Here is a 72,089-nt window from a genome sequence, read left to right on the forward strand (position 1 = left end):
TAACCATTCTACAATTGTGTTATTTCATATAGTATGTTTTAGGGCCATAATGCAATCGGTATTTATTATTGCTAAATCCAGGTGATAATAAGCTTTGTGTGTAATGAGGTAGATCATATGGACCTTAGCATGTTTATTTTCCTCCCTTCTTTCTTACACTGAAGTAGAAGATTGGTGAGTAGACTAGAGAGACTTGGGGAGACATTTTCCAGGCCAGAATTGCACAAACTGAGCTAAAGTTCTGTCAGCCACCTAGTTATAGGACATGATTAGTGCCAAGAGGACATACAGTATAGGGAACTTCATTACTTCTCTTTGGTGAATGTGTGATGTGGGATACAGGGTTGGGGGAATTTAAAGGAATAACAAACTGCAGAAATCTGACTTTTATCTGTTTTATGCACACATGGGGCTCAGGAAGTTTTCAATTTCCTCTTTTTATGTACTTAATTCAAGAGGCTTTTCTTTTTGGGTAGTGCTTATAGTTGGATCGATGCATATTGATTTAAAAAAATCATTAAAATCTTTAAACCTTAGGCATTGTCTTTAGGTTGCAAGTGCTAAAAATCAGTCTCATGAGGAGCAAAATTAATCTGGAAGACATCAGTTAGTTAATTCAGATAAGCCAAAAGCATACCTACCATTCTTATTTTAAATGAGAGAGATTCTAGTGTTGTGGTTGTTTTTATATTGCTTTCATCTGAAGTTAAATTAAATAGAAAGGGAGTCAATTTAGTTACATGTCGAAACTCCTCTTATGCTTCTCAGAATAATTTCCTTTTAGCAGTCAATTATAAAAGGAGACACAGGGGAGGATATATGGGAGAAAGAGAATTAGTTTAAACTTTTATGGATTCTGATTGGGAGTAGAAAAATTAAGTTCTGAAATCTACGTTTGGAATATTGACTAGAACAATTCCTCTCTACTGTAGCTTGGTCAGTGATTACTACCCCTACATTCAGGGTTGTTTCTATTTGATCAAGAAACGGGATTAAAAATGCATATATAATTCAAAAATATATTTTAGCCACAATTTTTACCTTCTTCTATTGTATTCTGTGTTCAAAAATAAATCTCTCTGGGAAGAAATTCAATATAATTTGTTTCCAGTCTTCTTTTGTTTTCAGGTCTCCCTGTAGGGTACACAGAGATGCCAATAAACAGTAAAATGATCAAAAGGTGAGGCAAAGAAGCAGAATGTGAGGCAGCGTCTTTGGGTAGCAGACAGACAGGAGGGCCAGACTCTGACTCACAGGCTGTCTCAAAAGGTTGGAAATGACTTTGAAATTTTATCAAGTCCATCTCTTTTCCTGTAGGCAGGGCTATTCTCATACCTTTCACAGTAAATGATAACCTATTCTACTTTTTTAATGAAAACTTCAATGTAGAGGACACAAGCTCCCTCCGGAACTCATTGCAAAGTTAGATGGCTTTTAGAGAAGGATTTGTTATTGTCTATTTTTGTTGTTGGACCCCTCCCCTGGGATGATCACGTTTAGATAAACAGAGTAGCACCCAGGCAATGCCGTAGTCTAGGGCACATGCGCAGACTGACAGTTAGAGGGCAGGACTACCCTAGGGAGCAACTAATCCAGTCTCTTCACTGCGACTGGTTTGTCTTCTCTCTTACGGATTGAGAATGCAGGCTTTTCTATTGGAAATTCATGTTACATGGTTGACTTAGTTCACTTTAAAGTTTAGTTGTTTGTTTGTTTGTTTTGTTTTGTTTTGTTTTTTTTTTTTGCCAGTTCTTTGCATTGGTGGTATTTTCTTGCTCAGTGCTAAAATTGTCCTGGTTCTGTCCATCAATATCCAAATATGTGATTTCTGAAAAATGTGACCCTGGGTGTCTATGATCCATAGGACACAAGTTAGCACTGGAATGACTTACGAGTCCTAGCCTCCAACCCTGTTTTTGCCACAGCTACTGGTATGACTTTGAGTGGGAAATTTACTGTGTCTCTGAGCCTCAATTTATTACTATTACATATATGGGCAGATTATAGCAGCTTTCCAGGTTTTCTTTACTGAAAAACTTAAGTCTTAAAAAAAAAGTTCATTGTAAAACTTCAAATCTTCAAGTGAGGTTTCCTAAAGCTATTCAACTATGGTTCCAATATTTCCTTTTAAAACGACTTTGCCACCCACTCTTGACCAAGCTCAACTGCGAAGCAGAAGTAGCCATTCTCTTCTTAGTGCTTATCCCTGGAATGTGGTAAAACTGCCAGGAGAACATTTGGGGCTCTATAGACTATAGATAAAAGATAGACAAGAGTTCATGCACTCCATGGTTTCTCTTTTGCATATGAGCTCTTTGACGGTCGGGGCCTTTTCTTATTCACCTTGTGTAAAGAGGGTCTAATCTAGCATTGGACACCTAGACAATATGTCTTAATAAATGTGTTGAATTGAGTAAAATGGTCCATAAATGGAAGGTACTGCCTTGGAAATTTTTGAGCTGCTTGTTACAGAAAATGTTATTGTAGAGCAGATTTTTGAAATGGGTGGAATTTGTATTCAAAATGATAGGTAAAGAATTTATGAGTTTCCTATGGTTATAAAGATAATATCAGAATAACATTATTCATACATAACCACAGGTAGATTAGAGAAGTGCAGAGCACAGCTTTGTAGGCAGTTCTGGCTCCTTTCCTTGGTCTAGATACATTTTCTGGTCATCTTAATCCCAGATTCTGCCTGAGGATGCGGAATTGTTAAGTAGGGAGGTTTGTCAGATTACCATAACATAAGGAAGGGAAAAGACACCATGAAATGTACCTCATCTTTTACTTGTACAATGCCGCTATATATTTATGAATTAAATTCCTTAAATTTATGATGAGTTTATTTTTCTACTCTGCTAGTCCATTACCCTGCTGTATTTCTTATAAGCTTCCAGAGAATGTGAAATATGGCTCACATGTGTTTATCTCTCCTTTGATACTCAGTGTTTTGTGATCATAGGAAGAACTCAATAAATATTTGCTGAAAAAATAAATAGATAAGTATGGTGGTTTCGACGTTCTAATTTAACACTTGAAGTTAGAGATAGTAAATATGATGAGCTTATATTTAAACAGAAGTTGAATAAGGTTTTGAAAGTAGGAAATACAGGAAAAAATTACCTGTCATTTTACTATTAAAAAATACCGCTGTTAGGACTTCAGGTTATTTCCCTCTAGACATAGAGCAAATTTTTATATATAGTCATATATAAAAATTATATAGTATATATAATTTCACTTGAAGTTATATATATATATATTGCCTATAATCATTATATGTATTATTTTGTAAGGAATATTTCACAACAAAAATTTAAAAACCATAGAAGCCCCATAGTTTTCATAAACAATTTTTAAATTGTTCGTGCCTGGCTTTCCTAAGCATTGATTCCTTTATCATATTTCTTAATAGGCTTTTTTCTCATTTCATTTTTACTTGTTTATTTTGCTATATAAAAGGCTGTAGCAAACATTTTTGACATGAACATTTTCCTGTTTTTCCTTTTGTATATTTTCAGAACATAATGTACCTATTGATAAACTGCTTTTAAAAGTTTGTGTTAATATTTGCTATTTCTAATCATAATGTACAAACATCGAAATTTATTGTGCATTTCCTGGCAATGAATTTTTAAAAATATATGTTTTTATTGATTTCAGAGAGAGGAAAGGAGAGGGAGAGAGAGATAAAAACATCAGTGATGAGAAAGAATGATCGATCAGCTACTTCCTGCATGACCCATCCCTCCCCCGCGGCCCCCCCCCCCCCCCACACACACACACATACACACATACCTCTCCCCTTGGGATTGAACTTGCAACCCAATCATGTGCCCTGACCAGGAATTGAACTGTGACCTCCTGGTTCATGTATGGGTCCATGCTCAACCATTGAGCCATGCTTGCTGACAAAATGAACATTTTTTACTTTTGAAATATTGACAAATTTTAATGGCAAAATGGTTCCTTATTTTGTTTCATTAATGAGGCCAAACCTTTTCTTATATTTTTATTCGTTTACTAGAGGCCTGGTGTATGAAATTCATGCACTTGGGGGGGGGTCCCTCAGCCCAGCCTGCCCCCTCTCACAGTCCGGGAGCCCTCAGGGGATGTCCTACTGACAGCTTAGGCCCGCTCCCCAGTCTGGCCTCCCTCTGCAGGAGGCAACCGAGCTGATCAGGGGAAGGTGCCACCCCCATTACCCCACTGCTGCTGCCACTGCAGGCCGTCGCAGCTGCCAAGGTGTTTTCAGCAACACAGACTCCAGTCCTTTCACCACGAAAAAATGACAACTTTCTTTAGGCATTTTCAAGGTGTCTCTTTCATAGGATATGACATTTCTTTCTTTCTTTCTTTTTATCCTCACCTGAGGATATTTTCCCATTGATTTCTAGAGAGCGTAGAAGAGAGAGGGAAAGATAGAGAGAAACATCAATGTGAGAGGGACACTTTGATTGGTTGCCTCCTGCATGAGCCCTGACCTGGGCCCCTGCCAGGGAGGAGCCTGCAACCTAGGTACATGCCCTTGACCAGAATGGAACCTGGCCCCCCTGCGGGTTTCAGCCCAGCATCACAGCCGTGGGGCTGGGGCTGGGGGCTGGCCCCCCTGCACGTTGTTCTCTCAGGTTCTGGGCCCATGCCTAATTTGCATATTACCTCTATATATATATATATATATATATATATATATATATATATATATGAGCTTTCCATTCATGTCTTTCCATTTATTTTTCTTATTGAATTGTATGAATGAGTCATTCCATAAAGCGTGCTATTTCTTGCAGGTGTACTCACACACCATTGCTTTAGTGGATGCCCAAGGAGCGTGTATGAAGCCGGTAATGCCGCCATCCGCGTGGGCAGCCAGAGCAGGCAGTTCTGGGACTGTTTTGTAACAGCAAAGAGGAGGGAGTGAGTTACTAAACAGGCCCCTCTTTCTGTTAGTTGAGCATTGCAAAAGCCAGGCTAGCGAGGTGTGTGTGTGACAGGCTTCATTCTTCCCTCTGTCTCAGCTATTATTAGATTGGTCCAGAAATTGCCAGTAAATTGGGGCTGTGGGCACATTCAGTTTCTGCCACTGTCTGAGTTCTGAAGTGTCACAGCTACTCAATATGGTTTGCTCTTCACTTGAGCAAATTGCCAACAGCTTGTGTGACTCCTTAAGAATAATGAGAATCAACCTCATTTTAGGAGAGTGGACAGATTGTGTCTGTATTTGGCAACCCACATCCTTCTGCAGCTGGGATTGCCTAAGACACTCCAGGGAGGTGAGGGGCCCATATTGACAGGGAAATGCCCACTTTGTCTGAGGAGCTGCTGAGTTCTGTCAGCATGTGCTGGCATGAACTCTCTCTAATATGGCTTCACTCCCCACAGCCCTGGACATGACAGAAGTTAATGTTAGATCTCTGCAGTCTAGTTCAGTCCCTTGTCATTTTCATCTGGGAGCTGAATGCTAAATGCCTTCACTCTGTGTCTGAAGGCATTTAGCATTTAGCTGCCTGGTAAAAAGCCAAAGGAGTGGGAAGCCAAGGTGGGTGGAGGGAGAAAAGAGGGTGGGAAAGGGAGAAACCTGCAATAATGTCAATATTAACAATTTTTAATTAAAAAAAACACAAGAAAAAAGCAGGACAGAAACTTTAAAAACTACATCAAAGCATGCAGGTGGTACTTTGTCATATCATATTTTGTGTTCATGAAACACTCAGAAATAGTTTGGATGTTGCTAGTGCCACAAGAATTGTCCCATAGAAAGAAAACAAAAAGCTCTCTTACCTTAATAGCAAAAGCTTTGTGCAGAACATTTAAGAGGTGGAAATAATTTGAGGATAGAAGTCTTTCCTAACTACTTTTTAAAACTCCCCCCACCCCGTCCTTAATATTCTACAATGTCTCCTATTTACATGTATGATTAAATCTAAGTTTCTCCTTGACTATCTTCTCTGTGTGAATTTTAGACTCTATACTATTAAGTAGTCTTAAAATCAACTTCCCTGTTTCCACCCCAGTGTGTTTCTTTCCCAAGAAGCAAGCTCACTCCTGTCTCTGGCAGTGCAGGCTCCGCTTCTTCAGACATCTTCCCCCTCAGTTACCTCTGTCGCATTCTGTCTTGTCCATGCTAAGTAGGCTCATATATTCAAAATATGTTGCTTAAAAATCCTCTTGGTTATGTGTGTGTATTATAATTATTTCCTTGAAAGTAGGCCAGTTCTCTTAATACATTTCAATGTGTTGACTAGAAAGTTTTTCATTTAGTATGTATCCAAATAAATATAGTTTGTCTATGTTTCATCCTAAAATATTCACAAGATTCAGATTGTGAGCATATGTTTCCAGGTGGTTGGGGGAGATATGGGCTTAGGGTTGCTGATTTCATATTTTAAATAAGACCACAATTTAAGCATTTATGAAATAAAATACATTCTGGTATTTTTGTCTGTCCCTTAATCTTTAAATAAGTGTTTTTTAAAAATAATTCTTTTAAATATGTTTTCAAATCTCTAATGAGGTCATGTTAAAAATATTTAAGCTATGTTTTTGTTCTTCACATAGCCCCAGCATGGTGTCTGGCAAATAGTATATGTTCAGCGAACATCTATTGAATGAGTGGGTGGATAGAGCACCATCTTTGCAGTCCAACAGGCCTTTCTGCTCTATTGCTGATGGCTGTGTGCCCACTTAGCCTCTCTGCACCCCAATTTCCTCAAGTGCAAAACCAGCCACATAATTTTCAGGGGGTTATACTGAGGGCCTAAGAGGTGACGTGTAGAAAATGCCAGACCTTGACTCAATAAATAGTAGCTGTTGAAAAAAAGTTTTAAAAATATTTAAACTATATGGAAGCAATGGACCAGCTGATGATAAAATTTGAAATAATATCCTTGGGGTATGATGATTATGTGATTTTGGAACTCTGCATATGGAATAAGTTCTGGCAACAGTTTAGAATAGAGAATACTACTTTGGACAACTAGAGTGACAGTAGAATCTGGTGGCATGACCTTTCTGGAGAGTCCATGAAAGTCAGGCTTGGTGAAGATGCATGGGAGAACTGCTTTGATTTGTAGCTGCTAAAATTAAATTCCAGATTCCAAATGTAATGCTGAAATTGTGAGCTCCTTCTTTGACAATTAATGTGTCTAGATAAATGGTAAACTTTTAAACGTCAGGATTATAATTCAACATGATACCATCAATTTGGAGAAGTGTAAAAAAGATGTCCGGGGTCAATGTTTGAGGAATCACTTGCTGAGGTCTGGTTGGAAAGTACATTGGATAGGATACTGTCTTGGCCCAGGAATAAGTCATGGCCAAAAGCAAGCTTTTTCTTCAGGACTTGATAATAATGTTGACAAAGAGCAATTAATTGTGAACTTAAATTTTATCCTTATAGCAACCTCCTAGGTTATATATCCAATTATAAATGAAGAAATTGAGGATCATGAGAACTGGATTTTTCAGGTCACACAGCCAGTTAGAATTTGAACCCATTCTTTTTCTTTCTTCCTTTCTTTCTTCCTTTCTTTCTTCCTTTCTTTTTCTTTCTTTCTTTCTTTCTTTCTTTCTTTCTTTCTTTCTTTCTTTCTTTCTTTCTTTCTTTCTTTCTTTCTTTCTCTTTCTTTCTTTCTTTCTTTCTTTTCTTTTCTTTTTTTTTGTGTGTGTAATACTGCTTTTATTCTTTCTTTTAAAAATATTTTTTTATTGTCTAAAGTTTTACATATGTCTCCTTTTTCCCCAATTGACCCCCCGCCCCCGCAAGCTATTCCTACCCTGGGCAAGCCCCCACTGCCCTAGTGTCTGTATCCATTGGTTATGCTAATATGCATGCATACAAGTCCTTTGGTTACTCTCTAACCCCCTCCTCCCCTACCATTTGTCTCTAGATTGATCTATTCTTGAACCCATTTCTCATGGACTCTAATGACCAATATCTTGAGATATTGAGAAGTTTTCTAGGAAATTGAAAATTAGCCATGAACACATATAGTGGCATATGAAGGAGGAATTCCTTGTGATTTCTGCATTGTTCCAATAAGTTATTATTGGCAAAATTGAAATAGATGTGCTTTTTCTAATCACAGCTGATGTGATTGACATGGTCTAATACACAGGGATGATTACTAAACTTGCAGGAAGGAGAAAGGGTGACTATGACATTGTCTGATCTGAGGAAACAAAGTGTAAATCGAGGTAGCAGTTCTCTTTTAGGATGTGTTGGAACCATGCTAGTATTTTTCAGTAGATTTTTTTATGAGAGTGAAAATTGCATGTTAATAGCTGTACTAACTGAGCATTTGCTGTATGCCAGGTATTGCATTAAATGCTTAATGTGTGTTTCCTCATTTTATCTTTTCAATGACCGTACAATGTAATATTCCCATTTCACAGGTTAGGAGCATGAGGCAAAAAAGATTAACTGACTTTTCCAAGACCACATATCTCATTACTGGATGAATCAGATTATGTCTAAGTGTCATGATGACATAGTCTATGTAATGGACATCTACCTCCTGCTTCATGCACCTTAAGCATTCTACACACCATTTTGCACGTGGTTTACCTAAATGGTTTGAAGCCCCTATCAAGATATGAGTAAAAGATTATATTGAAGGACACCATGGAAACCCTGCGCATTATTATTAATTACTATTATTTTTTGTTTAGTTGGAAGAACAGACAAGTTCTGGCAGTAGAAATGCTCTGGGAATCACTTCCTTTATCTGTAAAGTGGAATGACTAATGCTTCATCTGCCTGAAGGTGGGGGCTGACCAAGATAACATCTTTGACCAGGTAGCCACAGAATAATACATTCCCTGTGTTCTTTGGGGGGTTGGAGGATACTGACACATGTATGAAAGAGCATGACCTGGGCATCTTAATGGTATAATGAAGGCATGAGAGAAAGAAATTTTTTCTTACCTCTTAGTGTAATGTTGACAATTTTGGTTGAACCCTGGATTCTGTAGTAATCAAAGGATTTTAGATAAAGAACAAAGGGATCATATCTAGTCTCCAACATAATGTCTCTCCTTTGAGAAACACCAGTCTTCACTTTGACAATGATATGTTATCTATCTTTTACTCATCATCCCTGGCTAAAATAATTATTTTAGAAGGGTGTAATAGAAGAGATCTGTCTAAAATATAGTTTTCTAAGAATCAAGGTTGATTGATAATTGTTTTAAGACTCTTGAAAGATTTTAAAGGCATAATATATTGATGGCTTTGTTGAATTAGCACTTTATCACACCACATAGTTCTGTGAGTAATTTATCATTGAGTCAGGTTCCTTTTTATTCAGTTTCATTATTACAGGTTAATCTGGAGCATATAGTTTCGGAAACATTGACAAACCCATTTTGAATTATTATTTTAGAAATCATCAAGTCATTTGGCTCCTTTTAATATAATACCTTTGACTTCAGTACTAATTCCAGGCTTGTCAAATGTGTGCTATTATCTGAGCATCTGTAAAGATAAGAAAATAGTATTAAATATAATGGTGTGACTTTTCTCAATCCAGTCTTTTGTTAGAATGGCAATAATAGTATTTTTAATTTTTTAAATTTATCTTCATTATTGAAAGTATTATAGATGTACCCTTTGTTTTTCGGCCCCATTGACCCCATCCACCCCACACCCGCCCTTCTCAAGCCTTCACCACACTATTGTCTGTGTCAATGGGCTACACATTTATGCATATAAGTTCCTCTCCTCCCCACCCCCACCTTCCCTCTGAAATTCGTCAGTCTGTTTCATGGCTTCTATGTCTCTGGATCTATTTTGTTCATTAGTTAATTTTGTTCATTAGATTCCACATATGAGTGAGATCATGTGATACTTACCTTTCTCTAACTGGCTTATTTTGCTTATCATTAATAAAATAAAATATCACCTGAAGTTTTTCTTTCTTTCTCATAGGATAACTCTTTACTGTAAAATTGAGATAGCCTATCAACTCAGAACTTTGATTAATCAAAAAGGGCCAACCTAATGTTTCAAAGCAACTCAGTCCTTTAAATATACTCATTTTAGGGCACCAGCTTGTTCTGAAAGAAATCATTTCTTGGCCTTTTGTTATTTTACATGCTTGCAGGAGACCACAGAGGAAGAGAGAAGAGAGAGCAACAACTGCTAGCATGTCTGGGGGATGACTTGTTCCTTCATATTTGTGGAACCCAGTGTCAAGAAAGAAAACACCTAAAAATAAAATGCATTTACTCAGAATCTCTGGGGCAAAGTGCAAACAGCCTTTGCTATAGGAACCCAGATTAGAAATTGAATAGTTGAAGCCCTCAGAGCAACTGCTATCAGCAGAACCATGGCACTTCTGGTTAACTTTGTGCCATCTGATTAGTTTTAATAAGTTGGCTTTGGGTACTATTCATAACTCATAGTGACCCATTTGCTGGTCAGTTGTTTCTTTATAGTTCACTGATTATTAGCTTTTCAAAGCATTGACTTAATCCAGCAATGTATGCAATCACCAAAATATGATCCAGTCAATTAAACATTCTAGTCAAGTCCCAAGTGCTAGGAATCAAAATCCCACTGTAGTTCACATTTGTTTTTCCTAACACTTTCCTCTTGAAATGTGGCATGGGATGGAAAACAGAGTCTAGGAGTGGTATAAGCACTATTTAAAATTTACTGATGGAGAGAACCCATGAGTAAGAAAAGAGGCAAGCCAGAGGTATTGGGTATTCTACTTTTCATCTAGTTGGTTCTTGCTCTCTTAGATATTGCTCTAATTCTCTATTCCCTCCACAGGGACAAAATTAATGAACAAAATAGATCCAGAGACATAGAAGCCATGGAACAGACTGACAAATTTCAGAGGGAAGGTGGGGGTGGAGGGAGAGATTAACTGAGGAACTTATATGCATATATGTGTAGCCAAACACTAGAATATTGAGTGCTGTAGCAGCATTCATTTCTATGTCTCATTATCAGTCTATACCCTTGTCATCACCACCACCACATTTTCAAAGTCTTTCAACACTCCTCAACGTCTAATGACTAGTTTACCGTGCACTTCAAAGGTTCTCCTCTTTAGTGCAATAGAACTTCAGCTATTTTGAAACGTTATTAGAAATAATCTAACTAAATGAACTGGAGTGAGTTTACAGTTGAAATTTGACCATATATATGTACACAAAGTCAGCTGTGGAATTGTATTGATTGTCTAAACTGGAGAGGAATTTTTAAAAAAGAAGACATTTAATTTATAAGGGAGAAAAGTATATTTCTTAAAAAGTATATCAATGTCATATTCTCCATCCCCCTAGTGCATTTTTAGCTTTGGTATCCATCTAATCTTAGTATTTGAAAATAATCAAAGTTATTGGGTTGAGAAGGCCAGGGACACAGGGTCACTTCTGTGCAAATCATTGCTTCTTTGAGACAAGCCATACCCAGATTACTGTCTGCTTGGTGACACATCCTGCCTGCCTCTAGAGAGGCTTATTTTCATTGATCAAGGACTGGTGACCTGACACAGACACATCAAAAGAACATGTTTTTATGTGCCAGGAACTTTCAAACAACAAAAACATTTTTTTTTCAGTGTGTTATTGTTATATCATTTGCATAGTATTAGGACAAATGAATGATAATTTATAAGTGGAAAAATATCCATGCTGTGAAGAACTCTTTTAAAATTGATTCCAGTTTTCAGCAGAATCAATGACTAATGATAGAGTCAGTATCTAGGGAAAAGATAGGTTTCCGGTTAATGGGGTCAGAGAGTATATGTAGAAGCACTGTAAGAAACCTTGAAATTTTAGCAGTGGAGGGCTTTCAGCAATGAAATTTAAGGAAATATCATACCAATGAGTTTTTGATAGTTATTTCACATTTCTTTCACATTAACTGGCATTATAAATGCTTTTGATATTAGGCTGAATACTGGCTGTAATTTTCAGCCTTGGTAGTCTTAAATATCATCACTTCAGACCTAGCTTAATTTTCTTAATGTGTATTTTCTGCTCTACTTACAAGTAAAGGAGAGACAAGCGTGACAAATACATTTTAATTTCAATTTTTTGTTTAATTTCATGAATTTTATTTTTCAGAAAAAGGTGAGTCTAGTTGTATCTTTGCAAAATGTCTTTTCAGAAAATAGGCTTTGGAATATTCATTTAAATACGATTTCTTGTGACCCTGTGTAGGCTTTGTGCTGCTAAATTTTAAGTGTGCGAGTTTTTATAGCTGAGCAATGATTTTAGTGACATTTTAATGTCATAACCTTTCTTTAGCAGGCTGTTTGCATATTGTATGCAAGCTATACTTTAGGATTTTTAAAAATATATGTTGGTAAATGATTTTGACATGACTTGTCCTCTTAGACTAACTATCCTATATAATAAAAGGCTAATATGCAAATAGACCAAACGACCAGTCACTATGATGTGCACTGACCACCAGGGGACAGACGCTCAATGCAGGAGCTGGGCTAATGGTTGGGCAGCACAGTGACAGTGGCGGGAGCCTCTCCCGCCTCTGTGGCAGCACTAATGACCCCATGGGGGATGTCCGCCTGCTGGCTTAGACCCGCTCCCCAGGGTCTGGTTTGCCTCTTTTCTTACTCATGGGTTCTCTCCATTAGTAAATTTTAAATAGTGCTTATACCACTCCTAGACTCTGTTTTCCATCCCCAGGGAGCGGGCCTAAGCCAGCAGGTGGACATCCCACGAGGGCTCCCAGACTGCAAGAGGGCTCAAGCCAGGCTAAGGGACCCCCCTCCCACCACAGTGCATGAATGTCGTGCACGGGGCTTCTAGTCTAATTATAAAAAGCTAAGTGTCCCTCTTTCTGACTGATAGCTATGACATGTACTAACCACCAGGGGGAAGACGCTCAATGCAGGAGCTGCCATGATGCACACTGGCCATTTAAAAATAAACAGCACCATGGTTCTGGCACCGACAAACCAACACTTGGCTTCCCCCAAGTGGGACATAGGCCCCACCACCATTCCAGAGTGACACCCTACCAAATTGCAGCCAATGCTGCCAAGACTCCATGGCGCAAAATGCAGCACACAGCCCAGCCCAGCCCGGAAACAGTCGCTGTGGATGCCAGGGAATGATGTCACATAGCAATGCCTGGCTTCCTCTCCCTAGCAACTAGCCTCCTTGGAGTTTCTTCAGCCCAGGAACCTGACTTGGTTTATAGCCAGGTGCAAACATTTTACAGTTTAACCAAATGTTTGTGAAGCATTTTCCTGTGCCTCATCTCATTTGCTCCTCACAGAAGTCCTGAAGTAGGTACTAGTAGATAGGAGACTCGGTAGAATCCTATTTTCTTTTCATTAGCAAGATGCGAATAGCTATATTAAAATATTTTTTCTAATTAATTTCCTTTCATTGTGCACGAATCTGCGCACCGGGACACTAGTATATTATAAACATTTTTATTTTTTACTCTTGAATGACACATTGCACTGAAAGACAGAAATCGATTTATATCATGCCATGGTTACCTGGTATTGATCTTGCTCAACTAGTTACTTATTACTTTGTCCTAAATATTTAATAGAAATACAACTAGCCCTTTGTGGGTATGAGGAGAAAATGAGGCCAGAAGTTGTAGAAATTGCATATATGTGCCATTAAGCTGTGGTTAGCTTCAACCACTTAGGGCTGCAACCCCCTTAGACAACTTCCTCTTTGGGGAGTTGCAGAGCATAGAAACTTTTGAGGAAGGGGCCCAGCTGCAGAGATAGGTTAGGCAGCTTTCCTACTCAGAGAAGCCACCTTGCATCACAGCAGACCATGCGTGGCCCTTTCCTGCTATGAATCAGACCCAGCCCACCCATCAGTTATAGTCTGTGGGAAGAGTCAGAAGCATGGTGGTGGCCTTTGGAGCTACATGCTTATTCTTTGTTGAATGCCAGTTCCTCCTTGATCAGGTATGGTGTCATGGTGTTGAGAATTATTAGAGACAGAAGTGGCGATGCAGATGTGTAAGGCTATGGTACATGCAAATATATATTTGGGGGGTACTGAATTAGGATGATCTAAAGGTTTCTTACTGGAATCAGACATCAGGCAGACAAGATGATTTTGACCCAGGATCAACCAAAGTAAGGATAAGAAAATTTGAATATATACTTGGGGATAAGATGTTGATGAGACAAATAAGCTTTGGAAAAGAAAGATTAGAAGAGTTATAAAACTATCATAAGTATCCAGCCTTTCCTCATTATTTTGTTTGCTACCACCTGGGTCTACGTTAGCATGGTATCACTCCTGGGCTGATGATGCAATAGCCTCCTAAGCTCCCAATGTCCATCCTGCCCCCTGGAGGCTGGCCTCCGCACCATTGCAAATACAATTCAGGTTTTGCAACTCCTCTGTCCAAACTTTCCAAAGGCTACCCATCTTACTAGCAGTAAGATAGAAAGCTTTTACCGTGGGTGATGGCATTCCTGAGCCTGACTTTTGTCGCCTCTCTGCCTGCAATTTGTACTACTCTTATTCTTATTTATCCCATTTAGGACCCTCTGCTTTCCTTGCTGTTTCTTGAACATGGCATATACATTCCCTTCTCAGAACCTCTCCAAATACATATCCTTCTCATTGGATGTGCTTCCCCTAGATATCCACATACTCACTTCTTTACCTCATTTCCATCTCTGTTCAGACAGTACTCTCTAAGACAGGCTTTGGTGGCCATACTATCTAAAATAGCACACGCACACCCAACCCATCATTCTCTATTTTGCCTTTTTCTTCTTCATTAGCACTTATCACCTCCTGTCATATTTTATTAATTTGAATCATATAAAATTGCCTTATTGAGGGTTGAGAGCAGTCAAATATTGGGCATTTCATATGGTTTAACCTAAAATATATTTATTAATTTATTTTTAACCTAAAATATATTTTTAACTTGTTTATTATTTTTATTTTTTCCCTGTACTAGGATATAAACTCTGTGAGCTCAGGGTTTTGTTTGGGGCAATATCCCTAGTGTCTAGAATATAGCAGGCACTTAGAAAAGCTGTATTGAATAAATGGAAATAAAAAAAAAACCTGGTGAAATTTGTTGATAGTAAACAAAGAAAACTGATATGGAAAATGGCCTGTGCTTAGACATTCTAGAAAAATGTGATTGGGAGATCTTCTGAGAGAGTCCAGAAAATTAAAGGACATATTTAGATCCATGTGAAGTAGCATGAAGTTTCTATCTAATTGGAGCTCTGCTCTATGTATGGACTTTAATTATATGTTTTTCTATATGGTTTCCTAAAACTGGGACTAAGAAGGATAAAACTATTTTTGGATAAAACACTTCTAAACTGAAGTTTCACAATTGGTAAGTTACAAGGATTTAGCTTGCCAACTATGATATTAATTTATATTCACTAGGAAAGCAAAGTTATAGAAACATGGTTGATAATCATGCCTTGTATAAACATTTAGGAATACTAGAGAAAATAAATTAATGACCCTCTTTATGCATCTCAGATCTTGAAAGGAAATAAGGGCATCAACAAGGGTCAGAAATAAAGATGCAATTGAAAACCTCAGGGATAAGCTGATGGTGTGGCTGCCCTTGGGAGTATGTAGCTAGTCTCCCTAAACCCGTGGTCGGCAAACTGCAGCTCGCGAGCCACATGTGGCTCTTTGGCCCCTTGAGTGTGGCTCTTCCACAAAATACCACCGCCTGGGTGAGTCCATTTTGAAGAAGTGGCGTTAGAAGAAGTTTAAGTTTAAAAAATTTGGCTCTCAAAAGAAATTTCAATCGTTATACTGTTGATATTTGGCTCTGTTGACTAATGAGTTTGCCGACCACTGCCCTAACCCAAGGGCTCAAGTGTTAACCACCATGTGGAGACATGAAATGGAAAACTGTGACTCTGTGGGTTGGAACAGAGATCCTCAGCACAAAGTTGTGACCTTTGAGTGGAAGGCTCTTGGAAATAATTCACCATCAGCACAGAAGAGACAAGACAGCTATGCCTTGAAAATAATGCTTCCCCTGTGGATTTGTACTTCATTTGGGTTTGGGATTTGAATCTTTACTGCTTGTGTAATAAGGGGAGAGAAGGAATCACAACTTGAGAAATTAACCCAAAAGATCCCACACCACTGTTAACAAACATCTAGCAGAGGCAGTTGAAAACTTCTTGGGAAGAAGATTGGTATTAAACCAAGCTTCACAGTTTTCTTACAGATAAATTCCTTCTAAAGATTAACTCATAACCTAAAATGATAAAATGTAGGCTAAAATCCCCCACTGAGTCAGACTTAAAAAGCACAGCAAAGACCTGGGTTAGAACATACTACCTTGAAATGATGAAACCACCACACAGAGAGTATAAAATAAGAATACTGAAAATGATGTCATAGGAATAGTAAATATGAGAAAAATTAGGTTTGAAAATAATAAATCGAAATTCAGAAAGTGAAAAATTTAGTAATTAAAATTATAAAGTGATAAAAATGGATTAAACAACAAGTTAGACACAGCTGAGGAATTAATTTGAAGAAATCAAGCAGAATGCATTAAAGAGAACAAAGAAAATATGAATGGGAAATTAAGAGATATATTGAAAAGAATGAGAAAATTCAGTGAATGTTTGGTAGGTATTCAAGAAGAAAAGAATAGGGAGAATTGGGAAGGGATAATATCTGACTGTTATGCAATTAAATTAAAAACTTAAGGAAAGGCAATGAAAAAATCCCAGATGGATTTAAAAATTAATAAGCACACTTTTAAACAACTCATAATTCAAAGCAAAAATAACCCACAATATAATGAAGATTAGAAAATATTTAAAACTGATTGTTAACATTAATTAAAATAATACATAACAAAACTTATGGGAAGCAACAAAAGCAAACAAAGAAAAACAATTTATAGAGGGATTAATATGATATGATATCATTTACATACAGTTTTAGAACATATAAAACAATATTCTGTATTTTCAAAACATATATTTATAAGTAGTAAGATAATTAAAATGAAAATTCTATACACTAATTTTAAGATACTTCTGTGAAGGGAGATAGAGAATGAGGGAAATGGGGACAGAGAGACATGGATACACTGAAGCTTCAAATCTGTCTGAAATGTGTTTTTCCCCAGCTCTTTATTTGATAACTAGTGGCCCGGTGCATGGATTCATGCATGTTGAAAGGGAAATAATTAGAATAAATATTTTAATATTGCTATTTGCCCTTTCTTCCTCAGCGCCACCTGGGAGCTGGGTGGTGGCCCTGCCCCCACCACCACCACTGGTCGCCCGTCTGTGGAGCTGTTGGTGGGGTGATTGGGCCCCCGCTCTGCTCCCTCAGTGCCTGGGAGTTGGGTAGCAGTCCCGACCCTGCTGCTGCTGCTGCTGCTTGCTGTCTGCGGGGTGATGGGCTGGGTGATTGGGCCCCCGCTCACACCTGCCTTGGCCCGGTGCTGCCCTCTCACCTGCTCCACCATCCCACTGTAGTCCCGCTCTCCTCGGGGCCCATTGGGGCCAGCAGCGCCTCCACTGCCACCTGCTGCCAGCACCGCATCACTGATACCCACCATGTTCCGTGCCGCTCCCTGGTGGTCAGCACATGTCATGGTGAGCGGTTGAACTCCCGGTCTCCTGATCGAACTCCTGGTCAAACCACTGCCTGAGGGGACAATTTGCATATTAGGCTTTTATTATATAGGATAATTAGAGAAGTTGCAAAGATAATACAGAGATGTCCTTTTTATCCTATACCAAATTTCTCACAATGTTTACACCTTACATAATTATAAGACAATATCAAAACAAGGAGTTTGAGATTAGTCCAATGTGTGTGTGTGTGCATATATATATATATATACATATACATATATATAATATTTCTTTGTCATTTTACCACATATGTGGATTTGTATAACCACCACCCCAATCAAGATTCAGAACAGTTCTATCATTATGAAGATTTGATCCCTTGTGCTATGTTTTTTTCAGTCAAGCCATTCCCTTTCCCCTATGGTCCCTCACTCCAGGCAACCACCTAATTTGTTTTCCATTTCTATAAAATTTTGTTGTTTTGAGTGCTATATAAATTGAACCATAGAGTATGTGACTTCTATTGAAATTGGCTTTCTTTCTTTTTTTCCCCCCTCAACATCATGTTCCTGAGATCCATCCAAATTGTATGATAAGCTCATTTCTTTTTATTGCTTAATAGTGTGCTATGAGATGGATGTATCACAGTGTTTTACCATCCAACTATTGAGAGACATTTTGGGCTTTTCAGTTTTTGGCTGTTACAAATCAAGCTGCTGTGAACAGTTGCAGATAGGTTTTTGTGCAGACATAAATGTCTATTTCTCTGGGATAAATGCCCCAGAGTGAATTACTAGGTCATATGGTTAATGTATGTTTAGTTCTTTAAGAAACTTCTAAACTATTTTCCAGAGTGCCTGTATTGTTTTATGTTCTCCCAACAATGTATGAAATACAGTTTTTCTGCTTCTTTGCAAGCATTTGGTATTGTCACTATTTTTAATTTTAGCACTTAGATAGGTAGTGATATCATACTTTTACTTTACATTTCTCTAATGAATAGTAATTTCATTTTCTATTGCAGCTGTAAACAAATGACCACAAACTTGGTGGCTTAAAGCAATAGAAATTTATTATCTTATCGTTCTGTAGGTCAGAAGTCTGACACAGGTCTCATGGGGCTGAAATCAAGGTGTTGGCAGTATGGGCTCCTTTCTGGAAGCTCTAGGGGAGAATCCATTTCCTTGCCTTCTTTAGCTTCTATATTACTTGGCTCATGGCCCCCTTCTCTCTTCAAATCCATCAACAGTGGGCCCTCCCCATATCACATCATTCAGACCTCTTCTACCTTGGGTTTCCACTTTTAAGGATCCTTGTGATTACATCAGGCCCACCCAGATAATTCTGGTTAAATGCTCTATTTAAAAGATCATTTGAATAGCAACCTTAATTCCATCTGCCACCTTAATTTTTCTTTGCTATGTAACATAACATATTCACAACATTCATCACATACAGGATCTGGGGATTAGATAAGGACATCTTTAGGGGGGCATTAGGCTACCTACTATGGCTCAAGATGTTGAACATCTTTTCATGTGCTTATTTGCCATTCATACATTCACTTCAGTGAAGTGTCTATGTCTTTTGACCATTTTCTCATTGAATTGATTGCTTTATTATTAACTGGAAGCCTGGTGCATGGATTTGTGCACAGGTGGGATCCGTCGGCCTGGCCTGTGGGGATTAGGCTGAAACCGGCAGTCTGACATCCCCTGAGGGGTCCTGGATTGCTAGAGGGGGAGGCCAAGGGACCCCACCAGTGCACGAATCCATGCACTGGGCCTCTAGTATGCAAATTAGATCTTTCGTTAATCTCTTCCCGACCTTCCCCCTTCCCTTTTCCCTCTGAGATTCATCAGTCTGTTCCATGTTTCCATGTCTGTGCATTGAACGTCTGACCCCTGGTGGTCAGTGCCCATCATAGTGACTGGTCGTTCTGCCGTCCAGTCGATTTGCATATTATCCTTTAGGATGAATTTTGAGAAGGTTTTTTAAATTTTATTTTTCAAATTATAGATGTGAGTTCTATCTATAATTAAGTTTACAAATATTTTCTCTCAGTTTGTAGCTTGTCTTTTCATCTTCTTAACAGGGTCATTTACTGAACAACAGTTTTTATTTTGCTGAAGAATAATTAATTTATATTTTTCTTTTATGGATCATGCTTGTGGTATCAATCTGATTTCACTAAGCCCTAAGTCCTGAAAATTTTCTTCTGTTATCTTCTAATTTTTTATGCTTTTATATTTTACCTTTAAGCCTACCATCTAATTTGAGTTAATTTTAAAATAAATGGTAAAGTTGCCTATGGATATCTGTATGAATTGCTCTAGCACCATTGTTGAAAAGACTATGCTTCCTCCATTGAATTGTTTTTATACCTTTGTCAAAGATAAATTGTCCATGTTTGTGTGGGGATGAATTTATTTATTCTTTAAAAACGGAGAATATAATAAACTGTGAAAGTTTAATAAGGCCCAAGGCACAGTAATATGCTGTTTTTTTCTATGGCATTGAAATAGTTCATAATAGCAACATATAAAGGAGGTGTTTGCATTCTCAAAGTCTGAAAATATTGGGAGAGTCTGAGATGATGTGCTAAGATAAGAATCACAATGAATTGACGACTAATGGCTATATTACTTTGATCAAGGTCATGTCCCTCTCTGAGTTTCAGATTCACTTTCTGTGAACTAACAGTGGTGGACTAGATGACCGCCTAGAGCTCTTTGCAATGCTAATGCTCAGAGAGTGTGTGATGAATGCTTATCACTGAGTTTGGAATAAGGTAGGAGGAGAGGAAACCAGGCTGTCATTCTGGCTTATAGTCTAAAGTTTAGAGACTATTTATATCCCCAAATAGAGGCTGCATAGTTAACTAAAGGCTTGTGGGGTAGGGCAGCAGGGAGGAAACTCAGGGAAGTTTCAATATACATGTAACTAATCATAATAATCTTTAAGATATCATTACATAAAATGTAGAATCTGCATTTTAAGAAGATCCCAGACTAACTGCAAGGTGGTATCCTGAAATAGAAAAATAAAATAGAGGGAAAACTGGTAAAATCTTAGGAAAGTCTGTAGTTTAGTTAATAGCATTACATTTATGTTAATTTCTTAGTTTTGGCAATGTTCCATGGTTATTATGTAAGATGTTAATATTAGGGGGAAGCTGGGTGAAGGGTATATGAGAATCCTCTTTGCAACTGTTTGAAATTTAAAATTATTCCAAAATAAAGCTCTTTAAAAAATATCCCAGGTGATTCATTTGCATATTAAATTTTGAGAAGCACTCTTTAAAAATGCAAGGTTTCTGGCCTTACCCCAGACCTCATAAAACAGAATTGCTGGGCTGGAGATTGGATTCTGAACTTAAAAAAAAAAAATCTCATTCGTGATTGGCATATAGTGTGAGAATCCTGGCTTGAGCTTTCTTTCAGAAGTTGCCTTTCTTTGGAACATGTACTAGAACATATTTGGCTTTGGTATATAAATTTAGTCTGGAGTCAGGGCTGTTAGAAAATGTTCACCTCTAAAACACAATGAGGGAAAAACTAGTGATTAACTTGTGAAATGGCAGCAGGAGTTGCTGGGTGGACTGGCTCCTCAGTGAAACAGCTATAACTGGCGGAACTTGTTTTAAAAACCTAACCATTTAAGTCTCTGGAAATTTTCCTATTGGCATATAGCAAATGGAGAAATATTTACTGGAGGAAATGTACTAAGTTGAGGTTACAACAGCCAGTTTATGACATTGAAGCCATGCCCCACCCCCTCTCCCCCAAGCTTCCAGCCTAGGGCTATAGTATCTCCCCTGGAGGTGCAGGCCACCAGCATTTCTAATCCCTCTCCCCAGCTCTGTGTAGATCTCCAAGAAAGAGGACTTAGAAGTTTGGGGTCCCACACTTTCTTGTAGGGTAAAACTTTGACCCTAGGCATAGCAAACCAAGGATAATGGGTACCAATCAGTCTCATCCCAGCTTACTCATAGGACAGAGGTTCCATGCCAGGAGAGGCAAGCCTAGAAGACCAGAGGCTACTGTCTCTGGTCAGCACCCTGCTTATAAAGCAGGGGCTACTCCGAGAAGCAGGGCACTCTATCCCTTACCCCAGATCAGAGCATTGGTGCAGAGACAAGGCCCTCTTTGATGCCACCAGAGGCTACAAGCTTCAGGAGAAGTAGACTTCACTGAAATAATCCAGCCAAGTTACTAAACAATTACCCAAGCAAACAACAATGACAAGCACCAAGCTGTAGGAATCGGTATCCAGAGTTGCTGAGATACATTGTCTCAAATGTTCAGTTTCCATCAAAAACATTATGAGGTGTGCAAAGAAACAGGGTAAGGTGCATGCACAGAAATAATAAAAAAAAAGGAGGCAAGAGAACTTGCATTTGAAAGGACCAAGAAGTCAAACTTAGCAAAGACATCTTAATAAGTATTCTAAATGTACAAAGAATCGGAGGAAATCATGCTTTAAAAAATAAAGGAAGGTATGACCACATAAAGAATGTCAAGTCTGGCCAACATGGTTCAGCGGTTGAGGGTTGACCTATGAACCAGGAGGTCACGGTTCAATTCCCAGTCGTGGCACAATCCTGGGTTGTGGGCTTGGTCCCAAGTGAGGGGCGTGCAGGAGGCAGCTGATCATGTTTCTATATGTATGAATGTCAAGAAAGAAATACAAGTTATAAAAAAGAACCAAATAAAAATTGTGGAGTTAAAATTTAAATTAATCTAAATGAAAAATGAAAAGGGGTTCAACAAAAGATTTGACCTGGCAGTAGAAAGGATGAGTAAAGATATATTGACAGAGGTTATGCAATATTAAGAACAGAGAGAAAACATAATGAAGAAAAATAAGTGGAACCTCAAAGAAATGTGAGACATTATTAGGTATCTCAATATATGCATAATTGAAGTACCAGAAAGTAGAAGACAGAGGGAATGGGCTAGAAAAAGTATTTGAAGACCACAGTATTTATTCATTGGGAAATTGCCTTTTCTTATGAGAGTCTGACCTTCCTATTTTATATTGTTAAAATTTCCCTTTGTAGGAAAAAAAGAGGAAATGTTATAGTAGATGACAATTATTTTGTAATGCCTTTAATTTGCCAAATTAAATATAGGCACTCCTATATTGATCCCAAAGTATTTTTTAATGTATAAATTTTATTGTTTCATATAAACCTGAACCTGGGAACCACTGGTTTAAGAACGTTGTCCCTATTCAAAGGTCCTGGGAACCTGTTAGCTTTAAGAAAAATAATAACCATTGAAGTTTTACCATTTTAAGGGCATTATAGATTTTCAAATGCTTAGCAAAATACTGATCACATCATTGATTTAATGGGTATATGTTGGAATGAATGACAAAAGAGGATCACAAGTGTATGACTTGCTCTTGGAGTGTGTGTCTGTATGTATGTGTGTGAATGTGTGTGTAGTCATGGTCTCCTTCAGCTGTTCTCTTTTAAGCCTATATAGTCACATCTGGTATGTATGAGTTTACATGTTTCTTGCTAATCTTATTCCCATGAGAATTTACTTTGAAATATTTAATGGGATCTGAGCTTTTTAAAAAATATATATTTTTATTGATTTCAGAGAGGAAGGTAGAAGGAGAGAGAGATAGGAACATCAATGATGAGAGAGAATCATTGGTTAGCTGCCTCTTGCATGCCCCAAACTGGGAATCGAATCTGCAACCCTAACATATGCCCTGACCAGGAATGGAGTCCTGATCTCCTAGTTCACATGTGGATGCTCAACCAATTGAGCCATACCAGCCAGCCTGGTTCTGTTCTTTTAATTGAGTTTCAGTAATCATCTCCTCCTAATATTGAAGAATAATTAGAATAATGTTATACCCTCTACTCCAATTTCTAGTAATGTTTTCTATTTGTGGTATGGCCACTGCTGTATTTGCATGTGTTCACTATTTTGATTTCTAAGTTTTTATTAAAATATTCTGGCTCTTCTGTTTAGTCTCTGAAGACCTTTTAAATAATTGTATTTGTTCTATGTCACCCTTTGTGCTTTTAATTTCTCAGAGAGAAACTTGAAAACATCTTAGCTTCATAGAGCAGATTTCAGTTTACCTTCTCTACTTCATGGACTGAGCCTTAGGCCTTTTTGTGTGTGCTCTGAGCAGTTAAAACCACAGACTGCTACGAAAATGCTTAGCAATAGCTATGCTTCCTGGACCTTTGTGAAAGAACCTGCTTTACCCAACATAGCACACACGTGGATGAGAAACATCTGGGGTCCTTCTCTTTGGAATGTGTCTGTAGAAGGAGGCAGTGCCAGGTTGAGAGCATGGGCACTCAGACATCACATCTCTGTCTCCAGAGCACACCTTTGATGTGACTTCCCAGGTCTGGATTTACCAACACATGAGATTAAGGAATACAACTGCAGTATTTTAGACCATCATGTTTGACTAAGGCAAAACATCAGTGCCAGGAGAATTCTTGCTGATCCTCATGGTAATCCAAAAAGGATTGACGGGAGACTTAAAGAATTAAAGTTACAAGAAAGTAGGATTATTCATTGACTCAAAGGGCTTAGTAAAACCTGCTTACACCCCTGTCAGCAACTTAACTGTTGTTTTAAGAGGAAAGAACTATAATGATAACTAGAGTATTGCTAAATATCTATTGCTATTTTAAAGTATTTCTCATCGTATTTCATTGTTTTAGTGTTACTAAACTTTATATTGCAATTAGTTAAAACTGCTTTAATTGAAGCAGTTTAAATTTACATATCCCACTGAGCCATTTTGTGCATGAGGCACTAAATGGGAAAGTGGTTCCTTTTTATAGATAACCAAGTTAGAAACAGTTGGTTATAGATCCTATTTGTGAAATCCAGACATAAAAACTGCTCACAAGAGAATGATTAGAGAGAATTTATTAAACAATTAAGGGTTCTTCTTTCACACTATGTCAGATCACAGTGGGACATCGCCAACCTTTGCTGTCTATGTAACATATTTTTGACCCATAATCACTTAAACTATTATGCAACTGCTTCAATTATATCTCATCTCCACAGCTGAACTGTGGTCTTGATTTTACAGTGTCCCTCATAGTGCCAGTGTAGGGCAGAGCTGCCAATGTGGAGGCCATAGGTCAAGACAGAGGATTTGGGGTCTTTATTCTGAGAGGCCCCTTTGGTCTCAGAGCAGAGAATAATTTAATAGGTTTATTATAGTATCATTGGGATAAGTTACTGTGACCCTTTGGGGTATTTTTCCCCATAGACTTTTTGTTTATCTTGTCTTTTTGACATGTTACTGTGTATTGTTGCAGGCATGGATTTTATTGGAGATACTGGTTGTAAGTGATGATAGTTCAATTTAAATGGATCAGATCATTGAAAAACCCAGGGGTTTTTAATGGACCCAGGACTCCTCAGATATTGTTGGGACCATTTGTCTATCACATAGCTCAGTTTTTCTCTGCACTAGCATCATTCAAGTAGGTTCCATGAACATAACCTTGACACCAACTTATACCTTTGGCCATGAAGTTTACATCCTATTGCTTCAGCAACCTCAATGGAATGACAACTTCTGTGTTTTAATGGTTTTGATAAAAATATCAAGAATGAATCTCAATGAACTTATGGAGGTCACATGATCATCATTGTGGCCAGAGGAGGGTCATGCCCCAAGCTTACCTGAGATGAGGAAGTATGATTTCCCTAAGTTAAATCATCATAATGGATTATCACTATTGGAAATGGCAGAATGATGTCCTACCTCCTTCCAAAAATACAGATTAAATTTGTTCCTACCTTTACGACCTATTTTCAATTATGTCTGCTTTGCTTTCTTGCATGAGCATACATTCTCTTTCCTCTACAATCCTCAACCTTTAGCATCTCCATGAAATTAGGGGGGAGTAATGGGAGACCAGTGACAAGAACAACCTAAAAACCTGTTTATGCCAGAACCAAGGGTTTCATCTGACATCTTTTAGAGCATGTGCCAAAGCCAGCCTACTTCTGATGGATGATGTTTACCATTCCATTGCTTTCTAAGCCTTAGTACACTTTAAGCTGCCAAGTGATTTTGAAAAACCCCTCAAGGAAGATTTTGTAAACATAATAGAAATTGAGATATTTTCTTGTGCTATCCTATTCACTTAGTCTTAACATTTTCTTCTTTACCATTGGCCCAAAGTTCTTCTCTTTAGTCAAGCATCATTACAGTCAAAGACCAAGAAATGCTTTTGCAATGTTGAAAGTTCCCAATTACTTCTTTATTCATATGACCCAGCATGAAATCAGTGTTTGTTTTCCCCCAAAACAATAGAGAGTTACATCAGTGGTCAGTATGCCTTTTCTAATGACAACGAAAGATCTAAAATGATCCGCCCACTCAGGATATAATGGCTCCAAGGAATGCACAATACACCAGAATAAATTTCCTCGTTGCAAAAGACATTATGTCATCCCATTTTACCCAGACTGCAATATTCAGGAAATGAGTAAAGCCTTCAAGAAATTTTTAAGTAGTTTTTCTAGATTCTCATTTTAGTATTTTACTCTAAAATATTTTGTTGTTGTTAAATTTTGTCCTCACATAATTTATCATTAATTAAAAACAAAATCAACACTAAGCACAAAATCTAAATTGTAGCCAGCACAGCCTCCCATGATGCTTGTTGTTGCGTGGACTATTCTAATGTGCTCTTTTCTTTGAAGAGGTTGGGTGTTATACGGTCAGCACTGTCCAAACAACTAATGTAATAGACTGAAAATGTCCCTTCAGCAGAAATAGCTCCTTCTGGGAGGAGGCTAAACTGCTTTAGATTGAAGAAGAGTTATGTAAGACCATTTCTGTCCAAAATGATTGGGCTGAATTCCAGATTTCTCTAATGAAATGTTGCTGAATAGCTGCTATGCTTGCAGCTATGGAAGTATTCAAAATCAAGTGTTGATTCTTGCCACTTGATCAACTACTTTAAAACTAGAGTACTAAAAGCTAAACCCAAGAATTGTTCAAATAACTTGATTACATGGGAATTTACTTTTGATGATAGTAAGAGGGCCTCCCTGAGCATTTTAGTTATTACAACTTTTATTGGAGGAGATCTGTTTGATAGCATGCATTTTCTCATTGGCCTTTGGTAAATAATGGTATCTTTCTGAACTTAGCATATCATTTATAAATTAAAGATAATGATTTTGCATCTTCCTCTCTGAAATGTTCTAAAATTCACAATATTCAATTGGTGATATACTAGTAAGTGTTTTTCGTCTTTCAATGTAAAATAACTTTATGTTATCAATCTTTAAGAACTTAGAAACCAAGCAACTTTTATGGCCTAATCTCAGGAGAAAACATGGTGACTAATAAAAAATAATGCTTTATAAGAAGAATAGATTTGTTAAGCTTGTGAGAGGAATGATTTGATTTTGTGGTTTTCATTTCTGTATGCAAATAACACATTATAAGATTTAAAAGTAATACTAGCTAGATATTAGTATTAAAAGAGGACTGAAGTCTGAAGTGAATATACCAAAGTTGCCAGATTGTGTATTATTTAGGAGCAGTAAGCTGCATTTATGTCTACTATTAAATTGCAATCTTCTAGTGTCTACAATTTTTCAACTTAGTATTTTTTGCTTCTTATTTTAACCACAAAAATAAAATATTGACATTAAGAATCCAGATACATCAGTGAACTTACATGGGAGTTCTTTTTGATTGATACCTGACTATTCTTAGTTCTTAGCTGTTTTATTATAACTACATTCAAATACCTTAGACTTAATGGCTTATAAAATAACCATTTCTACTATTTCTCATGATGCTTAAACCTGGACTGGGCTCAGCAGTCAGTTATTTTCCTGGCCTTGCTGGTGGTCACTCATGTGGCTGTATTTAGCTGGTGGGCCAGCAGTGTATTGGGGCCAGGCTCAGTTGGGATGTTGGGATGACTGAGTTTCTCTCCTTCCATCTAGTTTCAGCACCTTTCCCCTTTCACAGGGTCTTTCCATGTGATCTCTCTAGTAGTGGGACTTTTTACACAGCAGCCCGGGGTACCCATGAGTGCAGGAGTAAACATTTCCAGGCCTTCTGAATACTTAGCCCAGAACTGGCACAGCATCACATTTGTAGCATTCTATTGGTTAGAGCGAGTCACCGGGCCATCTCAAATTCAAGGGGAGAGGATGACACGAGGATGTGGTATCAGGAAGCATGGTTTATTTGGGGCCACCAAAGTAACAATCTTCTGTATCAGAATTTATTGATTCATTCAAATGACATGCAATATTTTCATATTTGTTATGAGAAACACTTATAGCTATCCATAGACTCTGTTGTGTCCTAGGTAGATGGATTTGGTTAGACCTAGTTTCTATTCCTGTGGCTCTGTATAGCTTTTGTTAGTATGTACAAAATATCTTACACATGTCAATCATGGTGAGTAGAGCATACATGACCTTATTTTTGTGGAGGTGACTATTTATGAAAGGAGACAGAGCCCATTCAGCCTTAATTCTTCTGATTCCAGTCTGCTTTCTTCTAGCTGTTGGTATCTGTATAGACTTCACCTATATATGGTTTTCTTTGCAACATAAAAAAAGATTGTTCAGAGTGAATTTTAAAAAGAAAAGGCTTTTCTCAATTGAAAAATTAAATGCATTCCAAGATACCTTTTCGGTATTTATAAAAATATTTGGAGTCAAGGCTTGGTGCATGAAGGCTAATATTTTTGTGAAGGTCAATTCCAATTGGATCTTTTCTTTGGGTTTTCTGGGGCACTTATTTTATTTATTTGAGCAGCTGTGATTTGGGATACATGATTCACTGTTACTTTATTATTATGTCTCTACCCTCTTGAAATCTAATATTTTGTTTTAATAGTCCACACCTGGGGATTAGCAAGTAACCTTTACTGTCCAGATGTGACAAGGATGTAAAGAAAGATTTCTTAGCACAGTCAGTTTAAAGAACCCTTTTCATCTCAATAAAAAGCAAGGTTATAATAAAAAGCAAAGTTATAATAGTCAACCCAAAGGTTATTTTTCTTTAAAAAATATTCACCTGTTTATTTAAAATTATTTTGAGGTTTATATTTAAACAAGTTAAATTGACATTTAGGCTATTTTGATGTTATATATTCTATTTATGTTTTGTAGATTTTACTATTATTAAACATTTTTAAAGCTGTGGTCAACATTCATATCCATATAACTGATTCATTAAAATTCCTGGTTGGTATGCTGCAAGAGATATTTGGCTTCATGATTACAGCCATAATTTAATATAATAAAAATAAAGTTTTGTCAGAAAGTTGTTACAAGTATAGAATTATATTTTGTTGCAGTTTTAAAACCGACACTAAGGAGTCACTAGCACAGTAATGTAGAGCATGATCTCTAAAGCCAGGTCCCCTAAGTTAGATGAACTCTGGCACTGTGGGACCTTCTGCAAATTGCTTAATCTCTTTGTGCTTCACTTTCTTTCCCTGTAATGTGGAAATCATAATATGACCTATCTCCGTGGTCGGCAAACTGCGGCTCGCGAGCCACATGTGGCTCTTTGGCCCCACAAAATACCACAAAATTCCACAAAATAGGGCAAGTCTATTTTGAAGAAGTGGCATTAGAAGAAGTTTAAGTTTAAAAAATTTGGCTCTCAAAAGAAATTTCAATCGTTGTACTGTTGATATTTGACTGTTGACTAATTAGTTTGCCGACCACTGACCTATCTCATAGGGTTTTTATTATATACTAGAGGCCCGGTGCACGAAATTTGTGCATGGGGGGTGTGTCCCTTAGCCCAGCCTGCACCCTCTCCAATCTGGGACCCCTCGAGGGATGTCCGACTGCCCAGGATTGGGCCTAAATGGGCAGTCGGACATCCCTCTCACAATCCAGGACTGCTGGCTCCCAACTGCTCGCCTGTCTGTCTTCCTGATTGCCCCTAACTGCTTCTGCCTGCCAGCCTGATCACCCCCTAACCACTCCCCTGCCAGCCTGATTACCCCTAACTGCCCTCTCCTGCAGGCCTGGTCACCCCTAACTGCCCTCCCCTGCCATCCTGGTCACCCCTAACTGTCCTCCCCTGCAGGCTTGATTGCCCCCAACTGCCCTCCCCTGCTGGCCTGATCGCCCACAACTGCCCTCCCTTGCAGGCCTGGTCCCCCCCAACTGCTCTCCCCTGCAGGCCTGGGTCCCCCACAACTGCTCTTCCCTGCAGTCCCGGTCACCCCCAACTTCCCTCCTCTGCCGGCCCGGTCACCCCTAACTGCCCTCCCCTGCAGGCTTGATTGCCCCCAACTACCCTCCCTTGCAGGCCTGGTCCCTCCCAACTGCCCTCCCCTGCTGGCCTGATCGCCCACAACTGCCCTCCCTTGCAGGCCTGGTCCCTCCCAACTGCCCTCTCCTGCTGGCCATCTTGTGGTGGCCATCTTGTGTCCACATGGGGGCAGCCATCTTTGACCACATGGGGGCAGCCATCTTATGTGTTGGAGTGATGGTCAATTTGCATATTACTCTTTTATTAGATAGGATAGAGGCCTGGTGCACTGGTGGGGGCCAGCTGGTTTGCCCTGAAGGGTGTCCCGGATCAGGATGGGGGTTCCCTTGGGGCGTGGGGCGGCCTAGGCGAGGGACCTGTGGTGGTTTTCAGGCCGGTCACACTCCCTGGTGACCCAAGGGGAGGCCCTGGTATCTGTGATTTATTTATCTTCTGTAATTGAAACTTTGTAGCCTTGAGTGGAGGCCTGGGCTGGCCAGGGTGTGCGGAAAGCTTGGCTTCCTCCATTGCCGGGGAAACCCAAGCCTCCTGCTCACTCCATGGCTGCAGCCATCTTGGTTGGGTTAATTTGCATACTCGCTCCTGATTGGCTGGTGGGCGTGGCTGGTGGGTGTAGTGAAGTGATGGTTAATTTGCATATTACTCTTTTATTAGATAGGATAAACAAAATAATATGGTCCGGCTGGTGTTGCTCAGTGGTTGAGTGTTGACCCATGCACTAAGAAGTCACTTGATGGATTCCCAGTCAGGGCATATGTCCTGGTTTCAGGCCTGATCCCAAGCAGGAGGCATGCAGGAGGCAGCCAGTGGATCTTGAAGTGGATCGATGTTTCTAACTCTTCCTCTCTCAAATCTATAAAAACATATATTTTTTAAAAAGTAATATGCAGAAAGCACTTAGTACAGTGTTAGGTGTCAAATTTTTTTTTAAAAAAAGATAGCTTCTAATTACCATTGATATGAAGTGGAGCCCCAGAGAGTGCCTTTGTTAGATTCAAGTGAGGAGTTGGATTCTCAACTTTGCAGGCCTGGTGATTCACTTTTATCAGTCTCCCAGATTTAATCAGCTCACAGTTTCTGAGAGAAGGAATTGAACAAACTCACAAGTGAATAATGTAAAAGCCAGAAGCCCCATTTATAAAAGTGACAGAAAAATTATTTTAAAGCAATTACTGGGGTGATTCCCGCCCACCCCCCTCAAACAATCACTTTTACCTATAGTTCTATTTGTGTCTTTGATCTGGATATTGGTCTCTGTGACTCAGAGAACGGAGGCTTCTGAAGATCACAGAGAAAAAACAAAGTTTATTATTGGCCTTTGAGTTTCTAATTCCAAAGCCCTGGAATAAATACTAGGCAAGCAAAAAAATTCATTCAGTCAAGCCCTGCTTGTCCTGATTGCTGGATAAAGATGAAGATCCTTCTGGCTTGGGTAGAACAAAAGATCTGGAGAAGATGAGAATGGAGTAGATGTAGTTGTTGGTCCCTGAAAAGAAGTTCTCTGCCCTGCAGACTCCTCCAAAGCTGAGCCCCGAGAAGGTGGTGACACTAGTCCAGAATTAATTTAGGGCTCTAAGAGCAGCGAGCACCTGTGTTTTGTTTCTCAGGTGGAATCTGATCATTCCCTGAGATGGAATGACACCAGTTGAGTAGGCATGATGGTATAACACGACATAGTATGTTATGTCAAGGCCATGAGAGTTTGAGTTGACCTCACTGAGTGTCTTCTGACTGCTCAGAGTGGCTTGGAAGAATCTTGCTATTTCCCTCTCCCAGCCAGATTAAAAATGGCCACAAATTCTTTGCTATTTCCCATTGAAAGGCAGAGACTAATGTCCTTCCACTTGAATGAATGTGGGCTGCTTTAGTGCCTTGGTTGATCAATAGGATGCAACAGAAGTGAGCTTCTGTGACTTCTAAGGCTAGGTAATAAGAAGTTTTGCAGCTTTCACTTGATCTCAAGGGAAAGCTAGCTGCATGGAAGAAAGCTGATCATCCTGTTGGAGATCCTGTCTGGAGAAGCTCCAAAACTGCTTAAACCATTTTGGACTTCTAGAGTAGTCCAGCTATCAGTTAAATACCACCGAGAAACACCCAGCCAGATCCTTGAAGATCTGACCCACAGGTCAAATGATTATTGTTGTAAGCCATTAAATTCTGGGTAGTTTGCTCCACCACAATAGAGAACCAGTACACACCTCTTCACATGCCCATAGACTTGCACAGAAGTAGGTAGAGAGAGTTGTGCAGTTTTGACACAAAGAAGCCTTTTGGTTAGAGGGGAATTTGTAGGCTGAATTGTGTGGAGAGGATTACATAATCACTGCCTTCCAGAGAGGGAGGAATTTCTATTCCTAAGTGTTGGCAGGAAGAGCCCAATCACTTTCTCATTAGCAGTGGGCACTAGCATGGACAAATGTTGACCAAGAAGCAAAACATGAATACCGCCATGATTGGTATTTTTGGAGTTATACAACATGATGGCCTTGCCAGCCATTCAACTCTCTAAGGTTAAGATACTGCACACAGAGATGAAGGGAGGGGAAGGTGGGGAACCTTGATTTCACTGGAAAAATTCTCATATGACACAGGAACCCAAGATGTGACTACAAAATACCTTGAAATGGTGAATGACTAAGTTGGTTATTTGTCACTAGGCAAATTGGGGTTTAAGATAGAAATTAAGTACAGTAATAAAAAAATTAAGACAGTTATTTTTGCAGCACAACTAAGTTTGCAGCTTGTGAAATAAATATCCGCCATGTTAATTAAATATGGGAAATACTATGGTAAGCCAATTAGAATGTGCTCATTATCTGATTAGCTCATCTCTTCCTGGGTCCATTTATTCTTTTACAGTGGAAACTGTTTCTTTTGTTGAGATCAGAACCTCTGGGTCTGCTCCAGTGCATAGTCTCGCTGGGAAGCTAAATTAGTCATCAGACTATTTAGTTATCGTGGGCGCTGAACCAAGGTAAAAGGAGTTCTATCATGTAGGCCATGATGACAGACCGGATGAACCACCACTTTAGTGATTAGAATTCTTTTGCTGTGCACTGCTCCTCAATCAATATCACTGTCTTCTATACATACTAAATAAATTATAGCAAATTCTTGCTTCCTGGTTACCTTTGATCTCTTTCTAATGTGACCATTCTACCAATAATAGCAAGTTTAATCTATAGATATGTTAGTTAATTAGGTTATGCTCAAGGCCTGCCTGTTTTTGGCTTTGAAACATAATGTATTTTAAAACTATCTCCTCAGATATTTGATTTAATTTGTGTTGATTTTACTAACTTAACTCATATCTCAGTTGCCTTCATTGTCTGCCTGAGAGGGTCACTCTATTCCCAAGCTATCCTGCAAGACTTTCAGTGCAATGCCAAGTGCATTGAGCAAAAAAGTTCCAAATAGGAAAGGGGAAGTGTGATATATTTTTTCCTAAGACATGAGAGGAAGGAAAACTTTGAACATTATAAATTTCTACCACCTAGTAATTAAGCTGTATTATAGTAATTTATAATTTCTATATTTGAAAAAGCTCAGGGTTGCCTCTGTTTGTAAGTATCGACAGAAAAAAACCCTGTTCGTTCATTCATTAATTTATTAATCAAACATTAACCCCTAATAGTACCAAGCTCCATGGTAGATGCTTCTTCATATTCTTGTGAAAGGAGTTTAAACAATACATAAAATACAAGGCACACAGTAAAGCACACGAAATGCTCGATGTCATTAGTCATCAGTAAAATCTAAATTAAAGCCCAATGAGATACCACTACACACCTACCAGAACAGCTAAAATGAAAAAGTTTGATGATATCAAGTATTGGCAAAGATGTGGACCAACTGTAACTCTGGAAATGTAAAATGGACCAACCACCTTGGAAAACTTTCAGTATCCCTTAAAAAGTTGAACATGCCACAGGTAAATGGAAATATATTCATGCTCATGGGTTGGAAAAATGAATATTTTTGAAACATCAATACTATCCAAAGAAACCTTCAGATTCAATGCAATTCCTATCAAAATCCCAATGGCATATTTCACAGGACTAGAACAAATAATTCTAAAATTTGTATGGAACCACAAAAGATCCCAAATAACCAAAGAAATCGTGAAGAAGAAGCTCAAAGCTGGAGGTGCCACACTCCCAGATTCAAAACTCTTCCACACAGCTATAGTATCAAAACCGTATGGCATTAGCACAAAAATAGACACAGAACAATAGAACAGAATTGGGAGCCCAGAAATAAACCTACACGTATATGGGTAATTAATTTGTGACAAAGATGCCAAGAACATACACTGGAGAAAGGACAGTCTCTTTAATAAATCGTGTTGGGAAAACTGGGCAGACACATGCAAAAGAATGAAACTAGACCACTATTTTACACCGCACACAAAAATTAACTTAAATTAGATTAAAGACTGGACTGAAACCATAAAATTCCTAGAAGAAAAAATAGTAAGTTCCATTGGTCTTAGTGATGTTTTTGTGGGTCTAACTCCAAACACAAGGAAAACAAATGCAAAAATAAACAAATGAGACCACATCAAACTAAAAAGCTTTGTTACAGTGAAGAAAACCATCATCAAAATGAAAAGGCAATATACTGAATGGGAGAAAATACTTTCAAATCATACATCTGAAAAGTAGTTAATACCCAAAATATAAACAAACGTATACAACTCAACAACCAAAGAACAATCCAATTAAAAAAATGAGCAGAGGAACTAAGTAGACATTTTCCCAAAGAAGACATACAGATTAATCCCTAACAGTTATATAAAAAGATGTTCATCTTCACTAATTATTAGGGAAATGCAAATCAAAACCACAATGAGATATCACCTTACACTTGTTAGAATGGCTATTATAACAAAGACAAGAAGCCCTGGTCAATTTGGTTTAGTGGTTAGGGCATTTTCCTGTGGGCCGAGAGGTCACTTCTGCTCAAGGGCACATACCTTGGTTGCAGGTGGAGATACATGCAGAAGGCAGCCAATAGATGTGTTTCTCTCACGTTGACCTTTCTCTCTCTCTCTTTCTCCTCTCCCTTCTCCCTCCCTTCTATTCTCTCTAGAAATCAATGGAAAAGATATCCTCAGATTAAAAAAACAACAACCAAGAAATAACAAGTTTTGGAGAGAATGTGGAGAAGGGAAACCCTTGTCCACTGTTGGTGGGAATATAAATTGGTGCAGCCACTGTGGAAAACAGTGTGGAGATTCCTCAAAAAATTAAGACCAGAGCTATCATGTGATACAGCTATTCCATATCTGGGTGTTTATCTGAAAAATACAAAAACACTAATTTGAAGAGATATATGCATGTTTATTGAAGCATTATTCATAATAGCTAAGATATAAAAACAACCTAAGTGTCCATTGATGGAGCAATGGATAAACAATATGTATTATACTAAATGAAACACTATTTGGCCATAAAAAGAGTAAAATCTTGCTATGTGCAATAACATGGATGGACCTAAGGTGATATAAATCAGATCAGTGGTTGCTTCTCACAGGAGTGGGAAGTAAATTGACTAGGGGTGGATATAAGGAAAATTTCTGGGAAAATCTTCTGGGAATTGTTCTGTCAAACTTCTCAAAACTAATTCAAAAGCACACTTATGTTCTGAAGATTTCACTGTATGTAAATTATACCTCAATAAAAAATACAAGGCATAATCCAAGGGTTATAAGAGAGATATACAGGGGTGGGCAAAAGTAGGTTTACAGTTGTTTGTTCAGTTTATTCTTGTATTATTATTTATTCAGTATAGTATTATTTTCTATACAAAACAACTGTAAACCTACTTTTTCCAACCCCTGTAAATAAGTGATATGCTATAATTGATAAGATAAATTAATACTCACAGAGAGGGGAAACATTTAAATGAATAGTATTAATTTTTTAGTAAGTTAAAACAGTATCTATATATATAAAAGCCCAAGTGGTCATTATGACCAAACAACTGGAACAACGGGTCGACCAGTCGCTATGACACACACTGACCACTGCGGGCAGACACTCAACACAGGAGCTGTCCCCTGGTGGTCAGTGCGCTCCCACAGCCAACCTTTTGCGGCCAGCCAACCTCCTGTGGTCCCTCCCCCCAGCCGGCTGGCAACCTCCCACAGTACCTCCTCCTGGCTAGCCCTGATTGCCATCCAGGCCTAGGGACCCTAGCTATGAATGAATTTATGCACCAGGCCTCTAGTTATCTATAATAATATAAGTGTAATATGCTAATTAGACCAGACATCCTTCCGGATGACCTTCTGGACAAAACCGGGGCTGCGAGGGAAGGTCGGGTCCTGGGTCCCGGGTGCCAGAGGGAAGCCGGTGCTGGCAGCTGGGGAAGGAAAGCTTACTCTTGCACGAATTTAGTGCATTGGGCCTCTAGTAATTTTAATAAGACCTTATTTTTGTATTTATAATCCCATCATCCAAAATAATTGTTGACTTATTCTTTTTTATCTGTTTTCCCAGCTTTTCGTGAATTTTTGAAAAACAGATAAGAATGTTTCATATTTGAGATTTATAGAAACTGATTATATGTACATGTGGTTGATTGGTTACAGTAAAAACAGTTCCCCAGGTTATTAAAAACTGTTTTAAAGTATCATTTTCAATTGTTATATTCCATTGTAGGACTGTGACATGGTTATGTAAGTGTTCTGTTAAGGATGGACATTTAAGTTGTTTCTCATTTTTTAAATAATGCAGTGGATTTGAACATGAAGGTTTTTTTCTTTAGTATTTTGGATAATTTCCTTATACTAGAGTTTCAGAAATGTTCTAGTTCAAAGCATAGGATTCACATATTCATATTGCTTTCTAGGGGGTTTAAATTACTGTATAATCTACCAGGAATGTATAAAAGGACATTTCACTATACTTTGGTTAGGTGCTAAGTATGTTGAACACTTTGATCATGTGTTTAATAATCACTGTAATTGAGAAAATGGCAGTTGAATTGAGCCTTAAAGAATGAATAGCAGTTTAAACGCCAACTGGATTTCAAAAGACATAGATGGGGAAGGCTGTTTCTATGGTCTTCATAGCCATGCAATGTCAAACTCATGGTGTTGAAATTAGTTTATTATAAAAGCTTAGAGCAGTGGTTCTCAATCTTGGCTGCACAAGAGGATCACCTAAGAGTGAATTTAAAAATTCTAATGTCTAGGCCTTACTAGACCAATACACTTGGGATAGTTCAATATAGAACTCAGGCTTCAGTAATTCTAAAAACTCCCCAGGTCATTTGAATGTGTAAGCAAAATTGAAAACCTCTAGTGTAGAGTGAGGTAAAATGGAATAGGATGTAACTAGCAATGAAACTGCAAAGATGGAGACCTGATGTAGCAAGGCATCATGCTCTAGGACAAAGTGTGGACTTTCTAGGAAATGTAGTCAGTGATGCTAGAGTTCTTCCCTTATCACCTTGGGATCCATTACTTTTACATGCCCTGATGTGGCCTTATACTCCCAGCAAACAGCTAGCACTTGCTTCTCCTTGTGGCCAGGCTGCTCTCAGGCGGCCATTAACTCCTCCCACGCCTCGTCATCTGGAAACGCCCAGGAATTTTCACTCCACCACCCCAAGGGCACAGTCCTTATACACTGATGAGGGATGATGGGATATAAATATGACCCAGCATCCTCTCTTCTGATTAGGACAGTTCTGGGTGTGACTACTGCTACTCAAAGTAGCCAATCTGCAACCTTTTACTAGGGCAAGATGAGCTTGTGTCAGAACATAAACCTACACACTGCTTTCTTCACAACAAAACAGTTCTCTGAAAGAAATGCCAGCTGAAATAAACAGTAGGCTTAATGATTTAGCTGCAAGCACCATATCCCATCATAGACCAGTAACACATGGCTCTCAGACGACAGGAATCTACAAACCACACTTTGAGTAGCACTGACTGCCCTGCATTACCAAGCTAAAGTCATCCTCTGTGGACATGCCTTTACCTTGCAACCTCGACTGGCTTTTTTCCTTCACCTGTTCCTCTTCCTGCTCCTTGTTTCTCCTAAGATGTCGTCCTAATAAACGACTTTCACTCTTACTGTCTGATCTACCTTTAGAGAAGTCAATTAAAATAGACAATGAGGCCCGGCCAGTGTGGCTCAGTGGTTGAGCATCGACCTATGAACTAGGACAGTGGTTGGCAAACCGCGGCTTGCAAGCCACATGCGGCTCTTTGGCCCCTTGAGTGTTCTAACGCCACTTCTTCAAAATAGACTCACTCAGGCCGAAAACCGACTTCTGCGCATGGGCCACGAAGTTTCAATCGCACTGTACGGGCGCTCCTGCACGTGGTATTTTGTGGAAGATCCACACTCCAGGGGTCAAAGAGCCGCATGTGGCTCGCGAGCCGCGGTTTGCCGACCACTGAACTGGGAGGTCAAGTTAGATTCCAGGTCAGGGCACATGCCCAGGTTGCTGGCTCAATCCTCAGTAGGGGGCATGCAGGAGGCAGCTGATCAATGATTCTCTCTCATCATGGATGTTTCTATCTCTCTCCCCCTCTCCCTTCCTCACTGAAATCAATAAAAGTATATATTTTTTAAAAATAGGCAATGAGGATGTTATTGGAAGGTGAAACCTGTGCTTTAGGAAGATCATTCTGAAGGATGATTAAAACAATGAATGAATGTAGGTAGGATGTAAGATTGAAGACTATCATTAGCCAGGGAACTCAGGAATCATCCTTCTCCATTACTTATATTTGAAAAATATCCCTTCCTTGTCATTTTCAGGGCCCCTGCATTAGTTTAGACTCCAATTATTTTTGAGGATTAGAATCACTGGTCTGTATTTCATGATGTAAACTCAACGATTGTGCCAATGTATCAATGAAGATGGGCTAGAAATGGTAGGTTATTCACAAAATTTCCTTTGTGAAATATAATTTCTTTCAGTTATACTTTAGAGCTCACAGACTGATTCTAAATTATATTTGTAAGGAAACTTAGGTGTTCCTCAAATGTCTGTCTTGGTCAAGTAGTTAATGCTCTCTAACCCTCAGTTTTCTTACCTTTTGAATGAGGAAGAATCAAATTATTCCTAACATTTCAGTTCTAAAATGTTATATTCAACAGTAGGTGCTAGATTATGTTAGTGAAAGAAGTATACAACAGATTATTCTGATAGCAATTGTCACTTCTCAAAACAAATCGACAAAAATCATACACTTAGTGTAAGAACATTTCTCCAGAATGATATCTCCAGGAAGAAAACCTTTGCCCATTTTTCTTAATACTGTGTTTACTGCTTTTAATGTTGCTTTGGAAATGTGCATCTGTGTAATTGGGTTGATAAGGTCAGCATGCAGGAGATTTGAAAAGAGATTGAATAATATTTGTGTGTGTGTATATTTGCCAAGACATGCTTTTTGTCATGTTTATTGTACTTTAATGATTAGCTAAAAATAGTAAGACTGCTGTATATGCTATTTTATTAATGCTCTGCCATTTATGGGCTATTCCAAGGCAGCTTAGAAATACAGAGAAAATATAATTATTTGAGAGTGTTTTGGGAAAAGGTAATTTAATAACACAGTTCTCAAAACAGAGTTCACCAGTATATGTAGTTCATAGGGAGGGTTTGTGAGCTGAATGGGATGAGTTTTATTTTCCCCTATTTTCAAGGAGCACATAAATTCAACTTGGATCATGAAAGGTGATTAAACAACGTGTAAATTATTTCTGCTCATCAGTTTATTACAACCTGTCACCAAAAAACTCTGAAGTACTTAAATACGTTCTAAACTCTTTTGTGTTAAACAACTTATCCAAGCAGATTTCTAAACTTCACAGTTGTATCAAACAGACTCTCCATTAGAAATGATCTCAATTCTCTTCCCTTGTGGGTTCCTATGTTTTTGAGTCCTCAAGATAACTTTTAAAATGACAACACATAAAGAATTAGGATATGCATTTTCTTAATTTGTTCTCCTCCCCCTTTAATCAGGTATAATGTACAGATAGGAAAGTACGTAAATCTTAAGAGTACAATTCAATAAATTTTTACATATGTGTGCACTTGTATAACCACCGCCTAGCCCTAGACTAAGATACAAAGCAAGATTAAAAAAATTCCTCCTGTCTCTTCCCAGTTAATTTTCCTCCATTACCAGCATTCTCATGTCTCTAACCACAGCTTGGTTTGCCTGCTTTTTATTTCTGTGTAGTAGTCTACTCTTTGGAAATATTATTCTCCTCTTGATGGGTATTTGCTTTATTTATATTTTTCAGGTACTATGAATGTCTGCTGTTATAGTTGACTAGAGGCCTGGTGCATGGATTCGTGCACTGCTGGGGTCCCTCAGCCTGGCCTGTGCCCTCTCGCAATCTGGGACCCCACGAGGGATGTTGGAGAGCTGGTTTTGGCCTGATCCCTGCTGGCCAGGCCAAGGGACCCCACCGGTGCCCTTCCCTCTGAGATTCATCAGTCTGTTCCATGTTTCCATGCCTGTGGTTTCCATTCCTGCATTGAGCATCTGCCCCCCTGGTGGTCAGTGTTTGTCATAGCACTGGTCAGCCGGTTGCTTAGGCTTATATATATATATATATATAGATGGACATTCTTATTCTTTTTTTAGTAGGTATAGCTGGGATTAGGGTTGTATGTTCATAAGGTAGGCATAATGTAACTTAAGTACTTGCTGCCAAATGTTTTCCCAAAGAGGTAGTACTAATGTTTCTTCCAATCAGTAGTGTATGAGAGCCCTTGTTCCTCTGCATTTGTGCCAATATGTTGTATTGTCAGTGTTTTTAATTTTAGTCATTTTGATGAATGTGTGGTAGGAGCTCATTATAGTTTTAGTTTTCATTTCCCTGATGAATAATGAATGATCCTGAGTACCTTTTCATATACTTGATCTTTTTGAAGCCTTGAAACCTCTTTTATGAAATTCTGTTCAAATATTTTAGTCATTAATTGTCTTTTTCTAAAAATATATTTTATTGACTTTTGACAGAGAGGAAGGGAGAGGAATAGAGAGTTAGAAACATCAATGAGAGAGAAACATTGATCAGCTGCCTCCTGCACACCCCCAACTGAGGATGTGCCCACAACCAAGGTACATGCTCTTGACCGAAATCAAACCTGGGACCCTTCAATCCACAAGCTGATGCTCTATCCACTGAGCCAAACCGGTTAGGGCCATTAATTGTCTTTTTGTTACTGATTTGTCTTTATGTATTCTGATAAATATATGAATATATTTATGCTTTCTCTTGATGAACAGATGTTCTTAATTTTAATGAAGTCCAAATTATCATTATTTTCTTTTATGGTTCATGCTTTCTGTGTTCTGTTTCAATATGTGATTTTAAAGTTCAATCACCACATGATGCATTCAATTAGATAGATCTTAGGCTTATTTTTAAAGATGTTAACTAGCTGTGTTATAGCAGAAAATATATTGGACTTTATGAAGAACTTGGTGTCCTATCTTTTTCAGTTACTAAGTATGTACCTTGGATAATGCACTTAATCCTGTAAGTTTTTTTAGTCATTCACATTTGGTATTCATATATTCAGAGTATGGTCGTCAAGACTTTTTCAGTTGCAATTAGCAGAAAACTAATAAATCTAGCTCAAGCAAGAAAGGGTGACCTGGAAGGAGGGTGGCTCTTAGGATCAGAAAAGTTACCTAATCTTTTGTTAGCATACAGCATCACAGGGGCCCAATCACTACCATGACACTCATATCTCTGCTTTTCTCTTTGTGTTGGCCTCCTTCTCCTTGACAGCAGAAAGGTTTTATGTAGCAAGCTCCCGGCTTACAGCACCCCAGCCGAGAATCTCAAAGGAAAGAAAGAAAGCGCCTCTCTGTCTTGTTCTCTTCAGTATATATCATCAGTGAAGAACTCCGGGCAGTCCTGAGTCATCTCTCTACCCAGGCGAACAAAAGGGACAGAAAGATCATTATTATTAATCCCAGGATGAAATGAAGAAGAAAACAGGTCCCACAAAGAAGTAGATATGCTATTGTACCAAGAGAAGGGAAATAGGTGCTGGGCAGACACAAATAATAGATGGACACTACAAAGGGAATGAGAATGCTTAACTTACAAGCGCTGGCTCTTGAAGTCTCAATCAGAGATTTATTTGAAAATACCTGCAACAAGGTAGAGACACATTGCTTATTTGTTGAAGAGAAACTATAATTGGGATCTCAAAAACATTTTTTTCTGCTGCTCTCAGAACTGGATCCCTAGAGAGGGTCATGGCAGGCCTAAGAAAAAACAGGAACCTAAGATCCTGCTCCAGGCTCTTACTTGGACATGACTTTCTTGGATTTTCTCAAAAGTGGGTCTCTATATTACACACGCCCCAACAAAGCTCTGCCTCAATTCCCTCCTACTGATCCAGGGAGTGGATCCTTATGGTAAGACATGGGGCCCAGAATCTCCCAAATCTTTATCCCCAAAATATCTAGCTTTAGTAATTCAGTGTTCAACTCCTTACTTTCCAAAGTTTTTCAACTATCAGTATAGAAATATGATGGCTGTAATAATATCATTTAGGCAGTTGATAAATGTCACAAATAAATAACATGATTGCTTTTGAACCATTGCCACTTGGAGTATTCCTGGCATTCAGCTCTTCCCAGTTAACTCATTCCCTCTTCAGTTCTTATTTCCATCCATAAAATATTTATCTGGGGACCCGTAGTTCTCAGACTTTAACATTTGCATCAGAATCACCTGGAGGGCTTGTTAAAATACAGATTGCTAGGCCCAACCTCCCAGAGTTTGCAATGCTATAGCTGGAATGGGGCTCCAAACTGCCATTTTCAACAAGTTCTTAGTAATGTGCTGCTGTTGCTTGTCCAGGGACCACACTTTAAGAACTAGATAAAAGATACATTCCTAAAAATGTGGGCACAAGTAAGACTTTGATACATCATATTTTCAATCACTAGGGAAACTTGTAATTTAAATAAACATTATCTTCCTTGAAAAATAAAGGGCCCTTATTATAAAAACAAAATCAATTGCTTCTCTATTAACTTTTGCATTCTGATTTGCATGAGAATTGAGGTGCAGGGTTAATCTATACTAATAAAAGCCTAGGTGGCCCTTGCACCCTCATGTCATCACAAGATGGCCGCCCACACATTGTCACAAGATGGCCGGCAGGGGAGGGCAGTTGTGGGTGATCAGGCCAGCAGGGGAGTGGTTAGGGGGTGATCAGGCTGGCAGGCAGAAGCAATTAGGGGCAATCAGGCAGGCCGGCAGGTGAGTGGTTAGAAGCCAGCAGTCCTGGTTTGTGAGAGGGATGTCTGACTGCCGGTTTAGGCCCAATCCCGGCAGTTGGACATCCCCCGAGGGGGTCCCAGATTGGAGAGGCTGCAGGCTGGGCTGAGGGACACTCCCCCCTCCCCCAGTGCATGAATTCTGTGCACCAGGACTCTAGTTTTTATATAAAATTAACTTCTTGGAGGTCATACAACATATATAGGAAATAAAATTAATCCTTATAGGTAACAATAAGGATAACTGACAGGAATAGTGGCAAGTAATCTTCATCTCTGTTCTAAAATTCCTTATCTATTCAGCCTAATAGGATTTTCTAGTTTGTTAGTTTGTTTTTCATTTTTGTTTTTTGCATCTTCTTGTTTTGTGTATACCAGGAATCATTATCTCTAAACAGCACTTCCAACCAAGATTAAAAGGGCTAATGCTAAATTCTGCCAGTTCCAGACTTGGTCAGTGATGAATCATAGAAACTGCTGCGGAGGACTGAATCATACCGCTCTCCTCCCATCAATCGTGACTGAGGAATACAGTTAGCCTATCTTGGATATTAAAATCTGGAATTAAGGACTTTTTTCTTTCTTTTTTTTTTTTTTTTTGTAGCAATGTTGGGTCGATGTTGGCTCACAGGAGATCATGCTGAGAGTGGCATGAAGGAGAGAGGAAGTAGAAATGCAATAACAATAACTGCCTCAGAGGATGGCCTTGCTCACTCTGTGCATTTTGGAGGAAGGAAGTTTAAGTATTGCATGGCCCTGAGGACTCTGGGGTTTAAAGAGTCTGCTCCAGAGGTTTTCTTTTTTCCTTCAGGACTTTGAGATTTTAATGTCTTCTATTATGTCCAACTCCAGGTTGGAATGTGGTATTTTCTCTCTTCTAAGTAAATATTGAGGATCATTAGGAGCAGTGGTCTTCTATTTAGTTGCTGAGGACCATGTGCCATGGTTAAAATACCCATAAACACCATGATAGTGTGGTATCCCCCTAACATCGCTCTTTTATACTTTGTGATTTGCACTTTTTTGTTTGCTTGTTTTGTTTGTTTTTTCTTTAGTTTTTTTTTTATTTGCACTTTTGCACTAACAAGTAAATTTTAACTATTCTCAAATTATGGAAAAAAATATAGTCTTACTAAAATGGTTTGGTAGTTGAACTGAACTCATTTGTATTATGTTTGGTAAGAGTTCTCTGTGCCCGCCACCTTAGTCCCAGATAACAAATGTGGGATACCTCTATTTAAATCTGGTTTAAAAAAAGAACTCTATAAATTACATAAGCATGCAAAATAGAAAGCATTGATAATTGCAGGAGAGAGGTTGTTAGGATAGACTGTTTTCTTTCCATGAATTTGAGGGAAAGACTAGAAAGACTAGAAGGGAAGAATTGAGGTTGTGTGGATTTGAGGAAATAGTTGAAGTTTCCTTGGCTTTATGTGATGGTGCTGTGTGGTATTGAAGAGCATTCTCTAAGCTATGTTAGAAGTGATATTAATAACGTTTTCACATGTATGTACTGTCTTCTCAAAGCAGAAACATTTTATTTCTTATCCTATTAGCTCTCCCAGGAGATGGAGCTAAGGGAGATGCATTGAGGCCTCGGTAATATTTCATAAATTGAGGGAGAGTTTAATTCTCATTCTGTTCATTTGTGTATCATATACTCTGATAGGCTTGGAGAAACCAAGAAAAATTCACTACTCATGCCCTCAACGAATGTCAATTATAGTGGAAAGGTGAACATGAAAACAAAAATTCCAATACAACACCGTATTCTAAAAGTGCTGAGCCTTAAGTCCTGTGGTGCCTACAAATAGATGTCTAAATAGATGTCTCTGGAAGAGCCTGTGAAGGCTGCAGGGACATGAATAGGGAGCAGAAGATGCAGGAATACAGAGGAATGTGTGACAAGGACAGGGGCATAGAGAGGACTGGCTTGTCAGTGTGTGAATGTGTAAAGGGGAAACTGGCAGGAGATAAAGCTAGCTTGGGAAGTAGTGGCTACATGACGTATGGCCTTATGGGTTATTAAAAAAATATATTTTTTGAGCCTATTGTCAGTGGGGCAAATTCTGGAGAAACTGGGTGGCGTACACTTCCTCTAGCTTGTTCATAAGAATTGTAAAAGCACTGGAAGGGCTGAAGAGGTGGGCTTTCAAATAGGACTCCCAGAAGTGAGGGAGTCCACACATAACTGCCTCAGCCTCCCAGGAAGAGACATGCCGCCCTGGCAAATACTGGCTGCTATTAGTCTCTGAGTGCGAGAATCACATTGGCGCAGTGTTTCCAGAATGATGGTTTGCTTGTTGGTCTGCAGGATTGTCTGGCTGCCTGAGGGCTCCTCTGTCATTGTAGCAGAGTAACTGGCTTTGGGGATTTCAGCACAGAGTTGGAGGAAAAGTGCCTGGTGAGCTCTGCCCGCCTGCTGGCTGTGCCCTGCTGGAGCCTTAGCCCTGCACCACTGCCCCCCTGTGGCTGGGTCACTTCTCAGCTTAGGCTACTTGCCATAACCTGGCCTTCCAGCGGGGGTGAACAAGGAACCTCAGAAACAAGCTCTTAGAAACACCGACGTGAAACTGGTCTTGGTCACCAGGCCCCCCTGTAACCCACCCTGTCACTCTAGTCGCCTAGAAATACGTGCATTGTAATCTAGTTTTTCTGTAAAAGAAAGAAACAACAAAAACAACAACAACAACAACAACAAAGTATAAAAATGATACTGTGTCATGAAATGCTTACAGGGGGATTTGAACTGGTTTTTTGAAACAGTCAAGTTGGTTCCTTAGACACTTACAAAAGAGTTCCCGGGTTCCTTTTTTTTTTTTTTTTTTGGGGGGGGGGTGTCTCTTTTAAATGCATAGATCTACCTGTTTGTGGGAATAGGCCTTATGGTCTTCCGATAAATACCAGGAGTAGTCTAGAGTGATTTAACTTGCTCTTGGATGGAATCCAGTTTTGTCTTCCCTGTCTTAAGAACTTAATGTATTTGTTAGGTATTTTGTTACTTTGCTGTTTACAATTTAAGTTTGATTTTATAATTTTATGAGGCTGTATTTTTGTTTTTGAAAACAGGTTAAAAAACTGTCTTTCCAACAAAAGTAACATCTCTTTGTCGAGGTTCAGTGAAAAGCTTGAGGGTTTACATACAATTTTCTTTTTCAGTTCTGTTTCTCTTTGCCAGAATTATTAGATTTTTAACAATCCCTAACATTTGCTATAACTTGCTACAGTTAGCAATTTTACTAAAACTCTATGGTCTTAGGTTGAGTTAATATCGATTGGGTTCCTTTGTTGAGTAGTTAAGGAAACTGGCAGCATTTATTTCCCCCGCACAACTTCACTACTTTGACATTTGTGGATTCTAACTTAAAATGGATCTCAAAATTTGCACTTGTAATTCACACCAAGGAAAATAAGCCTGAACGGCTGTGCATTTTCTTTGTTTTGAATGTATTTTATCTTATAGCTGCAAAATAGCAATGTAATTACTTACAACTAAGTAATTTACTTACTCAGCAAGGCTTCTGATCATGTTATGATACTTTTATTAAATTCTCAAGTAAGGTAATTATTTTAGGGAAGTCCCCGACTTAAAGCAAACACTTGATCAGTTTCAAGATAATTAACAAACACAACCAGTGTAGCTGCAATCATGGTCAGTCTCTCTCTCCCCCTCTTTCCCTCAATTTCTCTCTTTCTCACTTTCTCTCCTTCCCTCTCTCCCTAGCTTTCTTATTCTTCCTTCTTCTAGCTTTCTCTCATCTGCCAATTTAAGTGCAGTAACCTCCAAATACATCCAGGAAATAAATGCTATTTACAAACTGCATTGTAGGGGGGGGGGGGAAAATCCTCCCCTAGAATGATGGTGAGAAAATTGCCATAAGATAATGGTGACATTTCATCATCCTGTGACATTACCATTTCCAGTTGTACCTTTATTGAATGCCGTACAATAGGCAGTTTGCTATGCTGACAGAATTCTAGTGTTTTTGTTTCTTAGGTGAGTGCCAAAATTGTCAACAGGAAGCTTTTCCAAAATCCCCATCGTTACCCAGAGAGAAAACAATGACAAGATGATGCTTTTCCTGTTTCAACAGTATGATTACCTTAGTTGTCTCTGGGAAATGGGAGGCTATCTATCATTAGGAATTTCCTTATTCATTAATTAAAGAATAAGGATTCTAGTATTCGAGAAGGAGCAAACCAGGTACCCAGGCCACTAACACTAATGAAATAAAATGGAGGTTTTTAGCACAGATTTTTCTTACAGGTAGTCAGTGAAATGAGAGTCCATCCAGCTTGGATTTCCATCAGTGGTGGGAAAGGAGAGGGGAAGAGCTCAGAAATCAGTTTTAATTTATAAACCTCGAGTTGCCTTTTTTTTCACCTTTCATGCTGCCCAGCCCCCGTGAAGTAGGCTTCCTGCAGACACCATCTGTCCTTCCTGACGCCTTCTGCCCTTGTTGGCACCTCCTGCTTGCTGCGTAGTGTCCTATCAGTTCTGGGAGAGTGGTTCTTAAAGGGTGACCTGGTACGGTTGCCAGTTCGTGGTCTGCACTTTGATGCATTCATGATTGCTCCATGACTATGATTTTACTTTATTCTATCTCTCATTGTTGCTGCATGTTAGTATACTATGGGAGAGGGGATTCTGAATCTGGGTGTTGGAGGGAGCCATTTAAAATTAGGCAGCTCACATGATCTCACTCATCTAGGGGAAATAATGAACAACATGGACTGATTAACAAGAACAGACCCAGAAACAAGGAGGCATGGATCAGACTGTCGGGCCTCAGAGGGAGGGTAGGGGAAGGTGGGGGTAAAGGGGATAGATCAACCAAAGGACTTGTGTGCAAGCATATGAGCCTAACCAGCGGTTAAGAACAACAGGGGGGTGGGGGCATGTGTGGGGAGGGGTGTGGGATGGGAATGGGGGGATGAGGACAAATATGTGATACCTTAATCAATAAAGAAATTAAAATAAATAAATAAATAAATAAATAAATAAAATAAAATTAGGCAGCAGTGCCCGGCCAGCGTGGCTCAGTGTTTGAGCATTGACCTATGAACCAGGAGGTCACAGTTTGATTCCTGGTCAGGGCACATGCCCAGGTTTCGGCTCAGTCCCAGTGGGGGGCCTGCAGGAGGCAGCTGATCAGTGATTCCCTTTCATCATTGGTGTTTCTATCTATCTCCCTCTCCTTTCCTCTCTCTGAAATCAATAAAATTATATTAAAAATAAAATTAGGCAGCAGTGGAAGAGTAAACCTGGTTATTGCCAGTGTGGGGGCTAAAAAAGCATGAATATTTTTCTGCCCACCTTCTAAATGCTTTTGGCTGGGATAATAATCAAATTAACAGAGACTAACAGGGGAAAATCAAAGATTAAAACATGTGCATGCGGAATTCACAAGGTATCATTGTTCTATGAGAATTCCAAAGACAGTGTGGCAACATTGGGTAAATAAGACATTTTGGGCAAAGGAGAAAGGGAGGAGAATGGAGTCTTAGATTTCAGAAGTAAGAATGGGTGATTTACAGGTAGTTGAGGAAGAGCAGAACATAAGGGGACAGACACATCCTTGCTAGGCGACCCACAAACTATGGGGCACAGGGGTTATCCAGCTAACAGGCACCTAACTGAAGCCTGCTTGTTTACCATACTTAATTCAAAAGAGTCTAAAGCAGCATCCTCAGCTCGCTCTCCTTCCTGAAGCAGCTTTCACTGAATCTTTTGGGCAGGAAAGGGAGGAGGGTCAAAGGTTCTTTCTTAATAAACAACTTAAAATCAGTGTACCCAAAAACAGCTTCAGGGGGGCGGAATTTTGGTCCCTTCACCAGGGTGGAGCTTTGTGCCATTTTCTCCCACTTTTGTGATTTCTGCGCCCTGTAAGCTCCAGCCACTGCCTGGCTGCTCTCTTCTGTTTTGCCAGGGGCCATGTTTCTAGAGATTTGCTTGGCCTAAGGACACTGTACCTCTCTGCGTCCATCTCAGCTCCTCTTCCCTGGCTCACGCAGCTCCTGCTGCCCTGACTCTGCTTCTAACCCACCAAGGCACTGCTCGACACCTACCAGGCTCCCTCCCACACGTCCTTCAGGCTTTTATTCAAATGTTGTATTTTCAGAGCATCTCTTTCTGGCCATTCTGTTGTCAGTAGAAATGGAGTCTTTTCACAGAGTCACACGGAAAGCATTCCAGGGACCCACATACGGGAGGATAAGGTTTAGTGGTAAGGATTATTGTAGACGCAAAATCAAAGGACTGTCCCTGGGTTCCCGGTGTCTCATCATGTCCATCCTGCCGTGGCGGAAGTCCAGCTTTGTCTTCATCAAGCCCAGAACAAAGGCCAGGGCCCACCAATTCTGTGCCATTGGTTCAGTCCAGTTCAGTCCCTGTCCTCATCTGGCTAGCTTAGTCTGTCCCTGGTTGTGCTTCGGCTGGCACTGTGCCCAGGCCCGTGCTTGGCGCCCTCCTGGCTGCTAGGGCCGCATGGCTGCTATGGAGAGAGAACACGTGAACAAATGGAATGAGTGCATGTTTCGAATGAAAGAAAGAGTTCTTTGTTAAGCTTGAATTATATTATCTTGGGCTTGGGAAGGACCAGGCTCTCTTTCAAACCAAGCAATCAACTTCCCAATGTTTTACGGGCTGGTATTGTGTCCTCTCCCTAACCAATACATTTCCTAGACCTTCTGGGGTTCTGTGTCTCTTATCCAATCCAATACTTTCCCCAGACTATACAGACAGGCCTCTGTGGTCACCATCTTAACTCTTACTGCACATATCTCATAGTAGAAGATCCTCCTCCTGCATCATCTTGGCTTCTACTGCGCATGTGCCCAGCAAAGGAATTTCTCTTGCTGCTGTTATTCCTCCTCCTGGTAATGATCAGAAATGATCCTTCCTGTCCACTTTAGGGATTAGTCCCAAGGGCAGAGGATGCAGAAATCCCCTGGGGAGTGTGTGAAGCTGTAGCTTCCTAAAGAAACAGGCTAATTGTCCGATTCATCTCCCTAGTATATTATGCTTGATTCCTTTGTTCCCTTCCTTTATTAATATCTAGCTACCAATGCTAACAATTCCATCTAAAATTGCAATACCTTTTTTGCATACATGTTCTGTTTTTGTTTGCACACATATGATCATTTCACGTAATACATATTTTACTCATTGTTTGTTTTATTTATATTATTTATACATTAATTTATTCTGTCTTCTTCTAGAACATAAGGTAAATGAGTGAAGGAATTTTATCTTGTTGTTCACTGATATAGAACTAAAGCTAAGCACTTAGTAGATGTTCAATAAATGTTTTTTTTGAAAGAACAAATGAATAGATAGAAACCCTATACTTGCTATATCTATTTCTTAATCTAAGTCTGCATGAATGTAGTAGAGATGCTGTAAGTTCTTACCCCACTCAAATTTGGGGCCAAAATGCAGTATACTTATTCATTTATGAAGCCATTTTGAATGAGCAATAGTTCTAGGTCTATATGATTATGCTGAAATAAGATCAGACCACTGATTGATTAATTAAAAAGTTAATTGTTTTATAACTTCTTAGACACTCCCTGTGACAGCTTTTTCTAAATATCTGAATTTATTTTAGAACTCATCTTTGAATATTTGTAGAAGATTGAAATAGCTTATTGGGGAGAGAATTGATGCTTAGTGTTTCCTATATACTAACCACTTCTCATACATAATCTAATTTAATTCTTATATAAAAATAATGTAACAAATGTGCTGTTATTCCCATTTGAACCAAGATTATGAATGTCTTTGAAATTACCCAGATTTCAGAAATAATATGAGAAGAATTGATCTTTCCAATTTATGATATAAAATAAGGACTTATATAAAATACAAACCAACCAATAAATTAGATCACTTCTCATTTTATTCATCTTTTGTTGGCTGGATATACTTATTTTTTTAAAATATATTTTTATTGATTTCAGAGAGGAAGGGAGAAGGAGAGAGAGATAGAAACATCAATGATGAGAGAGAATCATGAATCGGCTGACTCCTGCACGCCCCACACTGGGGATCGAGCCCACAGATCAGAATGGAACTCGGGACCTTTCAGTCTGCAAGCCAATGCTCTATCCACTGAGCCAAGCCGGCTAGGGCTGGATATATGTCTTAAAGCAGGGCCTTGCCTTGCCATTGAATTGCTAAGATTCTGTATTGTTTCCTACTGGATCAAGCCCAACTGGCACTCAATGCCTCACACAGTCTCCTTTCCACTTAATTATCCAAGATCATTTCCTTCTATTCTCTGCAACAAATCCTCAGTTCCAGTAGAAAAAAAACTTTCTTTCTATCGTTCCGCTATTATATAGTTATTTTAGTCTCTGCCCTTATGTTCCTTTCAGGTATGAATGCCATTCCCTTTCTTTTCTGTCCATCCATACCCTTATCACTTTTTAAGGTCTGCTTAAAAACTACATACTTTGTGGGTTTTTTTCACATCCCTAGCCTACAATAGCTTCTCTCATTTTTCTTTTCTTAATTACTTTTAAACTTATTAGTTGTACCACACAATTTATTAAGCACTAATTATAGACTTGTATTCTTTAATTGTTTATAGTGTCAGTCTCAGTCTCTAAACAAGATAGTGTTTAAAGAATTTTATGTCATATATACATGTTTGTTTTATCCGTACAATACTTTCTAGAGTAGATGCTGCACCATTAAGAAATGCTCAGCAAATTCTTGGCTTTTTATCTTGAATATTTATTGAGTGCTGCTAGAACCATGACATCATTGTAGGACAGAGAGTAAAATGTGTTTATCCAACAGTGATTCCTTCCATCTAATATCAGCTCTATGTGCTAGTATCTTCTGTACAGATACATTTTTGAGGAGTCACTGGAAGATTTTGCTTCCTTTTTATTATTTGAAAACCCACTTCCACATTTTGAAATTTTTGTATAATTTTGAGAATTTTGGGTGAAAGGCATAGTGTAGATACAAAGTATTCATCTTCAAAAATCAAAATGAAAATGCTGATATTTAGAAATTTTAAAACAAAATACAGGAAGCTTTGAGTGACTAATAGGGCCAAATAATTTATTATTCCATTTCTAGGGCACTAGCCAAGGGTGCGAAATCTCTCCTTTGATGCACCAGAATCTTTTATTTTTCTGTGCAGCCTGGTGTAAGAGAAAACACTTTGTTGTTTCCTTGAGGGAGATGCCTGCAGCATTAAAGATAATCTGGAAGGATCTGAACCTCTGAGGCACTGTTAAGTACTTATTAACATAAGATTAAAGGTGGCAAAAGCAATGCTAGATCTGCAGGTGATTTCAAATCAAGGGTCACACTGCAAATCCTCTTTTTGGTGAGATGAATACAACAAAGTGCACTGAGCCCATTAATGATGGGTTTTTTTGATAGAAAAGAAGCTGAGAGGGTCAGGATGCAGAAGACAGTATTTTCTCAAGGAAACTCCAACAGAATTTCTTTGTACAGAATCACACGTTTGGTGATACCTCACTTAATGGCATGAATTAAATAGTGTGCACTTTGTCCAATTTTGATAGTAAAGTACATTGAAAATTCCCACCGTGCATGGTCTTCTGCCTTTTGAGATACTCTGGAGATTGTAAGGGGCCCAAGAAACTTTCTCTTTAGTCTTCCTTTGTGAGTGTAAGCTCAGTGGACAATGGTGGGTCAGACTGGAAGTATTTTCCAACATTGTGCTGGCAGAATCTGGAAACTAGATGTGTTATGAGGGGAGGGCAGGTGCCACTGGTAGAGCGAGACGGATGTCTTGACAGTTTGCAAGCAAAGCAGTGTACTGAGAGGTGGGTGACAAGTGGTGGGTGGCACAGCCAAGGTCCTACAAAGGCTCTCAGGTGGCACCCCACAGGCTGGCATAGCACAGGAAGACAGAGCCTGAGCTTAGGCTGTCTTGGCGCTTTAGGCAGCCAGTGTGCAGCTGACCTCAGGAAGGCCTGGCAGCAGCCAGGGCCCAGCCCTGAGCTGGGAATCAGAACTGCAGTCTGTGGAGCGGTCAGAGAGAAAGCCAGTAGACAAGGAAGGCGGGGAACAAGACAAAGACAAGCTGTTGAAAATGGAGCACAAAGTGGCCACAAAACCCCCACAAATAATAACAAAGATAGTTAACACTTATTGAAACTCTATGTCAGGAAAGTCCTAAGTCCTTTATATATCTTAACTCTGATCAATACTTATCACTCCCACTTTACATGGGAAGAAACTGAGTCACAGAAAAGTTGAGAAGCATGTTCAGGGCCAAACATCTAACAAGTGGCAGGGTGAGGATTTCAATACAGGCATTCCGGCTCAAAAGTGGGCTTGATTAACCTCTAAGCCACCCCACCTCCAAATTACTACAGAGTGACAAAATCAGATTCATCCTTACAGCCTTTCAAAAAGGGCAGGGACTTTGAGCCAGAGAGATATGGATTTGAATCTCTACCTGTTAGTTGTGATACTTCTGGAAAATCATGTTATTTGTCTTAGGCTTGGTTTTCTCATCTGCAGAATGGGGGATGCTACCTACTCCACGGATTTTGAAAAACTAACTGGAATAATTGATATAAGATAATAACACCATGTCTGGAAAAAAGCAGCCACCCAGATGTCTGTTTTCCTTTTCCTCTCTCTAAATGCCTATAAATATAGAGCTATTTAAATTTCTGCTGATTGGGAATCAAATTGATCCTGGGGACAGAGCTGGGCCAAGTTCGGCGTGATCAAGGATCTCGAAGGCTGGGCGGGGGGTGGAGGGGCAGACGGGGGGGTGGGGGGCATATGGCACCCGAAGACTTCCTGCCTGCTCAGGTCACACAGTTTGCTTGCCCTCATCTTTTAATTTACAGAAATATGTCTTGGCAAGTGCATTTGTATACAGTTAATTCAGTCCATGAAACTTTGCATCTGAAATGTGTAAGCTAATGCTCACTTTAGGAATAATAATTAGCAAACTTAAATATTGTACATTTTTATAAACATGTTAATAATCTATTATTTTTAAGATATCTTGCTTTCATTGACTTTGTTAGTACTCAGGAGAACTAGATGTATGGACTGTACATTTGAATTTCTATAATTATGATTGCATTTCTAATCCTGCTTCATTTTTTTTTTATAGCAACCAGGGCATGTATGTTAGCAATCTGAAATATTCTATCTCCCATCTAGTCATGGCTAGACTGCATCATCTTACACATTAAAAGCATCACCCCATTCCTGACTAAGGAATTCCATGATCATTCTTTCCTCCTACAACTTTGTTCCTTATCTGCAAACTATACTTAAAGATATAATTTTATATACATTTTTGTTAATTAAAGTTTATAATACAAACAGCATATGTTCACTGTAGAATAATTAGGCTAAAAGGCTTTTTCCCTAGTACCATTTAAGAATAAGATGACCAATAACGATATCCATGGTATGGTATGGTGTTATTTGGTTTGGTTTGGTATGGTGTGGTATAGTATGACCTTAGCTTTATGACAGGGTTTCAGATGAGCTAGAAATTTAAAGATCCTTTTAATCCTAAGTCTCTTTCCCTTGGCTACTTAGATTTCAGACATTAAATTTTGTTTTATTTTGTCATTTATATGCTTTAGTTTATATTACTTCTTCAGTGAATTAGAGAGATTTTTAAAGATGAAACTCCAGCTTTTCAAGTGTCATTGCCATTTTGAAAAATTGAGCTAATAAACCATTGGGTGATAAAAGATAGCAAGATCCTTAGAGAAGAAACTGCCATTTTCCATTTTCACTAAGAAATTAATCTATTAGAAAAATAATCTTTAAGGGTTTTGCTGTTATGTGCCTCTATCCCTCATCATCATTATGAATAAAGAGGAAAGAAAATCTAATTTCAGGTGCCAGATGGGTACCTCATGAATGGCAGTGATTCAGCACAGGCTTCGATTAGAGCAATCAAGCTCTGAGCAGCTTTTAAGTAATCATGGGGATCATAGTGAACCGAGGTGAATTTTCTTCTGTCTGTCAAGATTCTTTGCTTGTCCTTTCTCTACACTCAGGGCCTTTAAGATTCGCTGAGAAATGTGGTGGTTGCTTAGTGCTAGCAACTGAGAGTGGGTATTACAATAAACTTCTTGCTGGAAAAGTGTTGTTTCATGATGAAGCTCATTCAATGTGTACTTGAAGAAGGAAGCATCAGGGTGAAAAGAATTTCAAACCCCAGGATGTAAGGTTTGAAACGTTCATTTGACCTTACAGAAGGCCGTGGAAGAGCTTATGTCTGGACACAGAAACTAAAGATTAAATCTTGTACTGCACTTGAGTGTCCTGAGAATTAGGACAGGCTCCTCTCATTCTGTGCCAGAGCAAATGCAGAATAATAATCCTGGGAAGAGTTCATTTTTAGAAAAAAAATATTTTTCAATTACAGTTTACATTCAATATCATATTGTACTAGAGGCCAGGTGCACGAATTCGTGCACGGGTGGGGTCCCTCGGCCTGGCCAGCAATTGGGCTACTGGGGGGAGGGACGGCGGGAGGTTGGCTGGCCATGGGACGTTGGCTGTGGGAGTGCACTGACCACCAGAGGGCAGCTTCTGCATTGAGCATCTGCCCCCGGTGGTCAGTGCATTGTCATAGTGAATGGTTGTCCAGTTGTCCAGTCATCTGGTCATAACGGTCACTTAGGCTTTCATATATATAGATTAGTTTCAGCATAATGGTTAGACAATCAAATATTTTACAAAGTGTCTCCCCCTCCCCATACTTCCAGTAAACACCTGAAACCACATATAATTATCACAGTGATATTGAATATATTTCCAATGCTGTACTTTTACAACCCTGCAACTATTTTGTAACTACCAATTTTTACTTTTTCATCCCTTCACCTTTTTTACCCAGTCCCCTAGCCCCCTTCTTCTCTGGCAACCATCAGTTTCTTCTTTGCATCTATGAGTCTGTTTCTATTTTGTTTGTTCATTAATTTTGTCCTTTAGATTTCACATATAAATGAAATCATATGGTATTTGTCTTTCTGTGTCTGACTTATTTCAGTTATCCCTTTAGATTCATCTATACTGTCATAAATGGTAAGATTTCGTTTTTTATGGCTGAGTAATGTTCCATTGTATATATGTATCACAGCTTTTTTACCCTCTCATCTATTGACACACACTTAGGTTGCTTCCATATCTTGTCTATTATAAATAATGCTGCAGTGAACATAGGAGTGCATATAAGCTTTTGAATTTGTGTTTTGGATTTCTTTGAATATATATCCAGAAGCAGAAATGCTGGGTCATAAAACAGTTCTATCTTTAGTTTTTTGAGGAACCTCCACATTGTTTTCCATAGTGGCTGCAAAAATCTGCATTCCTACCAACAGTGCACAAGGGGGAAGAGTCCATTTTTTTTTAATGAAATAGTTTTGTAGCATTAGTAAAATCTAAGTCTCCTAAAAAACCAAGTGCTTGCTTACTAGACTACAGGGTAAAACAAAGTAAAAATAAAATCTAGCATTGAAGGAAAACTTTCTTTGATCCAGGTGTGGTGCTTAGTTTATGCTGACCATCAGTCCATCATTTAGTCTGCACTGTAGCCCTGTAGTGTGGGTTTCAATTGTTATACTTCTATGGACCATGAACATGACATTCAAAAGGCTTAAATAACTTCCTCAAGGTCACAAAATCTGAAAGTGGCCAAAACAGAATTTGAATCCAGGTATGACTAATTCCAAAATTCTAATAATTCATTTTGCCTTTTTTCTTTTCTTCACCAAACAAACATTTCTAATATAAATTCTTCTTCTTCAGGTGATATCTTAAAATTTCTTCTTTAAAGTGGGATGAACTGCAAAAGAGTGAAAATATTTTAAATAAAAAGGTACTCAGCTGAAGGGGTTGGTGTGATTCTGTCTCCCTAATATACCTTGACTATGAAGGAGAAAGAATACATTGAAAATGACTCTTTCATGGCAGAAGAATATTATAATTACTTCTTAATAGGCCTTGACTTTGTTACCTTTAATGCCATAATAAAATTGTAAATAGTAAAAAGCCTGAACAGGAAAAATATCTACATTTGTTGTCCAGCTTCTTTTCTGCTTTTGTTGTAATTTTAACATAGAAGAACAACTGCTTTTTACTCTTGATTAATAGTCTGTTCCTTGGCTCCAACTAAAACTAAGAGGCATGTACATTTTCACTCTGTGTGTGTTAATGACTCCACCACAGTGGGCTCATTCCCTTGAGGGATGCTAATAGGTTGTCACTTCCTAAGGAGCAGAGTACTGATAGGTTTGGGTTTTTACTTCTGGTCTTTGGTTTCTTGGTTGTGTTAATGTCCTTGTTTATGTTTCTTTTAATTAACATTGAACTTTTTCATTTTATGCCTTATTTTTCTCCTGTTTGTATAGTCAGCAAGCAGTGACTCCTTGGGTAGCAATTGTTAATCAGGGAGAAATGATAGCTTGCGGGTACTGAGTTACTTGATGCTAGGATAAAAGTTGTTCTATTGAAAACTCATTAGAAAAACTTTCACACGCATGCCTTAAGTAAGATCTGCATGATGCCTCGCCAACTGCCCTAGTCTCTTTTATCTTTAACTGGCTTATTTTTCCCCAACTTCTCATTGTATCCTATATAATGAAAATAATAGTATTACTAGGTCTTAAAACAATTCAGTTGTAATTTTTCTTAAGGGGGCTGTTCACCATGTTAATTTTACAAGAAGATTAAAGGCAGAATTTATTGCTAATTAATGAATGGAAGCAACTAAAGAACAAAGGGGTGTGCTGGTTTAAAAAGGAACATCTGAAAGGATCTGGCTCATAATAACTTAGAAATGATAGTTTTGCTTCTAGAGCTTAGACTGAGAAGAGGTACATAATAGAATTCAGAAGCTATGATATGGATATATGTCCCTCTCCCCATCCCCACCTCCTTTTTTTCAGTGTCTCTCTTATCTATCTATTCATTATCTATCTATCTATCTATCTATCTATCTATCTATCTATCTATCTATCTATCATATATCTATCTATTTATCTATCATCTACATAATTCTTTTTGTTTGTTTAACTAGGGAGGTAGAATGGTTCATATTTTATTTTTATTTTTTTGTTAATCCTCACTCGAGGATATTTTTCCATTGAGTTTTAGAGAGAGGGGAAGAGACAGGGAAAGACAGAGAGAAGCATTGATGTGAGAGAAACACATCAGTTGGTTGCCTCCTGCATGAGCCCCCACCAGGGCCTGGGCCGGGGAGGCTGCAACCAAGGTACATGCCCTTGACCAGAATCGAACCCGGGACCCTTTGGTCTGCAGGCCGACGCTCTATCTACTGAGCCAAACCGGCTCGGTCTAGAATGGTTCATATTTAGAACTGAGCTCATCTCATGATGGAAAGTACTGATTGTGATTTGTAATGCCTGATTTTTAAATTACATTCTGTGCCTACATCCCACAGCCTTCAGTGATAATGCCATTTAAACACTTCTCACATTTAAAAGTACTCAAATGGTAGACTTTAATCCCATAATGGGGCGGAGAAGTACTGAAAAAGAAAAAAAGCCACAATGCTTCAGTGAACTCCAACCTGGAGATTTTGTAGGTAGTGAGCTGCTTACACCAGAGATTTTGTGGGGTTTGTCTTGCCATCATTTTGTTTCCCTCATGGTGACTCAGGGGGTTTTGTCCCGAGGCTCTCAATGAATGCATTATAACTTAGCAGGCGATGACACATCCCATAGGAGGCTCCTTCCATCTTAAGCCTCAGGCCAGCAGACTATGCACCACGCTGTCCTATGATTCACAGGACAAAACTGCTCCAGTCACCTCCCACTGCCCAGGCCTGGAAGGGCACCATTACGCGGCAGTGGGAGGATATGGTTAGGAAAGTTGTTGAAAAGAAGCTTCTGTTGTGACTGTTCTTGCTGCAGCAGGAAACTAAAACCAGAGCAGAGTATTCTCATTTGTGAGAGATGAAATGGAAAGTCCCTGACCTTTTATTTAGGTGAAGAGTTGTCTTGTGGAGAGCTGCAATTATTTCAGGTGGGGGAAAAGCTACAAAGCATGGAATTTTAGAAAGAAATGTAATTTATTTGCTGCTAAATGACTCAGCTTGACCATTTTGAAATACTGGTCAAGGAGAGCATTGAAAGAGAGGGTATTTTGGCATTTCCATACCCTTGGAACTGAAGAATTGGCCTACCTGGGAGCCAAATGATGTAGTTTGTTTTCCAAAATGTCAATTATTTTATAATAAATTTGTACTGACATCAAAAGGGGCTTGTGTTCTCTTACATAAGTGTGATCACCTGCATATTATTCATTTAACGACATTACGAAACACTGTGGGTGTGGACTTCTATGGCCACCTCTTCTGCAGACACAGAGGTCTGACCAGATGTGCAAACAAGATGAAAGGAACTGCTACTCTCTACTTTCATGTTCTTTTCCTTCTACTTGGGAAACAACATCAATATATGAAATGGCATTTGAACAACTTAAAGCAAAGTGTTCGCAAGAGCAGAATAACTCAGAATAGGCTTTGAAGCCATTAGGTGTATGAATCACTTTCTGCCTCCTTTGGGTCCCACACCAGCTATTCTGAGCCTCTGTCAGAGCACTTAGTGTGTTGTGCTATTTGTCTTTCTCCCCCACTAGTCTATGAGCTCCTTGTAGAGAGAGATTTTATCATATTTATCTTTGCATCCCTGGACACTAGCACAGTTCATTGCTTACCACAAGTGCCTAGTAAATGTCTATTGAGTGAGTAAGAGGGACTGCTGTTATCATTTTGGGGGAGGAGAAGGGAATAGAATGATGGTTTTGTATGAGTATAAGCTACAAAGAAAAATATTTGATTCTCTTTAGTCTGGAGACAAAATGTGCTTTCCTTCTCATAATTCTAGTCAAGGGAAGCAGTTCAATTTGGCAGAATTCAGTAAAAATTTATTGAGCATATGTTACATTGTGATTATATATACAAACATAAAATGTTTTCTACTCTCAAGGGTCTTAGAGTCCAGGGTAGCAGTGGCAGTGAGATACAGAACATTTCAGTATATTTGACAAATACACTGTTGGGAGCATTCAGAAGGCATTATAGAAAGACTTTGGTTCAGGCTTGCAATGGGGGTTAGGCTGGGGATATTGGGAGAATCAAGAAACTCAGGAGGAGATGACATCTCAGCCGAGTGTTGAAGTAGGAGTAGGTAAGTGAAGATGGGGGAAGTGGATTTGAGGATGAGGAAGAGGAAGAGAAAGAAACAATAAAGAACAAGGACTTAGATGTGGGAAACAGCATGGAATATGTAGGGTTCAGTATAGCAAATGAGGAAAACATGAAATATGGAAGGATAAATAGGCAGTAATGATGACAAGGATTAGGAAGTACCTGAAATACTGTAGGTGAAAGTCTGAAAGAGGGTATTGGCAGTAGACTTGCAAAGAGAAGATAGAGCTGAGAAATATTTGCTAGGTACTACAGCAGGACATGATCACTAATTGAGTGTGGGTGATCAGGGTGTGGGAGGGGCTTGGGATTTTGGCTTGGGTGGATGGTGGTACCATTAACTGAGAAAGAGAGAATAAGAGAAGAAACATATTTAGGAGTGAAAAAATAAAAAAAGTTGAGTTCATATATGGACATGTATTTGTGATACTTGTGGGTCTTCTAAGTGGAGATCTCTGGCAGGCTTCTGAATGTAAAAATTTGAAAGCTCAGGAGAAATCAAGGTATGATATATGCATATACATTATATGCATATACAGTATTAGCAAACATTTAGCAGATAAAACAATGAAAACTAATGGATTGCCCAGGGATATAATGTAGAGCAGAGATTTTCAAGTGCCAATCAATAATATGGTGCTCTGTAAGCTTCATGAGTATTATCTAGAGAATTGGTAAAAAAAAATAGATTCCTCTGGAATTCTCCTGGAAATTCTAATTCATTAGTGGAAGGTCAGAAATCTGCTTTTTATAGAACTCCCTGGGTAATTTTGGTATGCAGTCATGTTTGAGAAGAAGAGTAAGAGCAGTGGTTTTATTCACATTTAAGGAATGAACACAAGAAGACCCCCATCGAGTAGAAAGAAGTCAAGCAATCTGAACCAGCAGAGAGTGATATCACAGAAGACAAGGGAGGAGAGAGTTTCTAGAAAAAACATTCCCAATGTTATAGTAGGGAAGTCTACTAAGAGAATTTGTGAAGAGTTTGTTATATTTGGCAATATGAAGGTCAAGAATTTTTAGAAAGAAGTTGAAATGTAGAAAGAGCAAAACTAGGTTGCAATGGATTGACGGGTAGAGGGTAGGAGTAAGGAGGTGAAAAAAGCAATAGACAATATTTTCAAATAACTTGATTATGGAGAGAATGATATTTGGAGTGGAGAGAATATAATGTTTTTTTCCTAGAGGAGAGATTCTGGAGACAGTAGTGAGAGTATGAGAGGAGAGAGCCAGAAAAATAGAGCAGATAGGGGGAGGGAAGGTAGTAAGTAGAAGACACGTCTGAACATGGGTAGAAAAACACTTCATCCTCTCAAAATGGAGAAATTCCTTCATCCTCTCAAGGAGGAAAGAAAAAGTGAAATGGGGTGAGACAGGAAGCTGAGGTGCAATTTTTGATCCAATGTTAAGGAAGACATTAAGAAGAGGCTTGAACAGTTCAAAGCTCATTGAAGCTAAACCTAGATAAAGAAGTCAATTGTTAATTTATTTTATGAATTTTTCTGTTGCAAGTTGTGACAGACATATCCTCTCCATTGTATTTTTTCCTATTTATAATACATATGAAAATATTTTATGGATTGAGCTCCTGTTTGTCCTACACATCTCAAATCTCTTGTTTGCTGTTTCAGTTCATTATTTGTATTCATCTGAGTTCCATGTGTTTTGCATTTCTGGAAACTAGCATAGGGGAACATCAATAACTGTTTGAATTTCTAGGTGAAGTAGAGTCTGAAGATTTTCTTGGCTGGTAATCATTACCGGGGTTAGGGTGGGAGAAGAGGATGAAATAGCAGGGTCAGCAAGAGAAAACTTAGTTTTTGGCCATCCTTTTCCAACGAAGCCCTTTTCCCATTTAGCAGAGTCCCAAAAGGCAAAGCCAAACACTATGTATGAAATAGCAAAGTTGAACACTCCACTGAATGGACAATGCAACAACCTCCTGGAAAAATCATACCAACAAAAGGTTAGCACTTAAAGGATACTTTGAAGTAGAAAGAGATAGTAGTGAATTGTTTTATAGTCACTCAATTACTTTCTTTTACTGATTTTTAAGTATTTTGTTTTCCCAAATGTTGAGAATTTAAGAAGGCAAAGAATGTGGAAGAAAGAACAGAACCCCTCATGATACTTGTATCTAAATACAACTACTAGGTGCCTCGTTTGTCCAGTAGGTAGTACGTCAGTCTCATAAATACAACTACTAATATTTTCCTATATTTATTTCCAGTCTTTTCTCTCTATATAATTTTTTATAAGATCATACTATCCATACCACATTAATTTTGTTTTTTAACATTATAGCAGAAGCATTTTCTCATATAATTAAAATATGTATACTAATATATATATATATTTTTAAATGCATAGTACATCATGAGGTTTCTCATATTTTAGTTAACTATTTCCTTAGCTAAATCTTGGCTCTGCTATTTACTAGGCTATTTAGTTAACTTTTTGGACATCTAAATTATTTCCAAATTTTCATTATTATAAGTAGCATTGCTTAGAATATCTTTGAATGTAAAGCACTTTCTGTACTTCAAATTACTTTCTGAATTACTATATAAAACGTATCACACCATTTTATGTTATTATGAAGCTGATAAGCAATATATAAAATGGGTTTATAGTCAATAATATTCTAATGACTGTGCATGGTGCCAAATGGGTACTAGATTTCCAGGGGGGAATCACTCCATAAAATATGTGTCTAATCACTATGTGTACACCTGAAACAAATATAAAATAATAGTGAATGTCAACTGCAATTTAAAAAATTAAAAATATTCTAAAAAACCCAGACTTTTCATGGGAACGATTGAGTTATTCTCTTGTACTCTGAAGTGCCTGCTAATTTGATCTCCCCACACTTAAGACAGGTAACGTATACATTTGCCCCAGTGTCTAAGTCCCTGATATTTCCTCATTCCTTCTAAAGTTGTGAATTAAGAGACAAGACTCTTTCTTGGTCCAGATCTAATGATGACCACAGAGGTTTCCTATGGTCTTGCCTTCAGGGTGCCCTGTGAAGTCTGTCCCTTCACTTTCTGAGGTACCATCTGTCTAATGGATCCTCAGAACAACCCTGTGAGGTGGGTTGTGAAAATATTATCTCCAATCTACAGAGAAAAAAGCAAATGGTAGAGGAAGAAAAAGAAGAGAGTTTTCTAATTCCACACAGCTTGTGTATATGACATTGGGATGAAAGTAGAATTTATTTCTTCTGATGCCCAGTCCATGGGCTTTTCCATTATATAAATCAGGCGTCCTCAAACTATGGCCCGCGGGCCACATGCAGGTGTTTTTGCTGTTTTGTTTTTTTACTTCAAAATAAGATATGTGCAGTGTGCATAGGAATTTGTTCATAGTTTTTTTTAAACTATAGTCCGGCCCTCCAACGGTTTGAGGGACAGTGAACTGGCCCCCTGTTTAAAAAGTTTGAGGACCCCTGACCTTAATCTCTAGGAAAGAACCTGTCTTAACTCCCTTATCCTTTCATCAAAACTGCAAAATTTATTCAGGTGCTCCAGCTCAGATTCCTCCTCAGAATGTTTCAGTACCATCTGTCTTAACCACCGGCTCTGTTCATTTTTATTTCTAAAGTGTTCCCCCTGCAGGAGCTGACTCTACTTCTCCCCAATTAACTTTTATGTGCAAATGCCTGTAGTAATGAAATTACATTTGTGAGTGTTCTCTCACCTGGTTTCTTTATAGTGCACCTGGAGGGAGAATACGTTTCTGCGGTCTTACAGCATCGTCTTTGCTGAGGGAGGAATTTGTAGGAACTGCCTTCCTGAAAGTAAACCTTTTAAATCAAACATTCTGTGGCTTAGGCACAACTTTGATATTTGCAGAGGTTACCACTTGTTGATAATTAAAATGCACTGGTTCGTGATATTGGCAGCTAAGCACTGTGGCAGGGTAGAAAAAACATGGACTTTGAAGCCAGACAAATAGGGTTTGAATCTTGGCTCTGCTATTTACTGGGCAATTTAGTTAACTTGTTGGAGCTGATTTCCCCTTTCTCACAATGGGGTAATATAGTAACGATATCTACCTCACAGGGTTACTGTGAGGATTAAGGATAAATAATGGATATTTTTCTTATGATGAACTGAGATAGCAGAAAAGTGCTGTCCTCTCCAGAGAAATCAGGTCAAATTTGTGTGGCACCTCTTCTGTGTCCCCTCCAGCTCCACTCTCCTTCCTGCCCCACCCAAGGAGGCTTTCTGTCCTGGGAGGCTGACTGCTCTGTTGGCTCTGTTGCATTTTTGCAGTGGGGAGTCCCAGCAGGAGGTCAGAAGGAGGCAGCAGAATGAGATCATGTTCATCTCCTTCCTGTCAGAGTCACCCGAGGCTGTGTCCCAGAGAATAAGCTCCATTTCCAAGGCAGTTCACTCTATGACCCTCTGCTCTTAGGTATTGGTGGCCCATCCCTCTCCTTGTCCCTATAGCTTGGAGGTGGTAAGAACCGCATTATTACCTGTGCAAGAACCGCACCGTCCTCCGTAGGTTCCTCTTCTCTGCTCATATCTTCTTTAATAGTTTCTTTACTAAGCCCTCCTTTAATGACCCTAATATGAGTGTAGTGTCTTATTACTGAGGGAATAGACCCAAAATGGGGGAGAAAGCGACAGACGCTGAGTCCGATGACCTGGAGCTCCTGGATCAAACTGTACCTGAAGGTGGCTGCAATAAACTCCCTAACTGACACATTGTTCATTATTGTGTAGTTGAAAGTATATTTGCTGTTAGAGCATATCCCGCACATCAAGACTGTGGGTTCGATCTCCAGTCAGGGCGCATATAAGAATCAACTGAATGCATAATGCAACAACAATTGAAGTTTCTCTCTCCCTTCCTCTTTCTCTCTTTCAAGTCAATAAATAAATTTAAAAAAATGAAAGTACATTTGCCTAAGTTTTTTATTTGAGGGAGTTTGGCACGTATGAAAGTACATCTGCCTAAGTTTGTCTTATTTGAGGGAGTTTGGCACTTCTAGGAAAAAATAAGAATGGGTGGTTGTTGTTGCTTGCCATTTGAAAGAAGAGAAGATAAAGGTAGTAATGAAGGATGGCGATGATACTACTTTATATACATTAAAACTCATCAAAACGTGGCAAGCAACAGCATGAGTATTATTATCTCCCTTTTGCAGGTCTGGAGAAAGCTCAGAGAGGTTAAGTAACTTACCTAAAGCTACACAGAATGCAATTAAAGAGCTGTAGTTCTAACCTATGCCTATTTGGTTCCAAGGTCCACACTGTTTTAGTGAGGCCCTGGTGTCTCCTAGGTAGTTATAAAGGCTGAGAAGGGCCACCCCATCAGCTCTCATTTTTCAATTAAGTCCATTTTCCTCTTTCAATTTCTTTATGTTACAAATTCCTACAGGAAATTATCTATTAATGATGATCTTTAAGTGATGTCAAGATAAATTTGTTAAAAATATGATTAATTTAGGAAAGCCTCAGGTTAAATCCATAATTTGTCTGATTTCACTGGTTAAAACCATTGCATCTCTAGTCCACTATTCCATGGTTGCCCCCAAGGGTACTCATTAAATACTAAATGGGTAAGGAAATATTCTGAATGAGTTTTTCTTTGATAGTATGTAAGCTTTCTACAGCATTTAGGGGACTTCATCCTCCCCACCCCCCAGGTATGGAATATTTAGTTAGTTCACAGTTTATACTATTTCTGCCCACTTCTTAAATTGATCTAGGCAAGTACCATAATTTTACATTTTCTGAGAGCTAATAAAATGCTTGGCATTGTAACTAATCAGTAGAGGTGACTAAATTCCTGGAGGTATACTAGCTGAGAACGTTGTATTTGTGGATCAGCTCTTTCCACAAATGAACAATGTGTCAGTTAGGGTCCCAGGAGTAAACCCTACACCCTTAAAAAATCCATACACACTCAAAGAACCATATTTATCCTAGCAACTCCTATTCACTGTGCATTTTTCTCTAACTTCAGGTAAGCATTTTCATTGACCCCAGAAGAAAGCGTTGTCCCTCACTGCCCTTGAGGGCATTGTGTCTAGGCATATTCTTATGCGTCTAGGCATATTCTTAGCAATAATAAACTCGATTTCTCGAATTCTAGCTCTGCTTTGCTGTTGTGGGGTCTCTGGCCTTTTAAAAAAATATTTCCCTTTTATTTTTATAAGTCTTGAGGACTGATTTCCTGTTCCAAACAAATCTTTGATCCTTGAGAGTGTGCCACTGCTGATTGCTGGAGAGCTTGGTGAAGGTCCTTCCCACTGGTGTGGGGGACCATTGGGCTCTCCTGCTGTTGAGGGCTGGCCTCCTCCAGGGGCCACAGAGATGCTGTGTTCCAGGGAGTCCTCCCTCCTTTTGGTGTGTATGCTTTTAAAAATACATATAGTCACTTCATTTTGTTTATTTTTTGAATATATAATTCACACGGCTCTGCACTTCGATATTTTTCAATCCTTTTACCAAAAACAAACTCCTTCAGACCTTGATCATTGTTATTCTTTTCCATAAACCTCAGACACAAAAACCACAGACGCTTAGAAGAAACCCAAATGATAGAATACATGCTGTTGTTAGAATCAGTCTGCCCTTATAATATCTGCCCACATCTACAAGGTCAGAGTTTTGGTCAAGCATGTTTGCCTCATCCTTGTTCCCTTACAGTGATTTCTTTCCTAAAAGGCACCTCAACCCACATGCAAATATACCCTATGAATTTATAAGTAATGTCCAAATATAGCTGAATATCAGAATGAACACAGCACCATAGTTATTCCATTTGCTTTTTCTTCCTAATCAAAACAGAATTTCCTTCTTGGTGTCTAGTGGAAAGTGTAGGTTAGGTAATGAGGCTATTCTGTCACTCAAGTGGCAACTGCTCTAGAATATTCATTGCAAGTTAGTTATTGCTTAACTAGGTAAGCACTTCCTCCAAACCATTCTTTATAATCTCTTTGAATCAAAATGGTAGAGAACTCACTAAATTTACTTAAGAGCCACTGGGATGGCTCACTGTACTGTGGATTATTGCTAATAAACCAGGAGGCCATGATGTGATGGTCAGAGGGCTTTCGATGTAGACAGGAGTCCTCCGGCAGTGGACAAAGCTACTTTGTGATCCATTGATGGAAATTTGAGGGGTCCCTACCTGTACCAGCAAGAATTATCAAATACCCAATGCAGTCTGTGTTTTCATTACATACATGTAACTTTAGGTTGTGACTACCATACCTACTTTTTGTTTCAGCTACTAGAAATGTAGGCTTGAATATTTAATAGAAAACAGATGGTACTTGAAATCTCTAACTTACATTTAACAAAAGCTGTTTTGGAAATGTTGCTTGTGTGCACTTTGACTGCTTTAAAAACAGCATCATTTTAGCCTGTTCTGATGAATGATTTAAGAGTTGCTGTCCCACTCTAAGACAGTATTTCGAAGCACACATGTTAATCATATACTTGATTAAACATTTCCTTGCCTTTCTCTTCAGAATGCCAGTTGGCTTTTGAGTGGATAATTGTTGCAGTGAGAGCAGTGACGTTGGAAACAACCATCGCCTGTTTGAGTTACTTAAGACACCACCATGAAAAGAAATACTTCTGATTTGCTTTCTCGGAACAAAAGTGTAAGTACCATTTGTTTTCATTTCTTTTGTAAAAATGTGTACATGTAACTTTTTACTGTTCGTATTTTAATACTGTGCTATCATAATAAGGCTTGTGAGCAACCTTTGGTCCACTTTTAGTTCTCAGACTGTGTACAGCTTATGAACAAGTGAGGATTTGTTCATCTATGTGATTTGGTTGACATTTGATGGAAATTCTCTCCCAGCCGTTTATATGCCTTACCATTCATTAGCCTACTGGCATGATATTAGATGCCCTGATTTTCAGATGCACGCAGAAATATGATTAAAATGGAAACCGAGGAGATTTATGTCTTATATATCAAACTTTGTAGGTAAGTCCAAAAGAATAAATTGAATTTAACATCACTAGGTACTTCAATCAATCACATTCTGTAAGTTCATGTATACAGTGAATAATGCAAACACTTGGTTGGTGGGGCATAACTTTCAGGAGCTTTCTATCCTGGCATATGTCTTTAATCTCTCTCCTCCTTTAAAAAGCATTTTAAGTAAACATTCTCAGGGCCCTGAAGGAGATTAACCCTTATTTCCAATTACCAAGTGAGTGTTCTTAAGGTACCAAGTTAGTGATATGTTTTAGATTTCTATTAACTTATGAAAGAAAACATAAACAAATAGAGCAATTCAAAGCTATACAAGGCAGGGATAAAAGTAGGCTGTTAATTTCCATCAGACAAGTTCTAAGAACATGTGCCTTTGTTCATTTACCCAAGGGGGAAAAAGCATCCAAACAGATGTAGTTGTGACGTAGGAACATTCATTTGAAGGCATCAGAAAAACCACAAATGCAAACACATTTCTCTAGTATGGAGATTCTTTGTGTTACAACAGTAATTCTGTTGTGATGCCCAAGACCATCTTAAATTCTTCCTGTAGTTACCGTCCAGCTTTAAGGGTGACTAAAGCAGATTATGTGGAAAGGAAAGTATAGTGTGCCCACTAGGCTTTCTTAAAAAATGGGGATATATCCAGAAGTGTGCCAGTTCTTTGACTGAATACTAATTGTGTTTAATACCCAATCAAGGAAATTCAACAAACTCCGAGGGAATGTTCAAATTCATTTGTTTTATTGGTTGGTGTTTGGTTGTATGCATTATTATATAAAATAAAGAGTCATGGCTGGAATTCCCTCTATTAAACAGTTGCTCGTTGCAAAAGGAGGTGACCTGCATACGAATTAAAAAACTGCAAACACATCTTTCTGTTGCTGAGCTTTTCTTATTTACGTTAAATATGAAAGCAAATCACTCACTTAATTGTTTCTTCTTTTATTGAATTTCAGAGACATGTGATATGAAAAAAATCTGTAAAGGCAAAAGGGAGAACATTTTGGATAATTAAAAATATATCATTAAGGATATCCCTGTTCTTGGAGGAAAACATTCTAAAAGCAAATGATTAACTGAGCCATGACTTTAAGGAACTGCGGGTACATAATGATGCTAGGGAGATTTCCTATTTAAACTTGCTTAATGCAAAAATTTTCATCTTGGTGGAAAGGCTCACGCTGCCCAGATTAGGAGGAATGGCGTTGCCTACATTTATCCAAATGTAAACAGTAGAGCTGTCACTTCACTGCTTCTCAGCTTCTTGAAAATCCACTGGCATAAAGACCATACTTCCACTTAATTAAAAGACTCTAAGCAGGAGACTATCATTTATCAGAGAAAAGAATCCAACGTTTTGATTAGTTAGAAGTTGTTACCTTAGTGTTTCAAAAGTTTATTTTGCACTGGTCTAAAAATGTCAACCTCCCACCCCTTAAATCTTTGCCATAATAAAATCCAAAATTGTACACTTAAAAGTAGGTCTTTTCTGTGTTCAAAGAGGAAAGTTTAAAGAATTAATTTGATTTAGAATCTGAGAATGTTTTTCTTTGGCATTATGACATTTGAAAATCCAAAGAGAATGTTCTAAATGTTAGAACAGCCTCTGGTTCTCCCTGTGTGTCTCTGTGTATCTTGTACCTGTCATTGTGCAAAGGCATACAAATGAGGAGGGAAAGAAGACTTCTTTTACATGATCATCTTGTGTATCCCTGAACACTTAGATCGGTGTTCATATTTTTCTACTCACATTCAAGACCTGGTCCAGTGTCCCTTTTAATGATTAACGCTCTGAATTCTTCCTTTATTTGGGAGGGGCCCATGAACAATTTTAGCTGTAAAAATATAAACAAACCATTTTTTATTTAAAGTGACATTTTGCTAGTTTGGGAAGATAATTTGTGGTTGCAGTGGGTAAAAAAGGGAGGAACGGAGCCTGTGGGCATTATAAAAGTAAGGCATGGTCCCATGTCTATGCACTTGTGATCTGCTGTGGGAGACAGACATTCAACAAATCACACAAATAAGTGTAACCACAATTCTCCACCATGTCTCCTTTCATGCCTCTCCTTTCAACCTGTCCTCAGATGGAATGGCCTCTTTCCTCATCCTAGAATATAAAGTGCCTGAGGACGGGGGCCTTGCCTTCACATAGCAGATAATTATGTGTTAGCAAAATGAGCGAATAAATAAACGGTGATAGCTGCTGAGAGAAGCTTCATAGCACAATGAGAGCATGTAATAGGAAGACTTGGCCTACCCCTGGAGGTCAGGCAAAGCTTCCCCCAATTAAGATGATTGAGAGCTAGCTATGTTGGGAAGGGTAAGTTAGCTTAACAAGACAAAGTAGGAATGAAGGGCTTCTAGGAAAAGTTAACACACACGCAATGACTCTACAGTGGGAGGGAAAGTGGTGGCTTCAATGTGTCATGAATAAAGGCTAGAATAACTAACTCTTTGGTGGCAATGATAGGAAGATAGAGGAAACTGAACACATTTAAGAGATATTTAGAAGAAAAAAAATGATAGAGCTTTTGGGAAGGCTTTGGATTTGAGATGGAGGGGATAGGAAAGTGTGGAAGGTGACTCCCGGGCTTCTGGTGTTCTTACAGGATGGATGTGGTCCTTCTACTGAGATGGAAACACTGAGTGAGCTCCAAGGAGGACATGAGGATGTGTTAAGATATAGAAACCTGGAGAGCAATATGTAAATTTAGAAATTTTAATTTATTATTAAACTTATATCCCCAAAAGACTGTTGATTAAGTATAGATTTAAAAAAAGAGGGATACTTTTATTATTTTTTTTTTTACTCATGCAAGTTTGATCCCAAGCTATCTTTACTAGATATACAAGTTGCCATTTACCGAATTAAAATTCTTATGTAGCACCCCAATATATCTCTAGGAACTCAAGATGTTAAAATGGGTAGAAATATAGTGACAATTATTTCTAATTTAATTTTTCACACATTGGAAAGACACTCCATTCCTACAAAATATGTGGAGAAAGTGCTTAGAAATAGCAGCCTTAAACATATTCTCTTATTTCATCATGAATAAGCAAAACAGGACCTATATTAGTTATAAAAAACTTCCAAGCATCATTTCATAAAAGCGGGTTTTCCCTCCATTATTTCTGATGCTATAATGTAGTTAGTTTTGATCTATACTTTAATATGTATTGAGTTCCTAAACCAAGATATACTTTTAAAATTTATTATTTAAAAAAAATTAATTAAAGTAAGTCAAATAGCATAAACTACATTAATCAAAATAAATCAAAGTGCTTATATTTATTTTTTTAAAAATAAAGCTACTATGAACATTCATGTACAAGTTTTTGTTTTTTAAAATATACTTTTATTGATTTAAGAGAGAAAGAGAGAGATAGAGAGAGACTGTAACATCAATGATGAGAGAAAACCATCGATCGACTGCCTCCTGCACACCCCCACTGGGGATTGAGCCCACAACCTGGGCATGTGACCTTCATCGGAATCATACCCGGGTCCCTTCAGACTGCAGGCCAATGCTCTATCCACTGAGCCAAACCAGCCAATAATAAGAATAATATTTATTATTAAATAGAAAATATCTAAATGAGTAAAATATCATTAATATTATTAAATACTATATTATAGTCAGACTTTTATGATAAATGAACCTAAATTAAAATATCTTAAGACCAATATATGGTTTTATATATGACAATGAAAGAACTCCACAAATTTAAAAAGTGGGCAGGTATCCT

This window comes from Cnephaeus nilssonii (genome assembly GCF_951640355.1).
Source record: "Cnephaeus nilssonii genome assembly, chromosome: 2".
In the NCBI taxonomy this organism is placed as follows: domain Eukaryota; kingdom Metazoa; phylum Chordata; class Mammalia; order Chiroptera; family Vespertilionidae; genus Cnephaeus; species Cnephaeus nilssonii.